The 72,089-nt window shown below is 39.2% G+C and overlaps 1 pseudogene; it reads right to left on the bottom strand.

Annotated features, from left to right (window-relative positions):
* Positions 1-26,828: 26,828 nt before the first annotated feature.
* Positions 26,829-68,652, bottom strand: LOC110543272 (tubulin beta chain-like; annotated as a pseudogene).
* Positions 68,653-72,089: the final 3,437 nt, after the last annotated feature.

Below are 72,089 nucleotides of genomic sequence, written 5' to 3'. Positions count from 1 at the left end.
TTTGTGATCTCTTAGAGTCTCCATGATACTTGCCCAGGCCCTTCTGGCTTTCATAGTTTCTGATGAGAAGTCTGGTGTGATTCTGATAGGTCTACCTTCATATGTTACTTGGCCTTTTTCCCTTGCTGCTTTTAATATCTTTTCTTTGTTCTGTAGATTTAGTGTTTTGACTATGATGTGACATGATGTGTTTCTTTTCTCGTCTAGTCTATTTGGAGTTCTGTAGGCCTCTTGTATATTTATGCACATCTCTTTCTTTAAGTTGGGAATATTTTCTTGAAAATATTTTCTGGACCTTGGAGTCTGGAGTCTTCTTTTTCGTGAATTCCTATTATTCTTAGATTTTGTCTTTTCATAGCATCCTTGATTTCTTGGATATTTTGTGATTGGAACTTTTCTGATTTTACTTTTTCTTTGAGAGAAGTATCCATTTCTGCAAGTGTGTCTTCAGCTCCAGAGATTCTGTCTTCCATCTCTTGTATTCTGTTGGTGATGCTTACTTTTGTGGTTCCTGATCTTTTCTCCAAGTTCTCCAGCTCAAGGGTTTTCTCATTTTGTGTTTTCTTTATTGATTCTAATTCTGTTTTCATGCCTTGCACCATTTCTTTCATGTGTTTGAATTTGGATTCCTGTCTCTCTACGATGGCCTCTATTTCTTTTTTCATTTCCTTCTTATCTGCCACTAATTTTTCCTCTACTTGTGTATCTATTTGTTTGGCTATGTTTGCCTGTGTTTCTTTAAGGATATTGTCTATTTCTTCTTTCTTTGCCTCCAATTGACTGGCCATCTCTTTGAAAGACTTGTTCATTTCCTCCTTATGAGCCTCAAATAATTGGGCAAGCATGGCTTTAAAATCATTTTCCTGTGCTTCTGCTGAATTGGTGTATCCATCGATTTTGGGGTTTGCTGGTGAAGTCATGATGTCCTGATTTATGTTGGAAGTGTTCTTTTGCCTACCCCTGGCCATTGGCTTATCTGAAACGTTCCCTGTTTGTTTTTGGATTCTGCAGATCAGACTGGTGCTGTCTCTCTCTGGTTTCTGGAGAGTTCTTCAGGAAGCTGAGCACTCTCAGTGTGTGCTGAGGACTAGCTGTACAGACAGGTCTCTTGGCAGAGATCTTGGTGTCTGGGGCTCTCTGCTCTCTGGTTTGGCCCTGCTTCTTTGATGTGTTCTGCCAGTTCTGTGCTGCTGTCACTGCCAGGTTCTGAGGTCTTGCTGCAGCTGGAGATTCCAGGGTGGTCACTTCAGCAGGGATGGGGTAACCAGGCTCTCTGTTCTCTGGTTTGGCCCTGGTTAGTCTTAAACTGGAGGGCTGTGGTGCCCCGCCAGTTCAGTGCTGCTCCGCTGCCACGTCCTGCTGTAACTGGAGACTGGGTTGCTAGTCCCAATGCTTTCTGGGAAGTCCTGGGATCTCTTCGTTGTGCTCTCCCAGTTTGGGAGGCCCAGCGCCTGGTGTGTCCAGGTTGTATGACGTTTCTGCCTGGTTTTGGTGAGTATATAGCGTATTCTCTGTCACTGTGGGATTGGGCGGGCCGTACCGTCAGTGATGGCAATCCTGTGGAGCTAGTATGGTGTCTAGCAGATTCGCGCCCTGGGAGGATGGTGCAGCCGCTGTGCGAATCTGGGACTCCAGGGCACGTATTGCTGGCTTTTGTCTGCTGCTAAAGTGCTTGGGGCTCTGTCTCAGAGGCTGTATACCCCAGGCAGTTAGGTCTGTGCTGAGAAAGATGAGTCCGCTGTGCCGCTGTGCCGAGGAGGAAGGAGGTCTGGGGGAAGGGAGTGCTGCAAGAACAAAGGATCGTTTCTCTCCTTCCCCAAGCAAGTCTCTGGGTGACCCGAGGCCAAAGTTTTCACCTCCTGCGATGTTCCCTGGTGTTCAGAAAGCCTCGCTGTGGTTTTCCTGGGTTGGGGGTCCTTCCATTCTCCAACTCAGAAGATCAGGTATCCCACCGCTCAGAAACTGTGTGTGCTAGTCGCCATCTTGGCCGTGTCAGGAATTTTTTAGATTTAACATTTTCTTTGACAGATACATCAATTTCTTCCATTGTATCTTCCACACCTGAGATTGTTTTTTCCATCTCTTGTAGTCTATTGGTTATGCTTACCTTTGTAGTTCCTGTTTTCTTCCCTAAGTTCTTTCTCTCCACAAATCCTCCATTTGTGTATTCCTTAATTTTCCAATTCTATCTTCAGATCTTGAGCTGTTTTGTTGATTTCCTTCACCTGTCTTTGTATTTTGTTTCAATTCATTCAGCTGTTTGTTTGAACAATCCTCTGTTTCTTTTATTTCTTTCAGTGATGTAAATATTTCCTCTCTAAACACCACAAACTGTTTGGCTGCAACTTCCTGTATTTCTTTACAGATGATCATAATCTGTTTGTTTTTATCTTCCTCTCTTTCTTTATGGATGGCCATAATCTGTTTGAGTTTATCTTCCTCTATGTCTTTATGAATTTTTTTTTTGTTTCCTCTGTTATTCTCTTCATGAACACAGATGTTTGGTCATCTTCTTGAATTTCATTTATGCTGTGGTGTCCAGGGCTACTTGCCCCTGGATAAGTGGGTTCTGGAGATTCCATATTGCTCTGTCTTTTGTTGGTTGAGCTTTTACCCTGGCCTCTACCCATTGGGGTATCTTAGGTGTTGGAATTTAGTTTCTGGTTTTTCCTGGAATCCTGTGGTGGAGAAAATCCCCTTGGCAGGAATATCGTTTTTTCTGAAGGAATCCTCCTCACATTTTTGGGTATGGTCACTTTATGTTTTTCAGGAGTTGCCTCAGTTCACCTCAGACATAGAGACCTGAGTGGTAACTGTTGTCCTTGTTAGTTGAGAGGGCTCTCCTCTCACCCGGAGAAGTTCTGGAGACACTGCCCTGCTTCTGGGTTTCTTGCTGTAAATTTAGTGAGCTGTTGCTGTAACCTGAGTGTCCCGTGGTTTGGTCAGTTTTGTTAGGGATAACTGGTTGTCCCTTGGAGCAGTATCTGGGGGTTGATCTCAGGGATCCTGGCTGTAGGTCTGAGGTTGGGGCTCTGTGCCCCAGTACCCAAGGGGTAATCTGAGGCATGTGAGTACTGCTCTACTGGTAGCAGCAGGCTACCTGGTGCACAGCCGGTCTCTGGGTTAGGCCGGTCTGTGGGACGTTTTCCAGGGATATACTGCATGAACTAATTTGGGTCCCTGTTTCCTTCCTTCCCTGTGGGCTTTACTCCCGACAGGGACTCTCAGTCTCTGATGCACTGTGGCGCACAGCTCTGGCTGTGCTGGAGAGCTGGGCATGAAGCAAGTCTCTGTGCTCCTGTAGCTGGAGCCCAGTTCAGTGATGGCAGCGTGCACCTGCTGGTTTGCAAGACCTTTTCCAGGGGGAGACTGGGTGAACCTTGACCAATCCCGTTTCCTTCCTTCCCTGTGGGTTTTTCTCATGACTGGGACTCCCACTCTCTGGTGTTTTGGTGCCCACCATTCAGCCTAGGAAGGTGATCAGGACATGCAGGCATGTGGCTCTGGTCTGGCAGCCTAGTGCCTGCAGGACCCGGGATCTATTCCAAGTTCTGGCTCGGTGGCCTGAGAGTGGACCGGACTGATTCCCACGCCATGGGGGTTTCCTCTCACCTAGGAAACTAGATTGCTGTTGTTTTATGGCCCAGAGTTCAGTCTCTTGGTTGCTGTATGGAAAATGTTGTCCTGCTCCTCAAGCGCAGTGTTCTCCTGGCACCGCCATCCTGTCCCTCCTCCATATATTTCCTCATTTTATTTGTTTTGGAAACAAAATTATTTGAGAACTATAAGCTTCTTATTAGTAGACGTGACCTGAGAGATCTTACTAATTTGTTGCCAAGTTCATTACTGTGCTTATGATGACTGATGGTATTTGTAGAACATTTATTTTTAAACCTTTAAGAGCAAGAATAAAAATTCCCCCAAATAGTAACTTTTTTCTCTTACTGATAATAATTTATTCTATAATAAGAGATATCTATAAAACTGAATGAAGCTGTAAATTACCTATAGGTTTTGGTCAAAGAATATATTTCTCTGAGTTGATAAGCTGTGGTATTATGTTATTTAATATATCAATATTACTTAAACAAACTCTTGATAAAATTGCTTTTGTCCTCAAAACTCTCGTTCAATATTTTCAGTAACATTGGTAGAACTTCAACTTGTCAAGCCTATGTCACATTTATAAATGTCAGTCGTGAGGTGTCTGAAGAAATACAGCTTTTAAAAATACATATATCAGCCAGTCCCCTGTCTTCTGGGTGGCCTGGGGCAAACCAGCAGAACTGAGCATTCTTCCGGAGCCCCATCACTTGCCTCCCCATGGAGAACTGAAGTTCTCCAGGAACATCTAACTTAAACCCCTACATGCAAATTTCCTGCCTTCCTGGTCCTCCTGGGATACAGCCAGTAGACATGAAAAACATGCTGTTCTCCTGAGCTCCATTGACATGTCCAAGGTTCTGCCTGCCTTCCTAAGACACCTACCAGCATCAGGAACACACAGCCAGCCCCAGGGAAAACCAGATGGCTACAGGCCAGCTTAAGAACATAGTCAATGGAGCTGGAGAGATGGCTCAGTGCTGTCTGCTCTTCCAATGGACTTGGGTTCAATTCCCAGAACTCACATAGCAATACCTGTCTATAACACCAATTCCAAGGGATCTGACACCTTCAGAGCTAAACACATAAAATAAATCAAAAAAAACAAAAACACAGTCAATAAGAGCCAGGGTGATATGGCATCACCAGCGCCCAGAATCTGAGCTGTAGAAGATATGAGTGAAGAAATCAATACATCAGAAAAAGAAAACATTAAATCTAAAAAGTTCCCAAAACAAAACATCCAAGAAATCTGCTACACTATAAAAAGTTTTTTGCGGGTTTTAGTTATTATTGATTTATCTTTTAGTGAAGCAGAGGTTATTTCTAAACAAGCTGTATATTCAAATCACAATACAGACACTGGGATTTATTCAATTAACCGAGAGCATAATGCTGGGCAATAGTTACTCCATCCTCAATCTCCAAGCCTGCATAGTTTCCTACAATTCAGCTTTCACCCATTACACTTGCTTTTAGTCATATCTTAGGTCCAGTTCATCTCTCCATGTGAGTCCAAGCCCTCTCCTACTGTTTCTCTGCCTTCTCTCCTGTTTCCTATCTTTCCCTTCTGGGTCAGGATGTCTCACCCATCCTTTCCACTGCTCTGCATTGGGAATGGCTGTTTAACTTGCAATATAGAGAACAAATGGTGGCATGTTTATACAAACTTGAGACTTGAGAGAGGTGATAAGCGTCACAATGTAACATCCATATTGAAACCATATAGTAGGGTAGAGCATTTAAATGAACAAGGGTAAATTGTATACATCCCCAAAGAATATTATACCAACATTTCCCCCTTTAAGTCCAATAAAAGGCTCCTTTTCTTTCAATACAATAATAATAATACAAATTATGAAAACTATTATCTAAGTTTATATGTGCAATGTCCAGTCCGTGTGTATTTAGCAACTTAGGAGAAAGTATTTGATCATCTTATCAAATACTTTGATAAGTATTGATTATCTTTGATAAAGTATTTGATTATCTTGACAAGTTTAGAATTCTACACCTAAATTAACTTTTATCCTTATTGGTATTAGCTACATGAAAACATTTTCTTAAATTCCAAATAACCTAAGCTTAATTTTGGAACTATAACTATTTGGTCTTCAACTGCACCAGAAACTTCAGAAGGAATAAAATTAGTTATTAAAGTAAATAGCAAGTGCATGTTAGCAGCTTACAAAAAATAAAATAAAATAAAATAAAATAAAATAAAATAAAATAAAATAAAATAAATGACAGATAGAGTTTGCTGCCTGAACAGTCACCCAAAACTCTCTATAATGCTGGAGCATCATCTTCAGCCTTCTGGTTCAGAATAATTAACAGCCATAAATTTGAAGCAGTAACTATTTAGGACTTGCTTACCCTGTCTCGGCACAGTTCAGCACTCAGCTTCTCCTGTATTTAAGCTTGCCCATTTTGGGGAGAATTCTGTCTTTTGTGAGGGGAGAGTTGTTTTTTTTTTTTTTTTTTTGCCTGAGTGGCTCATTTGCTGTATTTGAAGCCATCTCCATGTGGAGGCTCCTCCGTGTTCATCATCTTCTTTGAGATAGGTGGCCAGGAGATGACCTGTCTCATTGTTAAAGAATCTTTAAAATAATAAAGACATTTTTAAATGCCATATTCTGTAGGTCTCTGCCATTTTTGAAGACTTACCTATCGTTATGTAATCAACCTGTCTACAAAATCATGTCTGTTTGTTAAACCTAGGATGTACACTCCTGTGATAAATAAGACTAGTGTCTGACTTGAGTATTAGTTGATTAACAATTAAATTATTACCTAATACCCTAAACAATTTGCAATAGCAGTTTAAAAGTATTAGAATTAACCATGAATTTGTATCAATATACTAAAATATACCAATGAATTACAATAGTCTTATTTTTGCACCAATATAAAAAATCCTATGCCAGAGTTAAAGTTAACCTCATTTGATAATAATAAATAAAACCTTAAGTTGAGTCAATTCAATAATCTGCCTTTTGTCATATTATTCCAATAAGCTATCCCTGTATTTCCTTGTCTTTCTTTTTAACCCCTTTTCTCCTTATCTCAGAAAGAAAGATAGAGAAAAGAAAAAGGAAAAGAGAGAATTCCCTGATTCTAACCTTGTTTTCTTTTTGAATAAGACCATTAATAATTTATAACCATCTCCCAATGACAATAAACATTCATAGACACAGAAAACACCCAAAAACCTACCCACACCCCTTAAATGAAAATGAACATCATTCTTATGAATTTTTCTAGCTGACATTTTGGACATGTATAAATCCTTTAAGGGAGTTCAACGGAAATTGGGGGAAATGGTTAATCATTAACATTTGTGGTCCAGACCTTGAATGTTGAGAAATTTCAGGCTTCATAGAAGTCCTGTCTAAAATGCTGGACCAATTGAGATTACTAGCTTTGTTCAAACCTCTCTTGGGAGCAGGCTTTGATGAGAAACAACAATTGAAGCAGTTGAGGCAGGAACAAGCAAAATTCAGAGACATGCAAGATGCTGGAACAGATATGTCAGTGTCTCAGCATACTGGAAGGATAGATCCTGTCATGTTTGATCCAGCTTCTCTGGTGTACATTCCTTTTGTTCTGCAAACACATAACTTCCCCAAAGCATTATACAGTTCTAAAATTATAAATATATGAGATGTACAGGATTAAACTAAACTGTAAACCAGTTTTATCTATGACAATTAAGAGAATAGCATAATAAACTTTGAGGATATTGTAGCCAAGGATTTATTGATTGTGAATTGTTGAAATTCTGGATGGAGACATAATTTATGTCTCAGTCATTTTCAGAATTGTTCTCATGTAACGGGATCAACAGTATAAGTGACTATTATTATTGAACATACAATTATTATCATATTGAAATCAAAGCAAGGTTATATAGCTGAAAATATTGTTTTTGGGCTCTTGGGCTTCTGTTGTTTTAGGCCAAGTTGCTATCTATCTCCTGAGAAAAGGCCATCCATTAGAGAGACAAGGTGGTTGCCTTGCGTAATTGAAAAGGCATGTTTTCAGTAAATTTTACATAAACTTTTAAAATTTGTTTAAGCATACCCTAGGCATCTTGTATATGTTTAGAGGTTTAGGCCTAGGTTTTTATATATGTTGTAGTTACTTTTGTCCTATCCCCTTTTTTAATATAGATTGGACAGTTATGCCTTTACAGCCAAACTTTATGTAAACTCCCTTTTACCTTTAACATTTAAGCATATTCTAGGCATCTTGTACTTGGGTTTTTACATTTGTTTTGGTTATTTTTGGATTACCTCCTTTTTGATATGAGATGGACAGTTCTCCCTTTTAAACATATGAATTATAATTTTTGAGTTTTTAAGGCTTAACTAAGCTGGTATATACTTTGCCACCTGTAAGCCTCCTGTCTCTTTTGGCACCAGGTATGACCAACATTTGTCCTCCATGAAAATGTTTCATGTTTGAATGTATAAGCCAGCTTCCAGAAGAGTGTGACACCTTAATTTAATCAGCATTTAAAAGCTTTTTGACATGGGAGGCTTGCAGTTTGCATGTTTGTCTTCCAACCTAATTTTGAGTCCTTATATTAACCAACAGAATATATCTCTTAAGCCAAAATGCCCTTTGGCACCAGTTCTCCTGTGGAAGTCTCACTTTCTGAGATTGGCTGGCTTTTTTAGAGCAGTGTATCATCATCTCTCCTTACATAAACCTAAAATTAATGTAACATCTGTTATTAAGAAAAAAGAACTTATGTGGTAACTTTAAGGAAAATTTTGTCTTTTTTTTTTTTAAGTCTTGGACTATCTCTGCAAGTGGCTAAACAGCAGGAGTTGCCACCCTGGCTTTTATTATGTAAATTAGGCTGATCTGGAACTCAGAGATCTGCCTGTTTCTTTTTTCTTTGTGTTGAGATGAAAGGTGTGTGCCTTTACCAACTTGTTTAAACATTTTTTAAAATATTTTAAATATTTTGTTTAAATATTTTCAATATCGTAACTCAAAGCCTTTAAAAAATCAGAGACAAGAAAATTCTTAGTTTTGGGTCAGTTGTGCCAATTTAAGTTATAACAAGCAAAACCCATTTGGTTATGTTTTGGAAATTAGTTGTTACAGTGAATTGGTGGACTCTTAACAGAAAGAGCTAACATGTATCTTGCAGCCAGAGAGCTTTGAATTTTAGCTGTTATTAATCTAATTATTAGGAAGAGTGCCCTTTCAATTGTCTGTAACTTAGTATTCCATTTCTTAGCTTTTCCCGCATTTTCTCATGAACATTTTGGGAGAAGGCATGGAGAAGAGCCATCATCATTGCCAAAAGGGTTTTAAACATCCTCTGCCACGGTATTTTTTTTTATTTTAGATGCAGTTTTAGACCAAGCTCTGTCTAGAGTCTGTCTGCCTCCAGTTCCTTTCTTTCCAGCTAAGGCTGATGAGCTGAGCCAGCCACAGTATAAGGAAGCCATGCCTGTGGACTCCTTACCTTAGATTGTGTTGGCAGCCAGTTTTGTTATGTTAAATCTCATGTCTGCCCACAGTAGGCAGTCTTTTGCTTCTGGGCCTGTTTAAGAGTCTCTCTTAAAGAGACAGTAACTGACCTGGTTGTTTTTAGGTATTAAGTTTGGGTTGCTTGGGTTGTATTACTGGAAACTTATTCCCACCACCAAATTGTGATAAGGTATGATTTCAAGGGTGTGGATACTTAGATTAGTTGCATGCCATTTGTTGTGGGTTGTTATTATTTATTATTGACTACTTTTTAGTTAAGCAGCAGTTATTCCTAAACCTCCTCTATACCCAAATCACAACACAGAGACTAAGATTTATTTAATTAACCTAGAGCACAATGCTGGGCATTAGTTACTCCATCCTCAATCTCCAAGCCAGCATAATTTTCTAACATTCAGATTTCACCCATTATACTTGCTTTTAGTCATATCTCAGGTCTGATTCATTTCTCCATGTGGTTCCAAGACCTCTCCTGCAGGTTCTCCACCCTCCTTCCTGCTTCCTCTCTCTCCCTTCTGGACCAGTATGTCTCACTCTATCCTCTCCATTGCTCAGCATTGGGGCTGGTTGTTTAATTGACAATATAGAGAACAAATAGTGGCATGTTTACACAAACTTGAGACAGGTGATGCTTAGAATGAGCATCACAATGCCATGTCCAGATTGAAACCAGATAGTGGGGCAGAGAAATCAGCATTTGAATGAAAAAGGGTAAATTGTATACATTCCATAAAAACATTACAGGAACAAAAGTCCTAACCTAGGGATTTATTTTCAACATAATCATAGAAGTTTTCCAACCCAAAGAAAGAGATGCCTCTAAACATACAAGAAGCATACAGAATAGCAGATAGATTGAAACAGAAAAGAAAAATTTCCAGCTACATAATAATCAAAACAATAAATGTACAGAACAAAGAAAGAATATTAAAAGCAGAAAGAAGGCCTAGTAACATATAAAGGCATATCTATCAGAATCACACCTAACTTCTCAACAGAGACTCTAAAAGGGAGACAGACCTGGGCATATATGTATTGCAGACTCTAAGTGACTACAGATGTCAATGCAGACTACAATATCCAGCAAAACTTTTAATCACCACAGATGGAGAAAACAAGATATTTCACAACAAATCTGAATATAAACAATAACTATGTAAAATCCCAGTCCTACAGAAGTTAATAGAAGGAAAACAACTGAAGGAGTTTAACTACACCCTAGGAAACACAGAAAACAAATAACCCTATACCAGCAATACCAACACACACACACACACACACACACACACACACACACATCCTTTACTACCACCAACACATACACACACACACACACATCCTTTACTACCACCAACATCAAAATAACAGGAATTGAGAAGCATTGGTCCTTAATATCTCTTAACATCATTGGACTCAATTCCCTGATAAAAAGACACAGGTTAACAGAATGGATATCTAAACAGATCCATCATTTTGCTACATACAAGAAACACACCTCAGCAACAAGATAGACATTTCCTCAGAGTAAAGGATTGGAAAAAGGTTTTCAAGAAATGGACTCAAGAAACAAGCTGGAGTAGCCATTCTAATATCTAATAAAATAGACTTTCAACCAAAATTAATCAAAAGAGATTGGGAAGAACACTTCATACTCATCAAAGAAAAAAATCCACTAAGGTGATGTCTCAATTCTGAATATCTATGCCCCAGTTTAAGGAGACCCAAATATTTTTTTCTGAGACAGGGTTTCTCTGTGTAGCCTTGGCTGTCTTGCACTTGCTTTGTAGTCCAGACTGGCCTCAAATTCACAGAGATCCACCTGCCCCTACCTCCCATAGTGATGGAATTACAAGGTTTTGCCATTACTCACATGGCTGGGCACCCCATTTGTAAAAGTAACTATACTAAACTTAAATCACACATTTAACCCCACACATTAATAGTGGGAGATTCAACACCTTTCTCAGTAATGGGCAGGCCATCAAGACAAAAACTTAAAGGAGAAATAATGAAAATGGGTGTTGTTATGAAACAAATGGACCTAACAGATACCTACAGAACAGTCTATCTGAACATAAAAGAATACATCGTCTTCTCTTCACCTCACAGAAGCTTCTCTAAAATTGACCATGGTCAGTCACAAAACAAGCCTCAACAGCTACAAGAACATTGAAATACCTTCTTGTATCCTGCATGAACGTTCATAAGGGAAATTGGTCTGAAATTATCTTTCAGTGTTCGGTCTTTGTGTAGTTTAGATATCAGGGTGACTGGCCTAACTTAAGACCTACTTAAGCCATGGAATAAAGCCAAACCCTATCACTATTAATGATATTCCACTATACACGCAGAAGGAGCCTAGCATAACTCTCCTTGGAGAGGATTCATCAGGCTGCTGTTTGGAAACAGATGCAGCAACCCATTGCCAAATAATAGGAGTAGCTCAGGAAATATTATGAAGGAAGGTCAGGAAGCATTGAATGAGCTAGAAGGGTCAAGGACACCAAAAGAAAACCTACAATGTCAATAAACCTGGATCCATGGGGCTCACAGAGACTGAAGCACCAAACAAAAAACATTTGTTTACAGGATCTAGGCCCCCTACACTTATGTAGCTGATGTACAGGTTGGTCATCATGTGGGTCCCCTAACAATTAATGTGGAGGCTGTCTCTGACTCTGCTGCCTGACTCTGCATCCCTTTCCCTTAGCTGGGTTGCCTTGTCTAGCCTTAGTGGGAGAGGATATGCTTAGTCCTTCTGTGACTTGAGGTGTAGGGCGGGTTGTTACCAATGGGGGTGCTTCCCCTTCTCTGAGGAGAAAAGAAAGTGGACAGAGGGAGAGGAGTGAGCATGCGCATGGGACTGGGAGGAGAGTAGGTAGAGGGCTTAGGTAAGGCTGTAAAATGATTAAATAAATTAATGAAAAAAGAAAATATATCTATCAACTATGCTAGAGCAAAACAATATATATTTTTTATTTAATGTGAAAAATATATAGCATAAATATATATAGTATAGAGTGTATATATATATATATGCATATAGTGAATCTGGAAAAAGTGATGTACTTATATGTTCCCAAATAATTCTAGCAGATTAAAAATTCTTTGTAACATAGAGTATATAACATTTGATATGTAAAGAAAAAGTGTGTATATGTGTATTATAGCTATAAACATAGAACATATATGTGTGTACTTATCTGTGTGCATCTATATCAAAGAACATGAATTATTTTTAAGAATTTTGGTGTTCCTGGTATAGGGAAAAGAACAATCACTATAGAAGTTATGGTTAAGTCATTATAGAAAGATATTTTCTCTCAGGTAAGAAATAATTGAGTATAATAAATTTGAATTGTACATTCGGATATTATATTTTAAGTCTGTAGGATTCATAACTAGTAATATAACAGAAAGGTATATGAATTGCAAGTGTCTTGGGATGATTCTACTGCCCCTAAGAAATACATACCTAGAAACAAGAATCCTGTTGATCTCAGACTCTGTTGTAATAAATTGCACTAATTACACCCACTAAGACAAGAGCTCAACAGCCAAACTGCTCAAGTAATTTTCTTAGAACTCATTCGGTCATGTCAAAACTACCCAAAACTATCTAAGAATTGAGATGGTGGAAACAGTATTGTGTTAAACTGAACACAGTCAGTATTGACAAGAGAGGAGATGATGGTGGAGAGCATGATGAGTGGCCCCACTCAGGGAACGGCTCTGTTTTGATGCAGTCTCACAGGCTTGGAGGGTTAAACCCAGAATCTGATGCCCAGTTTTATAGAAATGTGAAAATGTCAAATAGAAACAAAAGTGTGGGTAGCTGTGATATCTAGAAGACTTTAAGCTATTAACCAAATTAGCAACAGTGTCCACAATGAGCTATGATTATATTCAGTTTTACCATCATTTTTTAATGCATATCATCACAATTTAATATATTTTAACATCTAACTTAATTTGGACACCATGTTTAAATGCTTTCCTCACATACTTCATATTTTATAACATATAACATAGAATACCTTCCAGACATTTATAGAATATTTTACGTTTATATGTGTTGACACTGTAAAAAAATGTGCTCTCTCTCTTTCTCTCTCTCTCTTACATACACACATACACAACAATTCAGAAACATAATCTGAAAAATTAGAAACTATAAAATTTACAAATAAAATACAGTCTTTCCCTAGTAATCAAGAAGAATGAGATCTGGATTCCTCCCGAAAGTGGCAAACTATGATAATTTCTGTCCTGAGAAATGAAGGCATGGTTGAAAAGGATGACAAGTAAAGATTTTATGCTCACTACTTTGGATTATTCATTTATGAATTAAAGGTGAAAATAATAAGAATAAGCAGCCAAATGAAGTTGTTAAACTAAAGAACTCTGGTGGAAGGAAGTTGACCTTGCAAGTATTTTGGAAGTTGAGGTAAAAGATTTTATTTTTGCTGGAGGTTGTACTACAAAGATTGTTAAATATCCCACATAGAAGCAGTGAGACCACTTGTTTCTCTCCTTGGGAGGCTGACTTTAGATCTACCTAGTCCCAGGTGAGACTTACTCTGAAGTCCCTTGCAACAAAGTAAATGACTGAAAACATGAGAGATGGAAGCATGTATGCTATTGATCTTGGTCACAGAAGAAAGTCTCCCAGTAGCTGCAAACACTTGGCTTTTTATATCATTCTTACTCAAATTTCCCTGCACTAGGAAACTAGGCTAATAAACATATACTTACTTTCATAATAAAAATAAGATTTGAAAATGAAGACATTCAACAACTTTTTGGCATTCTCTGCTCTTTTTATTATAGACAACTACAGCTTTATATTATTCAGGATGTGAAGTACTTATGAATAGCATTGATCATTTCATTACAACTTGATAAAGTGCTGGGTAGAGTCTTTCAGAGGCCCTTATGGTAGGCTCCTGTCCTGTTTCCTGTTTTCTCCCTCTATTGATTTCTGTCCTTTTTGCCTTTCTGAGTGAGGATTGATCATCTTACCCAGGACCCTCCTTCTTGTTTAGCTTCTTTAGGTGTACAGATGTTAGTATGTTTATCCTATATCATATATTAATATCCACTTATAAGTGATTATATACCTTGTGTGTCTTTCTGCTTCTGGGATACCTTACTCAGGATGATCTTTCCTGGATCCTACCATTTGCCTGGAAATTTCATAATTTCTTTGTTTTAATTGCTGACTGGTATTCCATTGTGTAAATGTTGCACAATTTCTGAATCCATTCCTCTGTTGTGGGGCATCTGGGTTGTTTCCAGATTTTTGCTATTACGAATAAAGTTGCAACAACCATGGTTGAGCTGAAAGGGGGGGAGGGTGGCACCAGGAAGGGAGGAAGGAGGGGCTTATGGGTTGATACCAAATGAATAAAGTGTAATTAATAAAAGCTAAATAAGAAATTAAAAAAAGAAAAAAGAATATATATTTTTGTTTTGTAAATTCAGTACTTAAAACCTGGTAACTGGGGTTCTTTACTCAAGTTTTATACAATAGAATATTCATTAGTAGAAATTATAAAACAGTTTCTGAGTAATCACCATTTGTAAGGAAAACATTTTGGAAGGCTATTCATGAATATATGATTTTATTGCAATGCCTCAAGGACCAACACATTGCAGCATAGTACATTGAAATATGTCTGTTTATTGAGTTGAGAGAAATAGAGCAGACAGAGTCTTGACCACAATATTACATAAACACAGGAATGAAATAAGCCACTAGGACAGGCCTTCACTATTTCTATCTCAAATACCACTTTAAGCAAAAATTTTGACAGATTATTCAAGAAAACCTTATCTTAAAAGGACTAAAATTTATTATTGTACAGATAAAATGAGGCTGGTATTTGAGTTAAGATGGAACATGTTCTGATATTTTGTCTTGCTCCTATGTCTTTTGGACTTTTTTTTTCTTGCCTTGGTAAATTGTATTTCTGACTTGATATGTCTCAACTTTGAGAGGACTGTAAGTATATGGCTGGGTATGATTGTGCTACTACAAATGAATACCATGGGCTGCATGTTTTACAGAGGATATAAGGGAATATTTCTTGCAGGGTGGTACACTGTGAAATCAGAGGTCAAATTGCCTGTGGAATTGGTGCCTGGCAGGGGCTCACCTCCTGTTTCTAGCTGGTGGAAACCATCTGTTTCTATTTTGGTGGAAGAGAAGGGCTGATCTCTACTGTCCCTTGGATAAGGTTATTTATCCAACTCAAGATGATGTTGCCCTTATTACCTAATCACTTTCCAAGGCCTTACTTTTAGTGTTATTGTTGTGAGGAATAACATTTTAACACTCTATTTTGAGTGGGCAAGAAACACCAAGGCCACCACACTGCATAAGCTTAAAAAATTTGTTTCCTGAAGAGATTTATGTCTATATTCATGGTGATTTCAGGAAAAGGCACATTTTTCTATTTATTGTCTAAATAACTATCTTTTAATCAAAACTGGCCAACAATCTACCATTTTGTTTAGGTTTGATAACTCTAATAGCCTATGAATTTCTTGGCAAGTGAGCTACTGTATAACTCTAGTTTTCACTGGGATGTATAATGAAAAATGATTTAGCATAAATGTCCCCTTTATCATTAATAAAATGAAAATAAATGAAAGATACATTTGAATGAATCTGATTTTATTTTTATCATGTTCATGTGACATTTTCATTTAGTATGAGACTCTTCAAATTGAAAAACACTTTTAATTTGAAGCTATTGAAAAGGTAGGCTCCTGTCCTGTTCCCTGTTTTCTCCCTCTTCTGAAGTCCATCCTCATTGCATTTCTGAATGGGGACTGAGTATCTCAGCCAGATTCCTCCTTCCTGATTAGCTTCTTTAGGTGTATAGATTCTAGTATGTTTATCTTCTATCATATGTCTAGTATCCACTTAGGAGGACTATATACTCTGTGTGTCTTTCTGCTTCTGGAATACCTCACTCAGGATGATCTTTTCCAGTTTCCACCATTTACCTGCAAATTTCATGATTTTCTTGTTTCTTTTAACTGCTGAGTAATATTCCAGTGTGTAGATGTACCAAAATTTCTGTATCCATTCTTCAACTGAGGGGCATCTGGCTGTAGTACTCTCCCTCATCTCCTCCTGGTCCCACACTCACTCCCTCTTGCCCCCCATGTTTCTGCCCTATTCCACTGATAAGAGGGTTCTCTTGGCAGGGCAAAGTGATCAAAGAGCCAGCCACTGAGTTCATGTCAGACACTGCCCCTATTCCCTTTCTTGGAAATTCACATGAAGACTGAGCTGCCCATGGGCTACATCTGACCAGGGAGTCTAGGTCTTCTTCATGCACTGTCCTTAGTTGATTCATCAGTCTCTGCAGACCCCTTGAGCACAGTTTTTGGCTCTGTTGGTCTCCTTGTGGAGCTCCTGTCCCCTCCAGGTTTTTCTATCTCCCTCTTCTTCCATAAGATTCCCTGCCCTCTACCCAGAGTTTGGCTATGAATCTCAGAATCTGCTTCAAAACCCTGCTGGGAAGAGTCCTCTGTGGTAGGCTCCTGTCCTGTTCCCTGTTTTCTCCTACTTCTTATGTTTATCCCATTTGCCCTTCTGAATATGAGTTAAGTCTCTTCCCCAGTGTGCTCCTTGTTTTGCTTCTTTAATTGTGCAGATTTTAGTATGTTTATCCTATATTATATGTCTAATATCCACTTATAAGTGATTATATACCATGTGTGCCTTTCTGCTTCTTCATTACCTCACTCAAGATGATCTTTTCTTGTTCTATCTATTTGCCTGCAACTTTTTTATTTGCTGAGTAGTATTCCATTTTGTAAATGTACCACAATTTTTGTCAACAGAACAAAATGACAACCTACAGTTTGGGAAAAGATCTTCACCAACCCTACATCTGACATAGGGCTAATATCCAGTATATAGAGAGAACTCAAGAAGTTAATTCCCCAGTGATTTTAAAAAATCAATGTTTGTGAAATACTAATAGGTTAAATGTTTGGAAACATTAGTGAAGAGGTAAACTTCAACAGAAACGAGCACCCTACTCAGTGCTGCTTTGGTTTGAACATGCACAGGAACACCATGTGTCTCTCTGTGTGTGGGCCTGTGTGTGTGCATTTGGGTGTGCATGTCTCTGTGTGTGTTTGTGTGTGTACGCCTGTGTGTGTGCTGTCAGAGAGTTTGCAGTTGTAACAGCACCAAGTAGATATCAGTGCTGCCACCGAGGGAGTCTAATGTGTCATGGTTGTTTCAGGACACAGGGGAAGATAGGCAGTGAGTAATGTGTGTTCTGGAACCCGACGACTCAGATTGGGGACCAGAGGCATGGACCAGAGGATAGCTTAAGTTTTGCAACTAGATGAGATGGCCCTTCTTTAATTATTTATTAGGAACTAACAAGGTCTGCAGGGAGCAAAGTGTCAGACACAGTCTATTTCCTTTGGCCATGGATGATATTATCACACATGGGTTTTTATGATGTTTAATCTAAAACTCATTTTTAATGAGAACATTAAGCCTACTCATTTATCAAATATATGTATTTCAGCAAGGAAGTATTTCTACTAAAAAAGCTATCAATTTGTTGAAATATAAATGGTGGCACAATATCATTTAACTGAAGAGAGAGTTTTCACTGAATCCTGGGCTATAATACCCAGAATTATGTTCTGTATTTTAATACAGATGTTGAGAAAATAAGATACTGAGTAATAAACTGTGAAATGGCTCAATTAATAGTTGTTTTTAATTAAGAGTGATCTCATTTTTAAGGATGGTAGAAGGATGCCAATGCCTATTATGAAATGTTCCTACTTAGGTATGCTTAGAATTGGTTAGTTAACTATTGCAGGGTGTATAGACATGACTATCTGGAACTAAAAAAATAAATTTCACTGTGAGCTGACCAGAGAGTTCTGTTTTCTGTGTATAACTTTCTTCTTTTAAAAGTGGCCATTTCAGTTATATTTACTTATTGAGCACCATGTGCTCACCTTGAATGCTCACAGTAAATGACTCTAAAGAGTAATTTCCATCTGAAGTCTACAGTCCAGCACAGTTACAGGGAGCTATTATTTTATTATTGTAGGTTACTTGGCAAGAAAGGCAAGCACAATTGCTGTGCTCACACTCAGCTTGTATGATGACAGCTTCATCTGCTCCATCACTACATTTGGATCTCAGTCTATGTTACTAACTGTCTGTCACACTGAAGAAACTTTCTGAATCTGTGGAAGGAAACTGACTACTGGATTGGAAAATATTCACCCTTCTGCAAGCTCTTCCTCCGAATAATGGCTTTCCTTCTTTTCTTCTTTCTTTTTTTCCTTCCTTCCTTCCTTCCTTCCTTCCTTCCTTCCTTCCTTCCTTCCTTCCTTCCTTCCTTCCTTCCTTCCCTCCTTCCTTCCTTCTTTTTTCTTTTATTTTTGGAGACAGGGTCTCATTATATAGCCTTGGCTGGCTTGGAGCCCACACCAAGCTGGCCCAAACTTATAAAGCTTCTGCTTCCCGAGCACTGGAACTAAATGGGTGTGTCACCATGCCCAAGTTGATGGGTTTCTTATGGTTAAGTTATTAAAGTTGTGCCTATCAAATAGGGATATGTTAAAGTGTATACAAAGCTAACTTTTGTAAAGAAAGTAATCATAAAATATATTTGATAATGATGCAGCTAATGTTATGTGTTATATTCAGATTTACTCCTATAATAAAAACCTGTCAACAAACAATTACCTATTCAGAGTAAAATATCCTTATCCTCAGCACAGGAAATTAGGCCTGTCGGTGAGGTGACTGTGTTCACACCCTTTCATTTGCTGCTCTGCTGAGCTAAACAACCAGTGTCACTCTTCCTTAAGCCAAGGGATGTGTCCCAGTTTTCTCTTATATTTATGGTTGTGAGCCTAGCCTTTAACCGCTGAGCCATCTCTCCAGCCCCCCAGTTTTCTCTACTACTCAGTCCTTAAACTGCTGCTGATCTATGAAATGGTTTGATATGGAGAAGTTTTCATCCAAGGGTAAAGGTTAGATTCCAGAAAGTCTGACTAGGAAAATTTAGAAGGCATCAGGCATCCTGTAATGGGAAGAAAGCAGGCAGACAGAAGAGAAACACTGTCTAGATTCAGCCAGTTGGTGGAGGGACACTGAGGTGGAGGTTCACCAGTGGCGCTGCTGCAAAATGGTTTCCAAGACTGTGCTAAACCTTGAAGTGTGGCTGTAGGTTCCCTCTACCACTGCTCCTGAACCTGTTCAGCTGTTGAAATAACTACTCATTATTTGAGATAAATTAAACTTTCCTGTGGAACAAAGGTCCTGGTGCCTAATGATTTACCCTGTGGCCTGACTACATTGGAATGCAGTCAGTGTTCCCCAACCAAGTCACAAGTGAAATATTGTGGCAATATTGGGACAGTTCCAGGAGATGCCTTCTTATGTCTCTTCTGTTTGCTTAGAAAAGATAAATTCTACAGAAGGTCTTCACCTGTAATCAGGAAATACATCAGTAATGAGGAAATACAGACACTTTTGACTAGGGCACTGAATAAACAAGGGCCAAATAATTATAGAAGGTGAACTTTTTAAAAAATTTTTTGGACACAAGGTCTAACTATGTAAGCCTTGTCTGGTCTTTAACTCACTGTACAGTAAGCTTGACTTGAATTCAAAGAGATCTACTTCCCTCTGCCTCCCCAGTGCTGGGATTAAAGGCCTGTGCCACCACGCTTAACCCTGAAAGGTGGGTGTGAGTGCGAGTTATGCTGGGACTTGAACCCAGGTCCTTATTCATCCTAAGCACACACTACCATTGAACTGTACTACCAAAACTATTTACTTTATTTTTGTCTCCAACTGTCTGTTTAGCCTTGCTTAGTATGAGGGCATCTCACCTCTGATCACTCAACAAATGCCATCAAGCTGAGGATATTTGCATCTTCAAAGCCACACAATTACAAATAGCCTCACTTAACAATTGCCTCACCTTGTTCTGTTCTGGGTTAAGAAAATCATTTCATCTATGTTTTCATGTGATGATTTAGCTCTTAGCTCACATAGGATGTACTGTATTATACTGACATTAGTCCAAGCCATTTGCTATATATTTATACACCAAAAGAATAAAGGATACCCAGAAAATTCTCATCCTGATTCTAAGGATGATTTTTAAGCAGCTTGTCTTGGGAATGGCTCTGTTTTATGTATTCTTCATTTAGCTCATGGAAATTTCTATTGAGATGCATCCATACCCTTGCCCCATAATGATTTCTCTTGAACATAAAATATTTTAAAAAAATGTTATTCTTAGTCACAGATTTTGCTTATACGCTGTCCCCCCTAAATCTTAAGAGCTGATTTCTCTAAACTTAGACACATAATAATTACATACATTTGTGGAGTCTAGTATGATTTCTCAGTCACATGTACAACAGCAAAAGCTGAGTTTCAACCAGTTCTAATGAAAATTTGAGGTTTGGATGTACTGAGCGCACTGGTCATATAAGACAATGCTGGCCACCAGCACACAGGAGGCAGAGACATGGAATCCATGGGACAAGCTAGTTAGACAGGAGGACTGGTAATCTATAGGTTCAGCAAGAGACTATGCCTCATTCTATAAGGTGGAGAGTGACCAGCAAAGATACTCTTGAGCCTCCACAGGCATGTGCATGCCCACATGTTCCAAAATGCACACAGACATGCATGGTACAACACAATACCCATTACAGCAATAAATAGAAACGCTGTGCTTGTCTCCTTGCTGCTGGACAAGAGCACCTGTCTCCTTCTAGTGATAATGGTGACCTGAGATCAGAACACCATGTGGCCTGTTATGTCTAAAGGGGTTCTGTCCATTGGCTTTGTCTTACTGTGGGGTATCCCTTGCAGACTGGAGCCATAGGGAAGAAACACTATTTAGTGAGGAAAGTCCCTCCCTGTTTGGAGTTTACACTCTCATAAAGCACTATTCAGCCTTTCACAACACTGGTAAATGTTAGTCCAGCGATGCTGTCATTCAGTCATCTTCTATGCAGTATATGAAGGTGACACAAATGCTGATAAGCTGGAGGTGAAATGCCTTATAGAGCAGTGCTCTGTTCCAAAAAATATCGGTTGATAATGATTCAAGAACGTTAGAAATAAAAATAACCCTCTATCCATATATCTGCAGGGAGAGAGGTATGTGGTATTTAATCATTTGTTCTCCCCAAAGCTCTCTGGGAAGAAAATCTTGGTCTCATTTTAAATAATCAGTGGAAGGTTTTTCCTTATGCTAGGTGACTCTGGAATTAAAGTTTTGACCTAAAGATTTTCGAATCTTGTGATTTCACAAAATTAGTGATGCAGTTTTATTTCTAGCCATGTATTCTTTCCTGCTAAATTTTAGAGGGGTGATGAAGAAAACCTCATCAAGAGACGATGATTATCCTGTGAGTTTTGTTCTCTTGGGAGCTGTGTCATTTTGATTCTCTGTGTTGTGTCATTCACTGACTTGGAGAATTGCTCCCTCAGTTCTTGGGTTGAGTGAACATTTGAGTGGATCCTTATGAAGCATTCATCAAACAGGAAATGCAATTATTAAAGAAATGAAATAAGAGAACATATGCTGAAAATAAATTAGAAAACTTTTCAGAGTGACCTGTCCTTTAAGCCTTCTAAGGCAGCTTGACTGCACCAGCACATTTGCTCCACCAGGCAGCAGGAGCTACCACACAACAGGAAACTGGACTCTATTTAAAATTTGAATTTCTTCTAACAATTTTTGTGATTTTCACCTTACAGACATTGATGCCTTTCTAATCTTTGATTTTTGAAAGCTGATATCTGTTTCTTTATTAAATAATTGATCCCTAAAAGTAAAATGCAGTTTGCAGAAAATGTACATAATGGTAAAATAAAATGGTAAAAGTGAAAAGCTTTCGAAATCTGTGTTCCCAAAGAAAAATGGTAAGTTCCTGAAGCCTTTAGTTTTCTCTGTGACTCAATGCATTTTAAAAGCAGTGATTGTGAGGCAACAGAACAGGGAAGCCTGTGTGGAGATGAAGATTCTTGTACTTCCAGATGTGTCCATAACATTGACCTACATCTTTACATAGAATGTTTAACATATTGGCTACATTTCCATTTTCTTTACAACCTGAATATAAATTTAAGGCATGACTGTACTCCTAATTCAGTAAAATCCAGCCACAGCAGGGAATAAGAAAGTTACTTTTAGCAGATGATTTTTGCAGTTCAAAGCTGCTCAGTTCCTATGTCTCATGGGAGCAAAGGGTTTCAGATATGCAATTTCATTAAATGTTGGCAAGAGTGAGAACCTCAGATATTGCTGATCAGCAGTTCAGCAATCAGAAGCCTGAGTATTGGCTGGATCCAGATTGGATAGTAGTTTCTATAGAGAATTTAAATAAAGGGATTTATTATTCATTATATGTATGTGTTTGTATGATGCATCAGGGTATTTGCACCTGAGTGCAGGTGAGCACAGAGGTTAGCAGCATCAGACCCAAAAGAGTTGAAATCACAGGCAACTGTGAGCCATCCTGTGTGCAGTTCTGGGAACTGAATCCAGGTCCTCTGCAGGAGCAGCAAGTGCTCTCAACTGCTGACCATATCTCTGCCCCCCAGAACTTTTTTCTAAAGACAATGTCTCAAGTAGTTTGAGATGGCCTCAGTCCACTGTGTAGCCTAGCATAACTATGAATTTGTGATCCAGTTGCCTCTACCTCTGAAATGATGGTGTGTTTGCCTCTGTGTGTGTGCATGTGTGTTTGAGTGTGTGTGTGTTTGTGATTGCAGTGGGTTTATGTAGTACTAGGAACTGAACCCAGTTCTTTTCACATACTAGGTAAATACTTTGCCAACTGACCTACATTTTCTGTCCTTAAGCATTTTTTTAGAGTATTTCTAAGGCTTGGAGAGACGATTCTGTACTTATGAATAGTTACTGCTCTTACAGACAACCTGTGTTCAGTTTCCAGTGTACACACATCAGTAAAAACTGTAATTCCAGTTCAAGGGGATCTGTGCCTTCTTCAGGCATCTGCCCACACCAGGCACAAGTGTGCTGTACATACATACCTGCAGTCAGAATACTCATATACATAAAGTAAAGAATAAATCTTTAAAAAGTATTATCAGGATTGGAGGATAATAGTAGCTTTTAAGTCTTTCTTATGATAGTTAAATAAAATATAAAAACCAGGATCACCCAGAAAATTGTTTGTCTGAATTTTGAAATCCAATTTTTTTGTTTGTCTGCTTTTTAGTTTGTTTTGCTTTTTGAATAATGAAGATTTTATTCCTCCATTCGAGGTCTGCCTTGTCATAAAAAAAATAATAATTGACTCATTTGTGAAAGTGTAATGCCACGTTCATGGGACCCCCGGAGACCACCAAGAGACTACTCGATGCAATAGCAAGAGAGCTTTATTACTAGAGTAATCAAACTCGGGACCCAAGTCTCACTGATGCAGCAGTAGAGAACTGGGAACCCGATTTCTGAATGAGCAGAGTTTTTAAAGGAAAAGTCTGTGAGCAGGGGGTTTCCATGACAGCATGGGGGGGCATGTCTTGACTTTACAGGATTAGGTAAAAGTTGGGGGGGGAGCGAGATGACCTTCGCTGAGGCACAATTGCCTAAAGCATATGCTTCTGTGAGGCACAATGGCTATTCTTCTAAACTATATCTGAAACAATGGGGAGAATTTTCCCACCCGATTCCCAACCGATTCTCATTGATTATTGCCAGGGAGATTGTCTCTATTTTCTATGAAGTATTTATTCTGTGATATTTCCTGGAGGCTGTTGCTAAGAGAGTAAATTTTGTTTTCTGCCAGGTGCACATTTTGTGATTTTTCCTGGTACTTGAATTCAGCTCCCAGTCAAGATGGCTCTTTATTTCAAAAATGGAGTTATCCCCGGGCGAACTATACCCAGGCTAACTTAAACTCTTCACAAGGTCATTTTTTTTTCAATGCAGTTTTTTCAGGAACTTTGATGTTTGCCTGAAAACACATGCCCCTCCCTTCCCCTTTCCCCTGACAGTAACCAAAATTCCTATTGAACTGATATCTGGTCCTCTGTGGCTTCTGCCTAGGAGGCCATTGCATTTGGTCTCTGGCTAGCTGCCTTCATCAGACTGTCACCCTATACTCTATTGTTTTTCTCTCAATGACATGCCAGGAGACATCAGCCCAGATGCCTTGTTGACCCTTATGGACTTTATCTTGCTGCTGGCCTTCAAAAGTTTACTAATAATCCCTCTGCCCACTGTCTGTATGCTCATTTTAAATTTTTTGGTAGCTTCTTCAATATTCCTTGTTTGGTCCAGAGTGAGCCCCCCTCTCCAGAGGCATCCTGAGCCTCAGGCTCTTAGAATCTTTTCTCCTTCTGTTTTGTGATATTCCCTGACCTTTAGGTGTGGAAGTTGAATTGTCAGTAACAGTTGGAGTTGTGCATCCCAAATTCACTTATTCTTTGTATTTTGACCACTTGTGGGTCTTTGTAATCGTCTCCACATGTAGCAAAAACAAGCTACTTTGGCAGGGGTGAGGTTGGTCAGAGCTACACTTGTGTGGGTAAAATCAAACAGAAATTGTATTAGTGTAGGAAACTGGCAGATGTACACTCTTCTCTTTACCTATGACCTCTCCAGCTGTGGGTAATTGGTTAGATCTATGGTAGTAGGTATGTTGAGTGAGCCTTAGTCTAACTAGACAGCCATTGGTTAACCCCAAGATGAAAGTGCCACTATTTACCACTGACACACTCATTCTTAAAAACATTTGTTGTTTTTATGTTTATCTTGTGTGCCTCTGTGTGTAGTTGTATACACATGCAGAGATCAACTCTTGGGAGCTGGTTCTTTCCTTACATCATATAGGTGTCAGGGTTCAAACTCAGGTTGAATTCAGGTCACCAAGTTTGTTGGCTAATGCCTTTACCTGCTGAGCTGTCTTACTAGCTCCACACATTTATTCTTGGGAATACTGTCTCAGTGAAGTTTCCTGACCTCCATGGCCTCCTTTCATAGGTCCCCACATATAGTCAGCATTATGACCTATTTATTTTCACATTGTGTCTATCTTTCTTATGAAAATGCACTATTCTTATAAAGAGCAGACATTCTTACCCCCAATTTTTGAATTATTAGGGTTTGATACAGTGTTTTTCATCGAAGAGTCTGATTGTTTTTGAGGCAGGGTTTCCCTGTGTAGCCTGACTCTCTTTGTAGACCAGCAGGCTGGCCTTGAACTCACTGAGATCCTTGCACCTCTGCCTCCTGGAGCCCTGGGATTAAAGGCATGTGCTGCTCATTATTCTTTTTTTTGATTGAGTGGAGTGAATCAATTAAAATGAAGAATGCTATAGGTATTGCTCCATGGAAGATGACAGCATGCGTTTTCCTGAAGTCCCCTGAGCAGGCACAGATAGAATTCTTAGACCCTGAGGTGCACATGAAGGCACAGCCCTAAAGCTAGAACAGTGATCTGCTATGGACTTGTGGAGTTCCTGCTGTTTTTCCATCTTCTAGTGTGTTTGGGGATAAAAAGCCAGGAAGCTCTTCATTCTAGGCTCCTCTGACCCTGGTGGACAAGACTGCAGAGTGCTACAATAAAATATGTGAAAGTCACAGAGAACCACCTGCTCTCAGGTGACGCCTCCTAGGCAGGCATTGCACTTCCTGTTGGAGATCAACTTTGAATTCCCTAATCTCTTGTTTATCTCTCCTCAAATTCAAAGCACTTTTCTGGGGGCGAATTTAGTGTATTCACCTATATCCAGGCAGTGGTAGTTAGAAATTTGCAGAGTAATTGTTCAGATGTTTGTGTGTGTGTGTGTGTGGGGGGGGGTAGTATATCTTTTGTTTCTTCCTCACCTTTATCCATAACTTGCTTTATTGTTGTTTTTTTTTTTTTTTTCCAAATTCCCATTTATTTTTTGGCTCTTGGGGCAATGTCATCTTTTCAATATGAAAAAAGCAGCAAGTTCATCACAAATTAGAAAGGTAGAAAGTATGGACAAACCAAGGGCAGGAGGAAAATGGCAGTAGCAAAGATGTCACCTCCCCTCTGGGAGGTCTCCCAAACAAAAGGTGGCAGTATACCTTTCCAAGTTTAGAGTTTAAGTGAACTGGGCAGTTTCTGGACATTCAGAGACCAAGGCTCTGCCCACCACCACTCACTTTGCTACATCTCTTGGAGAAGGGAGGAACAATAGGGGCAAGACAGCCCCAATGGCAGCTTTGGCTCTGGACAGCTGGGAGGCTATCAATGGAGATAGTACTGTCAACTCCTATCATGAGTCTGAGAGATGAAGCAGAAAAAAACAAAACAAAACAAGAACCTATTGACTGAAAGCCTCAGTGGATTCTCCTCTAAATGGCCTTGACTGGAAAACCCACCCTTCTCTTCCTAGTGACCTCTACCTATTAACCCTCTACTCTTCTTTCCCATCCACTTCTTAGCTTTTTACGATGGCAGCTACTGTCTGGGTTCTTATTGCTGGACTGGTTCTATATAGGGTCTGGAAAAGATTTCAGGATCTTAGAGAAGATGGTGGGAGAGTGTTAACTGGACAGTTAATGAAGAATGTGTACCAGGAAGAAATAAGAGGGCAAAGCACAGAACGGAGAAATCTAGGTTTGTCAGAGTGGAGAAAAGAGATATTCTACAAACAAATATTTATTCATCACCTACTATTAGCCAGCCACCATTAAACCTGCAATTAAAAAAGAAAAAAAAAAAAAAAAACAGGACAGAGGCTGAAGACACTCTGAAGGAGAAAAACGAGCAGGGGAGGAAGCAGAGAGAACTGAGCAGCCTGAGGTGACTCTGGATGCTCTGCTTTAGGCCTCTCCTTCTGCTTCCTCTCCCAAAATCTTCTTCCTCCTCCCCAGTGGCATCCTGGTACTGCTGATACTCAGGGACAAGGTAATTCATGTAGCTCCTGGCTTTGGTGAACTCCATCTCGTCCATGTGCCCTTGCCCGTGTAAGACTAGAGGAAGGCTTTCCGGTGGAACATGGCCAGGAACTGCTCCGAGATGCTCTTGAAGAGCTCCTGGATGGCACTGCAGTTTCCGGTGAAGGTGACTGCCATCTTGAGACCGCACGGAGGGGTGTCACAGACAGCCGTTGTTGGGGACCCACTCCACGAAGTAACTGCTCTTCTTGTTCTGCACACTGAGCACCTGCTCGTCCACCTCCTTCATGGATATCTGTCCACGGAAGACAGCTGCCACGGTGAGGAACCGGCCTCAGCGAGGGTCACAGGTGGCCATCATGTTCTTGGCATTGAAGACATCCTGGGTGAGTTCAGGCACAGTGAGGGCCCGGTACTGCTGGCTTCCACTGCTGGTGAGAGCGGCAAAGCCAGGCTTGAAGACATGGAGACTTGGGAAGGGCACCAGGTCTATGGCCAGCTTGTGGAGGTCAGCGTTGAGCCGGACTGGGAAGCGGGGCAGGTGGTGATGCCGCTCATGCTGGCCGAATCAAGGTGGTTCAGGTCCCTGTAGGTCGATGTGGTGAGCTTGAGGGTGAGGAAGCAGACGTGGTAGAGGGCCTCGTTGATGCAGTAGGTCTGGTCTGTGTTTACCACCAGCTGGTGGACAGACAGGGTGGCACTGTAGTGCTCAACCACGGGTTCAGACACTGGGTGAGGGCACCACGCTGAAGCAGTTCATGATGCCGTCAGGATACTCTTCTCCGGTCTTGCTACTGAGCAGCGTGCCCGTGCAGGAGCCTGTGCCTCCACCCAGCTAGTGGGTGGAGATGACAATTAAATCAAGCTAGTAAAAGTTCCTTTACAAAAACCTAGGTGGTACAGCTTGCTGTGCACCCAGGCTCAGTAGTATATACCAGTGTTTATGTGGAAGGATGTTGCCTGAAACATTCTCACAAGTTAATATCCATGACTTATAATAGCTGAAACATTATAGATACATTAGCATTTGTCCAAAGAACAAAACCTAAATCTTTTTGTTATGCTGTAGAGTAATATTCACAGTTTTAGGATGATTACTGTGATTTTAAGAACTCATGATTTCAGATATTACATTATTAAACAAATCCGCATTAGAGATTATAGTTGAAAACATCTAGTGAATTGAAGATGTCAAGATAGACAATCCATATAATTAAAAACCACATCATTGTTCATTTACCATCAGTATAATATATGCTCAAAGAAGAAAATATTAACAGTTTTCTTGAAGTATATAAATATATATTTCTTGAAAATATATATACACACACATACACATACATGTATTGAATTAGGTGTATTTTTAAATGGCTTTTCATAGTGTTTCAAACTTGCACATCAGAATTAATTGAGGATCTATTAAAAATGGATTTTTATTTGTAGTCCCATCCAGAATTCTTTTTTAAATTAATTTTTTTTAATTACAATTTATTGATTAAGTATCCTAGCTGTATCCCTCTCCCTTTTTTCCTTTCATGCCCCTCCTCCAGGCCACTGATAAGGGAAGTCCTCTTCCCCTTCCCTCTGACCCTAGTCTATCAGGTCTCATCAGGACTGGCTTCATTGTCTTCCTCTGTGGCCTAGTAAGGTTGGTTTCCCGCGTAGGGAGAGGTGATCAAAGAGCTAGCCACTGAGTTCATGTCAGAAACAGTCCCTGTTCCCCTTACTAGGTGACCCACTTGGACACTGAACTACCATGGGCTACTTCTGTGTAGGGGTTCTAGGTTATGTCCATGCATAGTCCTTACACCCAGAATTCTTGAGCCAGCTGAATGTATCAGGATGTGACTATGTATTCAGTTAGACTTTCTTTCATTTTAAAAGACAGTATCTGATGTCGTCCAGGCTAGCATCCACTGTGTAGCTGAGGACAAACTGTAACTTAATCTCCAGTCTTCTTTCCTCCATCTTCCAAGCCTGGAATTGGTATATACAATGATTGCTAGGCTTGGACATGCATTTAAAAGCAGTGCCATTGGCCTGGGTGCATACTCTGTGTGGTGAAGCAGGAGATGGTGTTTACTCACAGGTGTCTATGAGGCATGGGCACTGTCAGCAAAAAGATTTGTTTTAAAACATTTTTTATACTTTTATTTTATTTTATTAATTACAGTTTATTCACTTTTTATCCTAGCTGTAGCCCCCTCTCCCATTTCCTCTTAATCCCTTTCTCCCTCTTCTTCTCCTATGCCCCTTCCCCAGTCCAATAATAGGGGAGGTCTTCCTTCCCTTCCATCTCACCTTAGTCTATCAGGTCTTCTTTGTCTTCCTCTGTAGCCTGGTAAGGCTGTTCCCCCCTCAGGTTGAGGTGATCCAAGAGCCAGCCCATGAGTTCATGTCAGAGATGGTCCCTGGTCCTATTATTAGGAATCCTGTTGATACTGAGATGCCTTGGGCTACTTCTGTGTAGGGGTTCCAAGTTATCTGCATGCATGGTCCTTGTTTGGAGTATCTGTCTCAGAAAATACTCCTGTCCCCAGAATTTTTGGTTCTGTTGCTCCATTTGTGGAGCTCCTATTCCCTCCAGATCTTTCTGTATCCCCCTTCTTTCTTAAGATTCCCTGCACTCTGCCAAGAGTTTGGATATGCATCTCAGCATAAATGTTGATACCCTGCTGGGTGAAGTCTTTCAGAGGCCCTCTGTGATAGGCTCCTGCCCTGTACCCTGTTTTCTCCATCTTCCAATGACTGTCTCATTTTTCTTTCTGAATGAAGATTGAGCATCTTACCCAGGGTCTTCCTTCTTGCTTAGCTTCCTTAGGTGTACAGAGTTTAGCACGATTATCCTATATTATATGTCTAATATCCATTTATAAGTGATTATATCCCGTGCGTGTCTTTCTGCTTCTAGGTTACCTCACTCAGGATAATATTTTCTAGTTCCCACCATTTGCCTGCAAATTTCATGATTTCCTTGTTTTTAATTGCTGAGTAGTATCCACTCTGTAAATGTACCACAATTTCTGTATCCATTCCTCAACTGAGGGGCATCTGGGCTGTTGCCAACTTCTGGCTATTACCAATAAAGCTGCTGTAAGCATGGTTGAGCAAATGTCCTTGTTGTATACTTGAACATCTTTTGGATATATGCCTAGGAGTGGTACAGATGGGTCTTGAGGTAGCCTTATTCCTATTTGTCTGAGAAAGCATGAGATTGAGTTCCAAAGTGGTTGTACAAGTTTACATTCCTACCAGCAATGGAGGAGGGTTTCCCTTTCTCCACATCCTCTCCAGCATGTGTTGTCAATTTAGTTTTTGTTCTTAGCTATTTTGATGGGTGTAAGGTAAAATCTCAGGGTTGTTCTCATTTGCATTTTCCTTATGAATAAAGATGTTGAGCATTTCCTTAAGAGTTTCTCTGCCACTCAGTGTTCTTCTATTGAGAATTCTCTGTTTAGCTCTGTACCCCACTTTTAATTGGGTTACTTGATTTGTTGCTTTTTAACTTCTTAAGTTCTTTATATATTCTGGATATTAGCCATCTGTCAGGTATAGGGTTGCTGAAGATCCTTTTCCAATGCCTAGGCTTTCCTTTCATTCTGATGACAGTAACCTTTGCCTTATAGAAGCTTTTCAGTTTCATGAGGTTCCATTTATTAACTGTTGATCTTAGAACCTTTTGCTGTTTGTGTTCTGTTTAGGAAGTTGTCTCCTGTGGCAATGAGTTCAAGGCTCTTCCCCACATTTTTTTCTAAGAGGTTTAGTGAGACCTTTTTATTTTGAGGTCTTTGATCCACTTGGATTTCAGTTCTATGCAGGGTGATAAGTATGGATCAATTTGCATTTTTCTACATGTAGACATCCTGTTAGTCCAGCACTATTTGTTGAAGATGCTATCTTTTTTTCCATTGTATGCTTTTGACATCTTTGTAAAAAAACCAGGTGTCCATAAGTGTTTAATTCTGGGTCTTCTGTTGGATTCTATTGACCCACCATTCTGTTTCTATGCCAGTAATATGCTGTTTTTATAATTGTTGCTCTATAGTACAGCTTGAGATCTGGGATGGAGATACCTCCTGAAGGTCTTTTATCATAGAGGATTGTTTTAATGATTCTGGGTTTCTTTGTATTCCATATGAAGTTGCATCCTAAACTCTGATGAGTTTAGGCATGCTGTGCCTTCATTTTCATTGAATTCAAAGAAGTCTTTGAATTATTTCTTTATTTCTCCCCTGACCTAGTATTCATTGAGTATCGATTTGTTTAGTTTCCCATGTGTGTGTAGGCTTTTTGCTATTTCTGTTGTATCATACAAGGGATTATTTCAATCTTCTTGTATCTATTGAGGCTTGATTTGTTACCCACTATATGGTCTGTTTTGGAGAGGGTTCCATGAGTTGCGGAGAAGAAGGTAAATTCTTTTGTGTTTGGGTGAATGGTTCTGTATATATCTATTAGGTCCATTTGATTCACGAACTCTGTCAGAGTCATTGTTTTGTTGCTTAATTTCTGTTGTGTTGACCTGTCTTTTGTTGAGAGTGGGGTGCTGAAGTCTCACACTACTAATGTGTAGGTATCTTTGTATGGTGTATTATTGTCTCCTACAAATGTGGGTACTCTCATATTTGGGGCCTAGGTGTTCAGAATTATGATGTCTTCTGGGTGGAATTTTCCTTTGATTAGTATGAAATGAACTTTCCCATCTGTTTTGATTAATTTTGGTTGAAAATCTATTTTATTAGATATTAGAATGGCTAATCCTTCTTGCTTCTAGGGTCCATTTGCTTGGAAAACCATCTTCTAGGCCTTTACTATCAGGTAATGTCTGTCTTTGTGTCTTTGTGTGTTTCTTGTATACAACAGATTGTTGGATCTTGTTTATGTATTCATTCTGTTAGTCTGTGTCTTTTTATCAGAGAGTTGAGTTCATTGATGTTGAGGGAGATTAATCAACAGTGGCTGTTAGATCCTTTGATATTGACGTTGGCTATGGTAGTGTGTTTGTGTGCTTGGTTACTTTTAGTTTTATGTCCATAAGTGTGTGGATTCATTTCAGTGTCTTCTATTTGATTCCATTGATCCACCAATCTGTTTCTATGCCAGTACCATGTAGTTTTTAATATTGTTGTTCTGTAGTACAGCTTGAGATCAGGGATGGAGATACTTCCTGAAGATCTTTTACTGTAGATTCTCAGTTTCTTTGTATTCCATATGAAGTTGAGAATTTTTCTTTCAAGGTCTATAAAGAATTGTGTTGGTAATTTGATGGGAATTGCATTGAATCTGAGAATTGCTTTGGTAAGATGACCATTTTTAATATGTTAATCCTGCCAAGCCATAAGTATTTGAGATCGTTCCATCTTCTGATGTCTTCTTCTAATTCTTTCTCCAGAGACAGGAAATTTTTTTCATATAAATCTTTGACTTGCTTGATTAGGTACACACCATGGCACTTTATGTCCTTTGTGGCTATTGTGAAGGGTGTTGATTCCCTGATTTCTTTCTCAGCCCATTTGTCTTTTGTATAAAGGAGGGCTACTGAGTTTTTTGTGTTAATTTTATATCCAGCTACTTTGCTGAAGGTGTTAATCAGATGTAGGAGTTCCCTAGTAGAATTTTTGGGGTCACTCAGGTATACATACTATCATATCACCTGCAAACAGTGATACTTTGACTTCTTCCTTTCCAATTTGTAACAGCTTGATATCCTTCAATTGTCTTATTGCCCCAGCTAGGACATCAAGAACAATGTTGAAAAGATATGGAGAGAGTAGACAGCCTTGCCTTGTTCCTGATTTCAGTAGAAATGATTTAAGTTTCTCTCCATTGAGTTTGATGTTGGCTATAGGCTTACTATATATCGCCTTTACTATGTTCAGGAATGTGCCTTGTATCCCTGATCTCTCCAATACTTTAAACATGAATGGATGTTGGATTTTTTCAAATGCCTTTTCAGCATCTACAGAGATGATCATGTGTTTTTTCTCCTTCAGTTTGTTTATGTGGTGGATTACATTGATGGATTTCCATATATTGATCCACCCCTGCATGCCTGGGTTGACGCCTACTTGGTCTTCATGGGTGATATCTTTGAAGCATTCTTGGACTCATTTTGCATGTATTTTGTTGAGTATTTTTGCATCGATATTCATGAGGGAAATTGGCCTGAAATTCTCTTTTTTTGTTGGGTTTTTGTCAGGTTTAGTTATGAAGGTGAATGTGGCTTCATAGAATGAGTTTGGTAGTGTTCTTTCGGTTTCTGTTTTGTGAAATAGTTTGAAGAGTATTGGTGTTAGCTCTTCTTTGAAGGTCTGGTAGAATTCTGTGCTGAAACCATTTGGCCATGGGCTATTTTTTTTTGGAGGGGGTGGGAGTTTTTTAATGACAGCTTCTATTTCCTTAGGGGATATAGGACTATTTAATTGATTTACCTCATCTTGATTCATCTTTGGCATGTGGAATTATTCAAGAAAATTGTCAATTTCATTTAGATTTTTCGAATGTTGTGGAATATAGGCTTTTGAATTAAGACCTAATGATTATTTGGATTTCTTCAGTGTCTGCGGTTATGTCCCCATTTTTATTTCTGATTTTGTTGATTGGGATAGTGTCTCTGTGCCTTTTAGTTAGTTTGGATAAGGGTTTGTCTATCTTGTTGATTTTCTCAAAGAACCAGCTCTTGGATTCATTGATCCTTTGAATTCATTTATTTGTTTCTAATTTATTGATTTCAGGCCTGAGTTTATTTCAAGCCATCTACTCCTCTTTGGTGTGTCTGCATTTTTTTTTCTCAGGCGTTTAAGTGAGCCAATAAGTTGCTTTTATGAGATGTTTCGAATTTCTTCTTGAAGGCACTTAGTGCTATGAACTTGCCTCTTAGCATTGCTTTCATTGTGCCCCACAAGTTTGGTTATGTTGTGCCTTCATTTTCATTGAATTCTAGGAATACTTTCGTTTCTTTTTTATTTCTTTCCTGACCCAGCTGTCATTTAGTAGCAAGTTGTTCAGTTTCCATGTGTGTGTATGCTTTTTGCTATTTCTGTTGTTGTTGAGGTCCAGCTTTAGTCTATGGTGATCGGATAGGATACAAGGGATTACTTTAATCTTCTTGTATTTGTTGAGGCTCACTTTGTGACCAACTATGTGGTCTATATTGGACAAGGTTCCATGAGGTGCTGAGAAGAAGATAAATTCTTTTGTGTTTGGGTGTAAGGTTCTGTAAAAGTGTGCTAGGTCCATTTGATTCATGACCTCTGTCAGAGACACTGTTTCTTTGTTTAATTTCTGTTTATTTGACCTGTCCTTTGTTGAGAGTAGGGTATTGAAGTCTCCCACTGTTAATGTGTGGGGATATATGTGTGGTTTAAGTTTCATCAATGTTTCTTTTACAAGTGTTGGTGTCATTTTATTTGGGGCATAGATGTTTAGGATTGTGATGTCTTCCTGGTGGAATTTTCCCTTGATGGGTATGAAATGAACTTCCCCATCTCTTTTTACTAATATTGTTGAAAGTTTATTTCATCAGGTACTAGAATGGTTACTTGGGCATGCTTCTTGGGTCCATTTGCTTGGAAAGCTATCTTCCAGCCTTTTACTCTCAGGTAATATCTACCCTTGTGACTTAGGTGGGTTTCTTGGATGCAACAAATTGCTGGGTCTTGTTCAAGCATCCATTCTGTTAGTCTGTGTCTTTTCATTGGAGAATTGAATCCATTGATGTTGAGAGATTAATGAGCAGTGTCTGTTAGAACCTGACCTGTGATTTTGATGTTGGCTTTGGCAATAATTTTGTGTGCTTGTTTTTTTTTTTTTTTTTTTTTTTTTTTTTTTTTTTTACTGTAGTGAGGTTATTTCCTGTGTTTTCTTGAAAGTAGCTAATTTTCTTGGGTTGTATTTTTCCTTTTAGTGTCTTCTGTAACTCTGGATTTGTGTGTAGGTATTTGTGAATTTTTTTTGTCATTGAATATCTTGTTTTCTTTGTCCATGAGGACTGAGAGTTTTGGTGGGTATAGTAACCTGGGTTGACATCTGTGTTTTATTAGGCCCTGCATGATATCCATGCAGGCTCTTCAGACTTTCATAGTCTCTGTTGAGAAGTCAGGTGTGATTCTGATGGGTTTGCCATTATATATTACTTGGCCTTTTTCCCTTGTAGCTTTTAGTATTTTTTCTTTCTTCTGTATACATACTGCTTTGATTATTATGTGGTGGGAGGATTTTCTTTTCAGGGCTAATTTATTGGGTGTTCTATAGGCCTCTTGTATTCTTATAAGCCACTCTTTTAATTTGGGAAAATTTACTTCAATGATTTTATTGAAAATATTTTGGGGGTCTTGGAGGAGGGAATATTCTTTTTCCTCTATTCCTATTCTTAGGTTTTGTCTTTTTATGTTGTCTTGAATTTCTTGGAAGGTCTGTATCAGCAATTTTTTAGATTTAACATTTTCTTTGATGGATATATCTATTTCTTCCATTATATCTTCCACACCTGAGATTCTTTCTTCCATCTCTTTAGTCTATTGGTTATGCTTACCTCTTTAGTTCCTATTTTCTTCCCTAAGTTCTTTCTTTCCACAATTTCCTCCATTTGTGTTTTCTTTAATTTTTCCAATTCTATCATCAGATCTTGAATCGTTTTTTTTATTTCCTTCACCTGTCTGACTGTATTTTAATGTTTTTCTTTCAATCCTTTAGCTGTTTGTTTGAACAATCCCCTGATTCATTTATTTCCTTCATTGATTTAAGTATTTCCTCTCTAAAAGTCACAAACTGTTTGGCTGCAACTTCCAGTATTTCTTACAGATGGCCATAATCTGTTTGACTTAATCTTCCTTTAGTTTTTTGTGCATTTTATTTGTTTCCTTTATTATCTTCTTCATAAGCATAGATGTTTGGTCATCTTCTTGAATTTCAGTTATGCTGTGGTGTCCAGGGCTACTTGCCTCTGGATCACTGTGTTCTGGGGATGCTATATTGCTCTGTGTTTTTTTGGTTAAACTTTTATGCTGACCTCTTTTCTCTTTATGGCAGTGGTTTTTCCTCCAAACCCTAAGCTCCCTAAATAAAGACTCATGAGACTCACAATATACATTTACCAATAACCAGGCCATATAGCTAGGTTTTTCTCTCACTAGCTCATAACTTAAAATAACACATTTACACTAATCTACCTTCTGCCACATGCCTGGTTACCTCTGTTCAGGTACCATGCAACTGTCTTCCTCATATCTTGCCAGATGGATGTTCTGAAACTGGCACTATTTCAGAATCCTTTTTGCCTGCCAAATATCTTACCACCTATTTCCTTCCTCAGCTTTAGGTCGTTAGCTTTTTATTGACAGGTGATGTTTCCACACAGACACAAGAGATTCTCTCAGGATCTTTCTATGTAGAAAGCACTGATTAAGAATACTCCAAAACCCTAATGTGTAAATTCATTGAATTTTAAAAAGTGTATCCACAGTGTTATTTTTAGTGGTCAGTAAGAAGAGGGAAGAATGAAGTACTGTAAAAGAGGAGTGTTACTAACACATAGGAAGGAGTACAATTACTTATAAAAATAGACAAAAAAAGAATTTTGTTTTAAAAACAAGGTCTTGCTATGTAGTCTGGCTGGGTATAAGCTCAGGATCCTGTTGCCTCAGCTTTCCAAGCACTGGGATTGTAGATGTGTGCCACCAAGTGTATTAGAAGAATTGTCAGGGTTAGCTATAGTCCTAGAGAAATGAGTCCTGTGATGTTGACGAGCTGTGATTGGAGAAATATTGTCTCTTTTTTTTAATTTTTTTTAAATTTTTTTTATCAGTAACATTTTATTAACTCTGTATCCCAGCCGTGTCCCCATCCCTCATTCCCTCCCAGCCCCTCCCCCCTCCCTCACTCATCTCCACCTTGCCCCTTTCCAAGTCCACTGATAGGGGGGTATCTCCTCCCCATTCATCTGATCCTGTTTTATCAGGTATCTTCAGGACTGGCTGAAAAGCCCTCCTCTGTGGCCTAACAGGACTGCTCCTCCCTTCGGGGATGGGGAGGCCAAAGAGCCAGTCATTGAGTTCCTGTTAGAAATAGTCCTTGTTCCCCTCACTTTGGGAAACCAATTGGTTCCTGAGCTACCACAGGCTACATCTGAGTGGAGGTTCTAGGTTATATCCATACATGGTCCTTGGTTGAATGTCAGTCTCAGAAAAGACCCTGTGCCCAGATATATTTGGTCCTTGTGGAGCTCCTATCCTTTCCCCATCAGACTAACTCCCCTTCTTTCTTATGATTCCCTGTACTCTGCCAAAGGTTTGGTCATGAGTCTTTGCTTTGAAAACACTGCTAGTTAGAGTCTTTCAGATGCGCTCAGTAGACTCCTGTCATACGTTCAATGTACATCCCATCTGTCTTTCTAAACGAGGATTGATCATCTTACCCCATGTCCGCTCAATTGATTATCTTTTTTAGGTGTATAGATTTCATTATGTTTATCATATCTTATAGGTCTATATAAGTGAGTATATCCCATGTTTGTCTTTCACCTTCTGGGATATTTCACTCAGAATGATCTTTTCTAGATCCCACCATTTGCCTGCAATTTTCATGATTTCCTCCTTTTTGATTGCTGAGTAGTATTCCATTGTATAAAAATACCACAATTTCTGTACCCATTCCACCGTTGATGGACATCTGGGTTGTTTCCAGGTTCTGGCTATTACAAATAAAGCTGCTATAAACATGGTTGAGCAAGTATCCCTTTTGTGTAATTGAACGAACTTTGGGTATATACCTAGCAGTGGTATAGCTGGGTCTTAAGGAAGCACTATTCCTAATTGTCTTAGAAAGCGCCAGATAGCTTTCCAGAGTGGTTGTACCAGTTTACATTCCCACCAGCAGTGGATGAGGGTTCCCCTTTCTCCACAACCTCTCCAGCATGTGTTATCACTTGAGTTTTTCATCTTGGCCATTCTGATGGGTGTAAGGTGATATCTCAGGGTCTTTTTGATTTGCATTTCCCTGATGGCTAATGAGGATGAGCATTTCTTTAAATGTTTTTCTGCCATTCCATATTCCTCTGTCGAGAATTCTCTGTTTAGCTCTGTTCCCCATTTTTTAAGTGGATTACTTGGATTGCTGCTTTTCAGCTTCTTTAGTTCTTTGTATATACTGGATATTAGTCCTCTGTCAGATAAAGGGTTGGTGAAGATTCTTTCCCAATCTGTAGGCAGTCATTTTGTTTTGATGATGGTATCCTTTGCTTTACAGAAACTTTTCAGTTTCATGAGGTCCCATTTATTGATTGTTGCTCTTAGAGCCTGTGCTGTTGGTGTTCTGTTCAGGAAGTTGTCTCCTGTGCCAATGAGTTCTAGGCTGTTCCCCACTTTTTTTTCCAATTGATTTAGGGTATCTGGTTTTATGTTGAGGTCCTTGATCCACTTTGACTTTAGTTTTGTGCAGGGTAATAAATATGGATCTATTTTCATTTTTCTGCATGTAGACATCCAGTTAGTCCAGCGCCATTTGTTGAAGATGCTGTCTTTTTTCCATTGAATGGATTTGGCTTCTTTGTCAAATCTTGAGTATTTATAAGTGTGTGGATTTATTTCTGGGTCTTCTATGCAGTTCCATTGATTCTTCTTTCTGTTTCTATGCCAATACCATGCAGTTTTTATTACTGTTGCCCTGTAGTACAGCTTGAGATCAGGGATGGAGATACCTCCAGATGATCTGTTGTTGTACAGAATCGTTTTGGAGATTCTGGGTCTTTTGTTTCTCCATATGAAGCTGAGAATCTTTATTTTCAAGGTCTATAAAGAATTGAGTTGGTATTTTGATGGGAATTGCATTGAATTTGTAGATTGCATTTGGCAGGATGGCCATTTTCACAATGTTACTCCTACGAATCCATGAGCACGGGAGATCTTCCCATCTTCTGATATCTTCTTCGATTTCTTTCTTCAGAGACTTGAAGTTTTTCCCAAACAGGTCTTTCACTTGCTTGGTTAGAGTCACACCAAGGAACTTTATGCTATTATTGGCTATTGTGAAGGGTGTTGTTTCCCTAATTTCTTTCTCAGCCTTTTTGTCTTTGGTATATAGGAGGGCTTCTGATTTTTTTGTGTTGATTTTGTATCCTTCCACTTTGCTGAAGGTGTTTATCAGCTCTAGGAGTTCTCTGGTTGAATTTTTGGGTCACTCATGTATACTATCATATCATCTGCAAATAGTGACACTTTGACCTCTTCCTTTCTGATTTCTATCCCCCTGATCTCCTTTAGTTGTCTTATTGCTCTGGCTAGGACTTCAAGTACTATGTTGAAGAGATATGGGGACAATGGACAGCCTTGTCTTGTCCCTGATTTCAGTGGGATTGATTTAAGTTTCTCTCCATTGAGTTTGATGTTAGCTATAGGCTTGCTGTATATTGCCTTTACTATCTTTAGGTATGTGCCTTTTATCCCTGATCTCTCCAAGACTTTAAACATGAATGGGTGTTGGACTTTGTCAAATGCTTTTTCGGCATCTATGGAGATGATCATGTGGTTTTTCTCCTCAGTTTGCTTATGTAGTGGATTACATTGATGGATTTCCATATGTTGAACCACCCTTGCATGCCTGGGATGAAGCCTACTTGGTCATGGTGGATGATATCTTTGATATGTTCTTGGATTTGATTTGCAAATATTTTATTGAGTACTTTTGCGTCAATGTTCATAAGAGATAGGTCTGAAGTTCTCTTTTTTTGTTGGGTCTTTGTGTGGTTTAGGTATTAAGGTGACTGTGGCTTCATAGAATGAGTTTGGTAGTGTTCCTTCTGTTTCTATTTTGTGGAATAGTTTGAGGAGAATTGGAGTTAGCACTTCTTTGAAGTTCTTGTAGAATTCTGCGCTGAAGCCATCTGGTCCAGGGCTTTTTTTGGAGGGGCGACTGTTAATAACTGCTTTGATTTTCTTGGGAGATATAGGGCTATTCAGTCTTTCTACCTGATCTTGACTTAGTTTTGGTAGATGGAATCTTTCAAGAAAATTATCCATTTCATTTAGATTCTCAAATTTTGTGGCATATAGGCTTTTGTAGTATGACCTAATAATTGTTTGGATTTCCTCAGTGTCTGTGGTTATGTCCCCATTTTCATTTCTGATTTTGTTATTCTGGATAGTTTCTCTCTGCTTTTTAGTTAGTTTGGCTAAGGGTTTATCTATCTTGTTGATTTTCTCAAAGAAGCAGCTTTTTGTTTCATTGATTCTTTGGATAGTTTTATTTGTTTCTAGTTGATTGATTTCAGCCCTTAGTTTGATTATTTCCAGCCATCTGCTCCTCTTTGGTGTATCTGCTTCTTTTTTTTTCTAGGGTTTTCAGTTGGGCCATTAAGTTGTTTGTATGTGATGTTATGAATTTCTTCTTGCAGGCACTTAGTGCTATAAATTTTCCTCTGAGCACTGCTTTCAATGTGTCCCATAAATTTAGGTATGTTGTGCCTTCCTTTTCATTGAATTCTAGGAAGTCTTTAATTTCTTTATTTCGTCCTTAACCCAGCTGTCATTGAGTAGTAAGTTGTTCAGTTTCCATGTGCGTGTCGGCTTTTTGTTGTTTCTGTTGTTGTTGAGGTCGAGCTTTAGTCCATGGTGGTCAGATAGTATACAAGGGATTATTTCAATCCTTTTGTATCTGTTGAGGCTTTCTTTGTGACCCACTATATGGTCTATTTTGGAAAAGGTTCCATGCGGTGCTGAAAAGAAGGTGTACTCTTTTGAGTTTGGGTGAAATGATCTGTAGATGTCTATTAGGTCCATTTGATTTAGGGATTCTGTGAGTGCTTTTATTTCCTTATTTGGTGTCTGTCTAGTTGATCTGTCCCTTGGTGAGAGTGGAATGTTGAAGTCTCCCACTATTAAGGTATTAGGATCAATGTATTATTTAAGCTTTAATAGTGTTTCATTTACGAATGTCAGTGCTCTTGTATTTGGGGCATAGATATTCAAGATTGTGATGTCCTCTTGGTGGATTTTTCCTTTGATGAGAAAATAGTGGCCCTCCTTATCTTTTTCGATTAACTTGGGTTGAAAGTCTATTTTATTAGATATTAAGATGGCTACTCCAGCTTGTTTTCTACAACCATTTGCTTGAAAAACAGAAATATTGTCTCTTAAAGACTGTGAGAAAACAAAGTATGAGTAAAATTTTAAACAAACTTAGTTACACTTTCCTCTACTGAAGCTGCATTTATTAGGCCAATGAGATGACTCAGTGGTTAAAGGTGCTTACCACCAAGCCCAGTGATCTGAATTTGATTTCCCAGTACCCATGTGGTGGAAGGAGAGAACTAACTCCCACAAGTTGTTTTCTGACCTCCACAGGAGTGCATGTGCCTGACACCTCACACAAATAAAAGCACAAGTGAGCTTTTAAAATTTCATTTCTTTCATCTTGAAATCTATTATTATTTCATTAATTCAGAAAGATTGTTGATAGAGTTTTATATGGGATCAAAAATTTTATTGTGCTGAATGAAGCCAGTGTATACATTGCATTGCAGGTCATGTACAACCCACAGGGTATGTTTTATGCATCTAAATTCCTTATCCAAGGGAGGTCTCCTTCCTCTATTGATACCTGTTTTGTGATGTCTTATAAAAGCAGTACCTTCCTATGCTTGGGAAGTGTTATTTAAAAAGCTATTTTTTGTTTTATTTTTCTTTTATTATTAGTTACATTTTAATTAACTCTGTATCCCAGCTGTATCCTGCTCCCTCATTCCCTCCCAATCCCACCTTAACTCCCTCATCTCCCTGCCCCTTTCCAAGTCCACTGATAGGGTAGGACCTCTTCTCCTTTCATCTGTCACTGTTTTAATCAGGTATCTTAAAGATGTAAGGTAGGGGGAAAAGAAATAAATTATTAGAAAAGGTGAAAAACAATGTCTGTTTAGAATTCATTATCATCACGTGATTTACCAGTAGTTCTAAATATGACACTGTGTCCATGGTGGGTGTTTGTTAAACTCAACAGATAATGCTACATGCTTTGGTGTAATAAAAAGTATAATTCATGGTCTGGAAAGATAGCTCAATGAATAAGAGCATGTGCTGCTTTTCTAGAGGACCTGGGTTCAATTCACAGCATTCACATATTGTCTTATAACCATCTTCTCCTCTCAGGTATATATTTTCTTTTTTTTCTAGGGCTTTTAGATGTGCTGTTAAGTTGCTTATATGAGATATCTCTAACGTCTTTCTGGAGGCACTTAGTGCTATAAAGTTTCCTCTTAGCACTGCTTTCACTGTTTTCCATAAGTTTGGGTAAGTTGTCCCTTCATTTTTAGTGAATTTTAGGGAGTCTCTAATTTTTTTTTTCATTTATTTCCTGACCAAGCTGTCATTGAATGGACATGTGCGTTTCCATGTGTGTGTAGGCTTTTTATTATTTCTGTTGTTGTTGAGGTCTAGTTTTAGTCCATGGTGGTCTGCTAGGATGCGAGGGATAATTTTGATCTTCTTGTATCTGGTGAGGCTGGCTTCGCGACCAACTATATGGTCAATTTTTGAGAAGGTTCCATGAGGTGCTGAAAAGTAGGTATACTCTTTTGAGTTTGGGTAAAAAGTTATGTAGACACCTATTAAGTCCATTTGATTTAGGACCTCTGTAAATGTCATTATTTCTCCATTTAGCTTCTGTCTAGATGATCTGTCCCCTGGTGAGAGTGGAGTGTTGAAGTCTCTCACTTCAAGGTGTTGGGGTCCATGTGTGATTGAAGCTTTAATAATGTTTCACTTACAAATGTAGGTGCTCTTGTATTTGGGGCATAGATGTTCAGAACTGTGATATCCTCTTGGTGGATTTTTCCTTTGATGAGAAAGAAGTGCCCCTCCTCATCTTTTTTGATTAATTTTGGTTGAAAGTCTATTTTTTAGATATTAACATAGCTCCCCAAGCTTGTTTTCTGGGTCCATATTCTTGAAAAAATATTTTTCCTGCCCTTTACTATGAGGTAGTGTTTATCGTTCTTGCAGAGGTGTCTTTCTTGGATGCAAAAGAATAATGGATCCTGTTAATGCAACCATTCTGTTAGTCTGTGTCTTTTTATTGGAGAGTTGAGTCTGTTGATGTTTATAGATAATAGTGACCAATGAATGTTATTTCCTTTTATTGTGGAGTTGGTGTTAATTTGTTTCAGTGAGTGTTGTCTTTTAATTTTTTTGGTGCTGAAGTTATTTGTATCCTGTGTTTTCTGGGGTGCAGTTGTTTTCATTGGATTGAAGTTTTCATTCTAGTATGTGCTGTTGAGCTGAGTTGCTGTGTAGATATTTTTGAAGTTTAGTTTTGTCTTGGAATTTTTTGTTTTCTCCATCTATGTTGATTGAAAGTGTTGCTAGGCATAGTAGTCTGGATTGGTGTCTGTGGTCGCTTAGAGTCTGCATGACATTTTCACAGTCCCTTCTGGTTTTCATAGTTTCTGTTGAGAAATCTGGTTTGATAGGTCTTCCTTTCTATGTTTCTTGGCCTTTTTCTCTTGCTGCTTTTAAGATTTTTTTTTTCTATGTCCTGTAGATTTAGTGTTTTGACTATTATTTACCATGAGGATTTTCTTTTCTGGTCTACCTACTTGGTGTTCTATACGTCTCTCTTATGTTTATGGACATCTCTTTCTTAATGTTGGGGAAATTTTTTTCTATGATTTTCATGAAAATATTTTCTGGACCATGGAGCCTCAAATCTTCTTTTTCATATATTCCTATTATTCTTAGTTTTTGGCTTTTCATGGCGTCCTCAATTTCTTGGATATTTTGTATTTGGAACTTTTCTGCTTTTACTTTTTCTTTGAGAGATGATGCAGTTTCTGCAAGTGTCTACAGCACCTGGGATTTTTCTCTTCCATCTCTGTGTGCTATTGCTGATGCTTATCTTTATGGTTCCTGATCTTTTCATTAAGTTCTCTGGCTCCAGGGTTTTCTCTGTGTTTTCTTCATTGATTCTAATTCCATTTTCATGTCTTGAAACATTTCCTTCACCTCTTTGAATATGGATTCCCATCTTTCCATGATGACTTCTAGTTGTTTTCCATTTCCTCTCTATATGCCACTAATCTTGCCTCTACTTGCACATCAATTTGTTTGAATGTAATTGCCTTGATTTCTTCTACAGCTTTCTTTGATTCCTCTTTATCTGCCTCTACCCATGCCTCTATTTGATTGGCTGTATTTAGATGTATTTCTTTGTGAGTTTTGTTTGTTTCTTCTTTATGGCCTCTATTCTCTTTATCAGCCTAGAATTCAGATAATTTACCTTTATTTACAATTAATTAGCATGTCTATTGTTTTTTAGGGTTGCTGGTGAAGCCATGATGTCCTAATTTTTGTTAGATATGTTCTTATGCCAACCTCTAGCCATCTGCTTTTCTGTAACCATTGCTATTTGTTTCCTGTATTCTTACTTCAGACTGGGTCCATCTATTTTTGGTATCTGCAGTATTTTTCAGGAAAATGAGAGAAGTCCACAAGTATGAGGGTGGATGTTGGTGTTTAAGCTGAGGCTAAGGGAGAAAATTCTCTGGCCCAGGTGTAAATGTGCAAGCGAGGAAGCTTGGGTGTACACATGGAAATGTGCTTTGAAGGACAGGGTGCTTGATGCTGAAATGTAGGCTTAAGCACAGGAGGAGGTGCAGGATGTGGCGCTATTTGAGGATGCAATGAGCATAGGCAGGTGCCCTGATTACCTTAGTGGCCTAAAGGCCTGTTTTACTCTCCTCTTAGTATTCATATTCATATATGTGTGGGCTCCAGGAATTGTTTGCCTGGACTGTACTGGTAGGTCCACAGAATACGGGATTCAATGTAGAGTATCCTGTCCCAAGAATCCCTATCTTGCTCAGAGGGGGTATGTGGGTGGCAGTGATCTGATGTCAGGCCCCTGGATCTCAGGTTCTGCATGCACTCACATGGAGGCATGCTCACATGATAGCAGGACTATTCAGAAAGCACAGAGGTTCACCTTGTTCTCTACTCTCAGATTTGGGCCTGCAGGGACAAATGACAGTGTAGCACACCTATCAGTTCAATGGTGTCCACTGGGCAGGGAGACGCTTACCTGGGGTAGAGATTTCCTTTTTGTTAGTCAAGGAGCATGGAGGCTCCTAGAGGGGTAGCTGCCACATAGTCACCACTGCTTCAGACCTGGAAGGCCCATACAGTCATCCCTGGGAGACCCTGGGAAGCCTGTATAGCTGCATGCGGAACTTGGTGCCTCAAACCTATATCTGAGAGAAGAGAACAGAGGAATCCCCTGTGTTTTCTGCATAGGCCTGCTAGCAAATGAGAGCATGTGATTGCATGTAGAGCTCCAAGTTCAGGGTCCCTCTACACTAGCAGCCAGATATCGGATCCTTCCCACCCACTCAATGTGAGCAAAATAGGGATTCTTGGGACTGCATTCTCAGCATTGAAGCCCCTGTTCTCTGTGTTTACCAGTGGAGTTGAAGCAAACAACTACTGGAGTCTAGACAGATCTAATACCTGGAGAAGAGTAAGACAAGCCTGTAGGCCGCTGAGGCACTCAGGTCACGTGCACATGTGTGTTGCATATGTGAACAGCACCAGCACCTGCACCTCTACTGCACTTAAGCTCCCTCTTCCAGTTATCTACAAGCCCTAACACTCTGTCCTTCAAGGCACACTTCCAAGCACCCACCCACTCTTACACACATTCACCTGCAACATTCATTCCTTAGCTAGAGCTGACACACCAATATCTACTTTCAAACCAGTGGACCACTCTCATCTTCCTGAAGAATTCTCCAGGCACCAGAGACAGAAGGACCCAGTCTGAAGTATAGACTCCAAGAACAAATAGTGACTGTTACGGAAAAGCAGATGGCTATAGGTCGGTTAAATACATATCCAACAACAATCAGGATCTCATGGCTTCACCAGAAAACCCCAGAAGCAATGCACATGCTAATTCATCAGAAACACAGGAAAATTATTTCAATTCTAGGCTTATGCAGTTATTAGAGGCACATAAAGAAGAAATGAACAAAGTTCCCAAAGAAATACAGGCAAATACAGCCAAACAAATAGAAGCACACGCAGTGGCATAGAGAGAGGACACCAACAAAAAATAGAGGCCAACATTGAAAGACAGGAAACCACATTAAAACGGTGAAGGAAATAGTGCAAGACGTGAAAACAGAATTAGAATCAATAAAGAAAACACAAACAGAGAAAACACTGGAGCTGGAGAACTTAATGAAAAGATCAGGATCCTGTGGCAACCATCACCAATAGAATACAAGAGGTACAAGATAGAATCTCAGGCACTGAAGATATAGTTGCAGAAATTGAATCATCTCTCAATGAAAAAGTAAAATTAGAAAAGTTCCAAACACAAAACATCCAAGAAATCAAGGATGCCATGAAAAGAGGAAATCTAAGAATAAAAGGAATAGATGAAAAAGAAGATTCCAGACTCCAAGGACCAGAAAATATTTTCAAGAAAATGATAGAAGAAAAATTTCCCAACTTAAAGAATGAGATGTCCATAAACACCAAATAGACAAGACCAGAAAGGAAACTCCTCAGTGCACATAATAGTTAAAACACTAAATCTAGAGAACAAAGAGAAAATATTAAAAGCAGTGAGGGAAAAAGCACAAGTAACCTAGAAAAGCAGACCTGGTGTGAGAATCACACCAGACTTCTCAACAGAAGCTATGAAGGCCAGAAGGGCCTGGCAGATGTCAAGCAGACTATAAGCGAGCACAGATGCCAACCCAGACTACTATACCCAGGAAAGCTTTCAATCAACACAGATGGAGAAAACAAAATATTCCATGACAAACTAAACTTCAACAATATCTACACAGCAATGTTCAGAGTCTGTGTTTCTGCTGACTTCTGCCAAACAACCTGCCAATACATCCCACCTGCTTTATCCATCTGACTCTCCTCTACTATTCAGTAAATGTCTGTCTGCTTCTTGAATCCTAGCATTTGGGCTGGGAATATGCTCTTACTAAGATGCTTTCCTCTTCCTCTACTGAAACAACCATCTTTTCAAAACAAAACAAAACAAAAAATCCTCTCTCATTTTCTCTTTCTAGTTGTTTTCTTCTCTACCTGCTCTAACCACTAAGATCTTATTGTCAGTGAGTAAATTTTAGCCTGGAGCTGCCTGCTTTGTCTACTTTTAACCTTAATGGTTGGATCCAGGAGGAGGTACACACTTATACACTTTAGGAGAGTGAGATCAACAGCTTGGTTCAGAGTGTATAAATACTATTTGTAAAAGTCTGAGGAAAGAAAATCTAAGTTGTGAGGTTCTAAACATGTGCTTTAAAGTGTGTTAATCTAAGTGCTAAGAACTTAGAAAGCAATTTAATGTAATAATATTTCTGATTTTTTTCACTCTTCTTCTGGGAGCCCAGCAGTTGAGACAGGCAAGTGTTGGGTGCACTGGGAACTTCCACTTATACTGGTTCCTGGCCAGAAAATGTTTTAATTTATTAACAAAAATTCTATCTGACAAAATAAAAAATCCAGTTACGAACATCTAAAATACTATTCTACACTAAAATAAACCTTAAAAGAGAACACACCATTGTTCTCCTCTGGACACTGTGAATGAGCACAGTGTTCATCCATACACACATTGTGAACATAAATGACACAGAGGTACATCGAACTTACCATTAACTTGCATGACGTAAGTTGAACATACACACAGATATGTCACAACTCCTTGCACATATGTGTGTGTGTGTCCCTCACATATACACAAAATACATGCACACACAGGCACACACACACACACAGATGCCCACTGATGTTGATAAGTGGGATATGCTCATCGAAAATCAATGATCATCACTTAGGTGTTCTGGGTGTTCACATGGCCACAGTCCTGCAATTGAAGATAAGTAAATAGGGTTAAAGCATGGAAAAGTCCTGTTTTGAAACAACTTATACTTCTAATTTTATAGCAAAAGAATGGTTCTTGTGACCTAGTCTAGATCATATAACCTAGGTAGTCCTGGAGGATCTTGAACTTATCCTCCTGCCATTAGCTCCCAATGCTGTGCCATCATCGCATATTTCAAGAGTGCTACAAGTTGAATCCAGGACCTTGTGCTTGAAACACAAGCTCTTCCCCAACTGAGCCATGTCCCCGTACATGAGCCTCTAAAGTAAGAGGCTCTCTGAAGGCCAGTAGTTCTTAGCTTAAAGGTGAGATTGTGAATCCATGAGATACATGGACAAAGGTCTGGGACCCAGCACTCCTACCTAGTACTCCTCATAGACAGAGTCAATGTCTCCCTTTATCTTTGCACATGTTTTCCAAAGCACCTTGTGAAAAATCTCTTTATTAAAAGGAACCAGTAATCTTGGAGTTGTGATGATAACCATATGAATAGTCCTTGAGGGTGTTCATATATAAAACAAAGTCACAAGGAACAATCCATCTGACCCCAGGATCTTAAACCTCATTGGATCTCTGTGGCTTCCTCTTTGGATCCTATATAATTTATGGGGCAGGTTCTGGTCCTTTCGTTATGTTGCTGCATTTCCTCTGGATGTAAACTCTGTGGAAGAGACAAGGCTGATATAAAATTCCAGAATCTCATTGACTTGAGGCTGATCTGACAAGAGGTCAGTTTGATCACACTAAGTGTGTTAACACTATATACAGCCTGGGAGAAGAAACCACCTCCTTAGGCAGGTGAGAACCCTAATATATTGGCAGAATATCAGTATCAAAGATGCTTAATTTATCCATCTTACATTCCTTTTCCTTTATATTCAGATGTCTAACTAAAACTTAGTAACCAATACTGGTGAAGAACAAGCTAACCTGTAATAAACATTGAAAAACTAGTGGATTCCATACTCTGTCTCTTACTTCTTTGCGCCATAATATTGGAAATGGATTCCAGGGTCTCAAGCATGCTGTGCTCACACTCTGACCCTGATGTACACCCCAGTCCTACTTCCATTATTCTCTCAAGAGCCCTGGAAAGTCACATTGTATTAAAATCCACAGATATTAGGTAAAAGATCAGTAAGGGTCACTACTCTGAAAGACCATGAATGACCAGGATGTCAATGAGAGGAAACTTCTCTTCATTGCGCAAATATTTCTTTTTTTTTTTAATTTTTTAATGTTTATTTTTTTTCTTATTAGTTACATTTTTTAAAACTGTATCCCAGCTGTATCCCATGCCCTCATTTCCTCCCAATCCCACCCTCCCTTCCTCCCTCTCCACTCTTCCCCTTTCCAAGTCCACTGATGGGGGGGACTTCTTCCCCATTTATCTGATCCTGTTTTATCAGGTCACGCAAAGCTTTCTAATTACATAGTAATTGTGGATTTTTAGGAATGTGACCAATGATGCTGAACTTCCAAATGGACCAGAAACAATGAGAAACATTATCAGCTCTATGTCCTGGCTGAGACCAAGGTCTTGATTCATTGTACAAAGACACATACACAGAAGAGAGGAGTGTCCTCTCTATAAGGACAGAAACCCCTCCTGGAGCAGTAGGGAATTTCTTTTAGTCCAGTAGCTGTCAGTGTGAAAATTACAGTTTGTAAATGAAAAAGTAGACTCACAGTAAATCAGTTATGCCCTTAGGTCTCTTCCCTCTCATCAACCTTTCTCTCATCTTTCCTTCCTTTTTAATTTTTGTTTCCTGTCTCCTCTCCTTTCTTAGATCCCTCTCCCTGTTTCTCTTTCACTCACTCTTCTCTTTTCTCCTATCTTTTCACTCCTCCTATCTCTTTTCTCTGCACAACTCTTCTTCCCATTTCTAGAACCTGTAAACCTCTTCCTACTCCAATTCAAAATTGTCACTGTCATCTTCATCCTTCTCCTAGACATTGTCCTCCTTGTGCTATTCCTAAGCACAATACTCTTCTTCCTCTTTTTTGACATTCTTCTTTTGTTTTTCTCTCTGTTCTTCCTGTCCTTTCTTTCTTTTTGAATTTTCTTCCTTCTACTTGTTCTCATACCCCTACTCTTGCACCTATATGTCTACACTCTCCTCTGTCATTCTGAAGATCTTTATTTCACCATAACCAAAATGGGCAGAGGAATTCAACAATAGAAATGAATAGGAAGAAGTAGTAAGCAATGCATTAGGTCTATTTAGATCAATAATATGAGGAACAATGGAGAAGATTGCTAAAATTCAATATCTCCTTCTCACTGTGGGACAATATCCAGGGTAAAAAAAATTATTTTTACCAAGGAAAGCAGGATAATTCATTGCTTTTCTGATACTAGATCTGCTGAAAAATTCAGAAAAACTTGACATTTGGAAGGACACTCATGTATAATGTTTGGTGTAGAATTTCTTCAACCTCTTCCTCTTGAGGTTACTTCTTGATAGTTTGTCCTAGAAAATCAGCAGTGATATCACCATATTTTTCAAACAGCAGCTAGTATTAATTAGAATGTTGCTCTTAACTGAATGCTTTAATAGTAATCAGCTAAGACACTCTATAGATAAATTTTAAATAATTTTCAACCATGAAAGCATTTTGCTCTTGTACCTAACAGATTTGAACCTCACACACTTGCTCTTTGTATTTGGGGGCACACACTACTCTGATGGACTCAGGCAGCATCTGCTGGTAGCAAAAATAGGTGTGTAGGTCCACACTTGATAAGAATGCTGTCTTGGTTGGATGGGTTTACAAAAACAAAAGAAGACAAGAATTGCAAGTGAGCATAGCCAGCCAGGTCAGATCCATCAAGAAAGGCAAGCCCACCCAGCTTCAACAATTGACCCTTACCAAGATTCCTCAAATCATTCAAGGGAAACACTTATCTTCTTGGTAGAGAAGGAAAAGGAGACAATCTGCTTTGTCCTCCTAACTCATAAAAGGTAAAATATGGTAAGTTTCTCTCTATAATTTTATCTTGTCCCTCACTGAAAACAAGACTCTTTTATTAATCCATGTTTAGTTATACCTGATACCTAAAATGTAACCATTTCAAGTTTTATCCTTCAGTTTCTAACCCACATATGCTTCCCTGTAACAAACAGCAGACTGAGTCTTTCCTCATCAAGCTTTTGGATGACCATTACAAATATTGGTTCAACGATCTCTCTGGGTCTTCAGTTGTCTGCCTTCACTGCTGCCTCTGAACCCCATGTGATTACTCCCAATGGGAAGAGGAGTCCCTTCTACCCTTCAGATGTGGTACTGTACTACTGTCACTTGATTTACCCTTCTTTCCTTTTCTTCCCTCCTCCTTTTAACTGGATCAAGAGTGTAAAAACACATCATACAACTGCATGTTAGAGTGGGGATGAATCCTGCAGATGTTAAGCCAAGGAAAGCAGAGGTAAAAGTTACATATCTAGCCATTGCATTTGAGGTAATGTTGGCATGGTGGGAGGCACATGTAGGATGTGATCATTACTGGAATCCAGGAATAGATGGTGAAAGCAAAATTCTATTTGGAGGACAGAAGGAAGGCATTTGGACTAGGCTCCTGGTATATTCCTGTTTCCTTCTTTAAGTTGAGTATACACATCAAATTTATTCCTTGAGCTATTAAACTGTACTGTTCATATATGCATACTCACAAGTTAGCTATATTTTAAATATCACTCATTTGAAAATCTAAAGTGAAATCAAAGAAAAAGTAAAATCAAGAAATCCAACATCATCAAGGTAAAACCATGTTCATACTGTCTGACAGTTCCCTCACCTGTCAGTACTCTTTTAACTAAATTCTATCAAGAACAGACTCATAATTTCTTCTCCAAGAATCTAGGGGTCAGATCCAAGTTTAGTATGACAGTAATGACAGATTCTAAAAATAGCCATGACCTTCATTAGATGACATTTGTTTTGAGGCACAGTCTTACTATTAGCCCAGGTTGGTTCTAAAGTCACTATCCAGCAGCCTCATCCTCCTGAGTGCTAAAATTCTGTGATGGTGCCATTATACCCAGATTTCTAAGACTCTGCTAAACCTTGAAGTCTTTACCTACCATGGTTTAAAATCCATTAGCCAATATCCTCAGAACTCTAGCAGGAGATATCAATATTCTCTCTGCTGAAGCCTATCTGTGAGCCACATGAAGAATTATTTCTTCAATTCTCCTTGCTGTGAGGTTTTTGAGAACCTCTGAACCAGTATTCATGCAGCATTGTTGCTGTTTCATCATCTACTGTGTTCCGTATTCTCCTTATTAGACCTCCACCTCAGCTGCCAGGGAATGGATTCTCTTGCAGCCAGCTCTCCCCATTTACCACATTTCCTAGGCCAACTCCATGCAGAAGCCTCCCAGGTGCCTCTGCTGGTTTCCCTGGCTTCACAAAACTTCCTTCCGATGGCCATATAGATTTGATATCTCACAAATACCTTAAATTCCACACAGTAAGAATTAACTCCACTTCCAATCACAGTCCTTCTCTAGAAGCCCTACTCATCCTTATGAGGGGATCACTGCCATCAACATGAGCTCAACTGATAAGCCAGATGCAACAGTGTCTCATACTCATTACTTGGATCTCTGAAATCTCACTCCTCCTCAACATACTGTTCTCACCTTCTCATTGAATGTTAGCAACTCCCAACCTTAACTAATCTTCATATCTCAATCAGCCTTGAATCTTGTTCACTTTAACTTCTGGACTATGGCTTTAGTCAAGAAATGGTTTTACCCAGAATAACCCAAACAGTTCTCCCTCTACTCAAAATCACCACTATTTTTCCTGCCCACACCAGACAATGGAGACCATGGCTTGGATAGGTCCTATCAACAAATATATGTCATCCTTTTCTGACACCAAACACCAGTCCCAACCAACAGACCTGCTCACTGATGCAGGAGCACAGTGTAGGTTTCCAATATTGACCCCTCTCCCACGAACCCCTTCTGGCCCATCTTTACAAGTCATCATAAGTCACTTCATGTATGGCCCATCCTCTCTGAAACTCACAGGGACCCAGATTTATCTCCTGAAATATGTAGCTCGAAATGCTTCATCTGAATTGATACTGGGTTGTGTGTGATCATCCATTCATGCTGCCAGGCACAAAGGGCCAAATTTTGATTATTACATAATATGTTATTGAGTTCAGCAAAACAGTAAGAATTTGTATTAAGCTGAAAGTCATAAAGTCATAGGAAACTGCTTCAATAATCTCAGCTTCTCAAGTTCTGAGTATAAGTATGTATGAGATCTTAAAACCTAGAAATAAACCATGTGATTGTGGATTACACCTGTCAATATTCCAAGAAAGTCATCTTGTTCTGTGACCTTCAGTACTTGATAGTGAAAGAATCATTAAGAAGAAATCTCTAGGAAAGTTGCTGAGTTTACTTGAAAATCAACTGAAGCATGTTCAGCATGTGCAAACACTTGAGAATCTCGCAGGTAGGATCTCTTTGGGTGTGCAAAAAGAAAGTGCTTCTTCATAAATACAAAATAAAATCATTACAAATAACTCTCTTGTATTATTTAAAATAGTGTAATATATGTAAATTTGGGGGATGTGATTCCTATACCATGTTCCATCACATCCAATGCAAGGTGCAATTCTCTACCCCAAATTTCAAAGAATGGAAACTTTGCAGAATTGCTTTGCTTAAAAAGTAAAATTTAAAAAGCTGTAGAAACAATAAGAAGTGTTCTTATGACTCACTCTGGAATGCTATGGAATGGCATGTTTAAACAGAAAAATGATATGGAATAGATTGTCTCTGTGCAGAGAAAATTTAGGCAGGATGTTTCTAAGAGAGAAAAGAGAACCCTGCCATCAGGTAGGTTATTTGCTTACATGAATCCACCCAAAGGTGAGAAACCCACTTCTTCTTGAATAAAAATGTTCTTCCTCATTGGTGGCATAGCAATATTCAGGGCCTCCTACCTGGAGTGGTATGACTATGTGTGTCATATGATACTCCTCTCCTACCTGCCAAAAGAAAACAACTTATTAATATTCCCTATAAGACTCATTCCAACTCTCTCATAACACAAGTAAGTGAATCCCTCACTCAAATGAATGGCTCTTACTGGTCTCCCTCCCCTCAGTGTTTCACCTGGGGAGCTCTTGTTATTTCTATATCAAGCAACAGATGTGGAGATGACCCTGAGATGTCCCCCTTGGGACATCCTTGTCCTAGACTCCTCCCTGCAGCAGCCAGCAGGTCTGCTGAGGAAGCTGAGGTGTTTATAATTTACATTCCAAGGCTTACCAGAGTAGGTGCTTAGAGCAGGACCCCAAAGTAATTGAGTCCTCCTTTTCCTTTTACAATTAGTCAACATGCATGCCTATATGCCTCATTCCAGCCTATCTTCCTGTCTGTTTGCTGGCCTGCTTTCTTTGCCCTCAAGGCAATGTCTCATTCCCCCTGTGAAGCTGGTTTGAACTTGTAGCAAGCCTCCAGTCTTTTTTGGCATTAGCAGGAATTAGCAGCATTAGCTACCACTACAATGAAAAATTCTAACTATAGCATTGAAGCATCAGGGGATTCTGAAAAGCAACCAAATACAAAGTCATCAAATTCAAGGTTGCCAGCCTTTGTCATCCATAGTTCCTTCTATCTGGTGATGTCTATGGACACAGACCCTGGATATGTTCTTTGAGAATCAAGAGAAGACAAGGGGAAGAAACAACTTCATATCAGGACCTTTCATATTTTTGCCATGGATCTGCACTAAACACCACAGGTCTCAATTTTCTTTTTAGTGTTCTTCCTCGCAGACGTCAGAAACTTCTCACATAAATCGTGAGGGAGGATCACAGGATGTAGACTTCTGACTTTTTGAATAACAATGGAAAAGATTGAAAAGTCTTTGGCAACAAGGCCTGCTGTTCATGAGCAGAACTCATCTTGAGAACCTGGGAGAGAAATGAAATGTCATTGGAATTCTTTCCATGAGTCTCTCCCCATGATGGAATCACAAAGTGAGCCAGGTTTGTTTTCTCGAGGCTCTGGCTATAGCTGCCTGGGAGCTGGGACCATGGACTTTATAGCCACTTTGAGTGGGTGGAGCAATATTTTTAGATGTGACTGTGAGATGAGTGTAAATGGACCACGGAAGTCAAAGATTGAGGCCATGGACAAGGAAATGCAACAATCTCTGTAATGGTGCTCAGGGCTCTAGACTTCAGACACCTGTCCATGAGTACATGTATAATTTACTGGTGATCTCTAGTCTCACATCTTTGTGGCTGAGCCAGATGCAATGGGGACAGTTAGGTACCAGACCATATCAAAATTCATCTGGTCTCCAGGTTTTCCCATCATCCCTTGGTCCCTGCCTGCTACTTGGCATGGATAGGATAAGCTCTGACCCCCAAACCTGTACTATCCCACCCACGGGCAGGGCCTTCCCCTTATTATATAAACCAGACATTTAGGTTCCCTTATCACTCTCTCCTTTCAGTCATTTCCCTCTCTTCTTCTCCTCACCCATTCTTCATTCTCTCTTTGTCCATGCTTTTCTCTTTCTATCGTCTCCTTTTCCAGTACTGCATCCCAAGAGCTGCTCTCAATAAACCTGCATTTTTATACTATATCTTCATCTTGTAATTAGCTCATTCCTGTGTTTAAATGGGGAACCAACTCTACACAAGGGTTTTTAAACTCAGAAACCTGTGGTTACTTACCTGTGCTTTTATCACTGCCATTTTCCCCAGTCTGCTTGGAAGATGTTGATGTGCTTGTGGTGATGATCTTAGCATTCTCCTATGTTGAACACTGCTGTGGTGAATTGGAGGTTTTGGTTGGTGCTCAGGAAGGTTGAGCTTCCTTTGCTGTTAATGTTGCACTAGGTCCTACTTCTTCACTTTTGTCTTCTTCAGGTCCATACAATGGATCAAATGGAATAGAGCACCAACTAGAAAGTCCTGATTGTTTTAAGATGTCTCTTTTGTCCTCCCAGAAGGCTGCCTGTTGTGCTGCTTCCTCTTTTTTCCTCTTCTACAGGAAAAAGGATTTAGGTAAATATTTGAAATCTCAGGAGAAAACTTTTGACATCACAGAGATGAACAAAACCTAATTCTGTTTATGTCTGTCATGTTAGAATAGGATCAATAACTCTGCTGTGGTTGAAAACAGCCACCACCCCCTTACTCAGTTCCTATATGGGTGTCTCTAATAACAGCGAAGTCTCAGTCTTCTCTACACTCCACCCAACTTTGTGTGTGAGCGTGTTGGCTTGTACAGATGCAATAGCTTGTACATATGCAAGTGAATGTGGAGCCTATTGTATTCATTGACTCCCAGACTCCAATGGTACATGACAAGACAGTCCATGAACAGGCTGAATAGCTGCCATACAATCCCACTGTCTCTGTGCTCCTCATACTGACCATCTCCGTTAGGTATTCTTCGTATTCCCTGTTATATTTGTTTAGTAGGTTCCTCTTCAGAGCCTCAACCCTGTCAAAAACGATGTTTAGGTTCTGAAAAACAAAATGAAATAGTAGAATTAGAATATTTCTAATATGAGAAAAAAAGAGAGTAAAACAAGTTGGGAAAGGTAGCAGTAACTCATATACAGCTTGAACCCTATTCCCAGCCATCCCTCTCCTCTTTTTTGCTCTGTGAGACAGCATCTGACCCCTTTCCACAAAGTGTCAGGATCTATGGATTTTCTTTCAGTAGCTCCAACTTATTCATCAGCTTAGGCAACAAAGACTCACCTTGGTGAAATTCGGTTTTCTTCCATGGGCATCCCTTTTTTGATGTTTTGGGCCAATGTTGATGTTTTTCCAAGTATAATCTAAAGGAATAAAGGAGAGTGAATAAAATGTACGAAAAATGTTGACATGTTTTAATGAGGACCAGAGGAAATTTGACCTCCACATGCAGGATTTCAGAAGTTCCTGGAGTTTACAGAGGCACACCCTGAAATCCAGCATCAGTTTTCATCCCAGTAAAGAGATGTGTCTTGACTGTAATGTTAAACTGGCACATTCAGAAAATATAGCTGTCAAGAAGCATAGCTAAGCTCTTAAGGTACATGGTTGTCTTCCCAGCACCCAGGAGGCAGCACTTAGAATTAATAGACCTACAGATCCATGAGGAAACAAGGCATAACCCTGAACTTCAAAACAGGAAATAAAGACAGTTGTCTCTTTCTTCCATTTCCAATGGCAATATGGATTGCTGCTCACAGAGCACCTTTGTGTATTGTTTCCCAGCAGGGCACAACCTCACCTGAGAGACCATTAGGCAATGAAAGGAGACACTGAGGGTGCTCAGAGTTAGGAGTGCATGTGCTGTCGTTACCTGGTGGGGTGCTGCACCCAGGGATGCTGCTGACCTGCTTCAACCCTCACATCAGTACAAAAATCAAGAACAATTCATGACCCTGTCAGAAACTCTGATTGAGGGGAAGGTACAATCAGAATCATTTTTTGCATATGTGCTTTTCATCACTGTATGAAAAGCTGATATCTCAGAGGACACAAGAGTCCTTTGTAAGAGTGATTTGTCTTTGGAAGGGTAAGAAAATGTGAGGGACATACAACATGAGCTCAAGAGAATACATTCTTCATGTTACAGAATACTACAGTGGAACACAAACAGAAGAACTTTTTTTTTCTAGGATTTGTACAAGCAGGGAAATTCAAACTGTCCTGCTGAACTCATTTCTAAACCTGATCTATCTCCTCCTCTGTGGAACAAGAAGGTTATGTCTCTGCTCAGCATACACAGTCTTCTGAAGATCAGGGAATTCATGGCCAGAAAACCCAACCCCATTGCCTGAGCTCCTCAGAGTCCTGTGCATCTCCTTAGATTCTGTTTCAGGGCTAGACATGACCACTGAGAGTTTAAAATCATTCACTTCATTCTTGTCACTGAGACTTTCCCTTGTGATAGCTCTACAATCTTGTATGTAATCTGCCTGTGCAAATATGATGAAGAGCTTGGAAAAATCCGTACTGTGCTGAACTCCACTGACTCCAGGTGCTCTACAATTCTCTGGTGACAGTAGCTACAGGGAAGTCTACCCTTTTTCTTATACAACTCCAGAGGCTTCAGGATAAAGAGAAGAAAGATGTGGGTTTGGCTACACATCAAAGATAATCCTGTGGCTAGGACGTTGTTTGTTGATAAATATACTCACCAATTCAGATATTCCCTGCTTTCCTGCCAACTGTTATTTTCAAAGACCTGGCCATGTAGGCACAGGATCAAGAAGTCCTAGTGAAGATGATCTTTCCTAGTTCTTACCATTTGCCTGCAAATTTCATCATTCCCTTGTTTTTAATTGCTGAGTAGTATTCCATTTTGTAAGTGTACCACAATTTCTGTATCCATCCCATAAACAGAAAGACACACATGGTATATATACACTTATAAGTGGAATGTAGACATATAATATGGAATACTCATATTAAAATTTGTATACCTAAAGGAGCTAATCAAGAAGGAGTACCCCAGGTAAGATGGTAAGTCTTCATTCAGAAAGACAAATAAGATAGACAGTAGAAGAAAGTAAAAATAAGGAATAGGAGCCTACCATAGAGGGACTCTGAATGACTCTACCCTGCAGGGTATCAAAGCAGAGGCTGAGACTCATGGTCAAACTTTGGGCAGTGTTGTTCATGGAATCTTATTGGTGAAGGGGGAGGTAGTAAGACCTGGAGGGGGTAGGAGCTCCATAAGGAGAGAAAAAAAAAAACAATCTGGGCACATGGATTTTTTTCTGAGACTGATACTCCAACCAAAGACCATTCATGTTGATAACCTAGAACCCCTGCACTGCACAGGTGTAGCCCATGGCAGCTCTGTGTCTAAGTGGGTTCCCTAGGCATTGGAAAAGCGAATGTCTCTGACATAAATTCAGTAGCTGGCTTTTTGATCATTTCCCTCTGAGGGGGGGAGCAGCCTTACCGCAGCACAGCGGAAGACAATGCAGCCATTCTTGATGAGACCTGATAGACTTGGATCAGATGGAAGGCAAGGAGGTCCTCCCCTATCAGTGGAGTGGGGGATGAGCATGGATGGAGAAAAAGTACAGAGAGTAGGTTTGGCAGGAGATGGAGGGAGGGGGCTACTGTAGGTATATAAAGTGAAAAAAAAACTATGATGATTTTTTTATAGCTGTTGGTATAATGTTTTTTGGAATGTATAAAATTTACCCTTGTTCATTCAAATGCTGATTTCTCTACCCCACTATCTGGTTTCAATCAATCAGTACACTGAATTGTGATGCTTATTTTAAGTACCACCTGCCTCAAGTTTGTATAAACATGCCAATATGTGTTTTCTGTATTGTCAATAAAACAACCAGCCATTGATTGCTGTGCAATGGGGAGAATAGGGTGGGACATCCTGCTCCAGAGGGCAGAGAAGGGAAGCAGGAGGGTTGGGGCAAAAGTTAGCAGAAGAGAACTTTGAACCACATGGAAAGATGAACTTGACCTAAAATTTGACTAAAGGCAAGTAGAATGCATAAAATCTGAGTGGTATGAAATAATGCTGGTTTGGAAGTTTAGGATAGAGTAATCATTGCCCAACATTGTGCTCCAGGTTAATTAAATAAATCTTAGTCTCTGTGTTGTGATTTGGGTAAAGAGCAGGTTTAGGAAAACTGCTTAACTAAAAATATGTATCAATATTAAATACCTACAACAAATGGGGGTGGGGGAATGAACTCCCAGGATATAACCCAGACTTACAATCTAAAAACCCCCAGGCCAATTACTGTGTCTTTAAGAGATACTCTTAAACAGGTCAGGAGCAAAAGACAGCTCACTGTGGGCAGACGTGAGACTTAACCTAACAAAATTGGCTGCTGCTACAGTATCACAGGAGTGGTACATAAGCATGGCTTCCTTATACTGTGGTGGGCTCAGCTCAGCAGCCATGGCTTTAAAGAAAAGAACTAGAGGCAGACAGACCTCTAGATATACCTTGGTCTAAAACTGCACATAAAAATAAAAAAATGCTATGGTAGAGTATGTTTTAATATCTTTTGGCTTTGTTTTGTTTGTCATAGTCATGGATCTGGTTGCAGCATGTTTTATGGTGATGGCTCTTCTCCAAGCCTTCTCCAAGAAAGTTCAAGTAGAAAATGGGGAAAAAGGCAAGGAATGGATTACTAAGTTACAGACAATAGACAGAGCACTCTTCCTAATGAAAATTAGATTAATAATGGCCAAAATTCAAAGATCTCTGGCTGGAAGATACTTGTCAGCCCTTTCTGGTGAGGATCAGCCTACTCACTGTAACAACTAAATTCCAAGAGATAATCAAGTGAGCTTTGCTTGTTACAAACTAAATTGGCTCAATCAACATAGATGGAGAAAACAAAATATTCCATGACAAAACTAAATTTACACAATATCTACACAGCAAACCATCCCTACAGAAGATACTAGAAGGAAAACTCCGATCCAATGAAAACAAATTCACCCAAGGAAACAGGGCATACAGATAATGTCCCAACAAAAATGAAAAGAAAACAAGCAAATGAAACAGGGTTAGATCATCGACTCCATTACAAAAGGAACTAACATGCATTGGTCACTATTATCTATCAATATCAATGGACTCAACTCACCAATAAAAAGACACAGGCTAACAGATTGGTTAAGGAAACAGGATCCAACATTCTGTTGCATCCAAGAAACACACCTATGCAACAAAGACAAACACTACCTCAGAGTGGAAAACTGTTTTTCAAGCAAATGGTTCCAGAAAACAAGTTGGAGTAGCCATCCTAATATCTAATAAAATAGACTTTTAACCCAAGTTAATAAAAAAAGATAAGGAGGGCCACTATTTTCTCATCAAAGGAAAAATCCACCAAGAGGACATCACAATCTTGAATATCTATGCCCCAAATACAAGAACACCGACATTCGTAAATGAAACATTATTAAAGCTTAAATCATACATTGATTCTAATACCTTAATAGTGGGAGACTTCAACACTCCACTCTCACCAAGGGACAGATCAACTAGACAGACAACAAAGAGGGAAATAAAAGCACTCACAGAATCCCTAAATCAAATGGACCTAATAGACGTCTACAGATCGTTTCACCCAAACTCAAAAGAGTACACCTTCTTTTCAGCACCGCATGGAACCTTTTCCAAAATAGACCATATAGTGGGTCACAAAGCAAGCCTCAACAGATACAAAAGGATTGAAATAATCCCTTGTATACTATCTGACCACCATGGACTAAAGCTAGACCTCAAAAACAACAGAAACAACAAAAAGCCGACACGCACATGGAAACTGAACAACTTACTACTCAATGACAGCTGGGTTAAGGAAGAAATAAAGAAAGAAATTAAAGACTTCCTAGAATTCAATGAAAAGGAAGGCACAACATACCTAAATTTATGGGACACATTGAAAGCAGTGCTCAGAGAAAAATTTATAGCACTAAGTGCCTGCAAGAAGAAATTCGTAACATCACATACAAACAACTTAATGGCCCAACTGAAAACCCTAGAAAAAAAAAAGCAGATACACCCAAGAGGAGCAGATGGCTGGAAATAATCAAACTAAGGGCTGAAATCAATCAACTAGAAACAAATAAAACTATCCAAAGAATCAATGAAACAAAAAGCTGCTTCTTTGAGAAAATCAACAAGATAGACAAACCCTTAGCCAAACTAACTAAAAAGCAGAGAGAAACTATCCAGATCAGCAAAATCAGAAATGAAAATGGGGACATAACCACAGACATTGAGGAAATCCAAACAATTATTAGGTCATACTACAAAAGCCTATATGCCACAAAATTTGAGAATCTAAATGAAATGGATAATTTTCTTGAAAGATTCCATCTACCAAAACTAAGTCAAGATCAGGTAGAAAGACTGAATAGCCCTATATCTCCCAAGAAAATCAAAGCAGTTATTAACAGTCGCCCCTCCAAAAAAAGCCCTGGACCAGATGGCTTCAGCGCAGAATTCTACAAGACCTTCAAAGAAGTGCTAACTCCAATTCTCCTCAAGCAATTCCACAAAATAGAAACAGAAGGAACACTACCAAACTCATTCTATGAAGCCACAGTCACCTTAATACCTAAACCACACAAAGACCCAACAAAAAAAAGAGAACTTTAGGCCTATCTCTCTTATGAACATTGACGCAAAAATACTCAATAAAATACTTGCAAACCAAATGCAAGAACACATCAAAGATATCATCCACCATGACCAAGTAGGCTTCATCCCAGGCATGCAAGGGTGGTTCAACATACGGAAATCCATCAATGTAATCCACTACATAAACAAACTGAAGGAGAAAAACCACACGATCATCTCCTTAGATGCCGAAAAAGCATTTGACAAAGTCCAACACCCATTCATGTTTAAAGTCTTGGAGAGATCAGGGATACAAGGCACATACCTAAACATAATAAAGGCAATATACAGCAAGCCTATAGCTAACATCAAACTCAATGGAGAGAAACTTAAATCAATCCCACTGAAATCAGGGACAAGACAAGGCTGTCCATTGTCCCCATATCTCTTCAACATAGTACTTGAAGTCCTAGCCAGAGCAATAAGACAACTAAAGGAGATCAAGGGGATACAAATTGGAAAGGAAGAGGTCAAAGTGTCACTATTTGCAGATGATATGATAGTATACATGAGCGACCCCAAAAATTCAACCAGAACTCCTTCAGCTGATAAACACCTTCAGCAAAGTGGAAGGATACAAAATCAACTCAAAAAAATCAGAAGCCCTCCTATATACCAAAGACAAAAAGGCTGAGAAAGAAATTAGGGAAACAACACCCTTCACAACAGCCACTAATAACATAAAGTACCTTGGTGTGACTCTAACCAAGCAAGTGAAAGACCTGTTTGAGAAAAACTTCAAGTCTCTGAAGAAAGAAATCGAAGAAGATATCAGAAGATGGAAAGATCTCCCGTGCTCATGGATTGGTAGGATTAACATTGTGAAAATGGCCATCCTGCCAAAAGCAATCTACAGATTCAATGCAATTCCCATCAAAATATCAACTCAATTCTTTACAGACCTTGAAAAAAAGATTCTCAGCTTCATATGGAGAAACAAAAAACCCAGAATCTCCAAAACGATCCTGTACGACAACAGATCATCTGGAGGTATCTCCATTCCTGATCTCAAGCTGTACTACAGAGCAACAGTAATAAAAACTGCATGGTATTGGCATAGAAACAGAAAGGAGGATCAATGGAACCGCATAGAAGACCCAGAAATAAATCCACACACCTATGAATACTCGATATTCGACAAAGAAGCCAATTCCATTCAATGGAAAAAAGACAGCATCTTCAACACATGGTGCTGGACCAACTGGATGTCTACATGCAGAAAAATGAAAATAGATCCATATTTATCACCCTGCACAAAACTAAAGTCAAAGTGGATCAAGGACCTCAACATAAAACCAGACACCCTAAATCAATTGGAAAAAAAAAGTGGGGAACAGCCTAGAACTCATTGGCACAGGAGACAACTTCCTGAACAGAACACCAACAGCACAGGCTCTAAGAGCAACAGTCAATAAATGGGACCTCATGAAACTGAAAAGTTTCTGTAAAGCAAAGGATACCGTCATCAAAACAAAACGACTGCCTACAGATTGGGAAAGAATCTTCACTAACCCTTTATCTGACAGAGGACTAATATCCAGTATATATAAAGAACTAAAGAAGCTGAAAAGCAGCAATCCAAGTAATCCAATTAAAAAATGGGGAACAGAGCTAAACAGAGAATTCTCGACAGAGGAATATCGAATGGCAGAAAAACACTTAAAGAAATGCTCATCCTCATTAGCCATCAGGGAAATGCAAATCAAAAAGACTCTGAGATATCACCTTACACCCACCAGAATGGCCAAGATGAAAAACTCAAGCGATAACACATGCTGGAGAGGTTGTGGAGAAAGGGGAACCCTCCTCCACTGCTGGTGGGAATGTAAACTGGTACAACCACTCTGGAAAGCTATCTGGCGCTTTCTAAGACAGCTAGGAATAATGCTTCCTCCAGACCCAGCTATACCACTGCTAGGTATATACCCAAAGTTTGTTCAAGTACACAAAAAGGACACTTGCTCAACCATGTTTATAGCAGCTCTATTTGTAATAGCCAGAACCTGGAAACAACCCAGATGTCCATCAACGGTGGAATGGGTACAGAAATTGTGGTATTTTTATACAATGGAATACTACTCAGCAATCAAAAAGGAGGAAATCATGAAATTTGCAGGCAAATGGTGGGATCTAGAAAAGATCATTCTGAGTGAAATATCCCAGAAGGTGAAAGACAAACATGGGATATACTCACTTATATAGACCTATAAGATATGATAAACATAATGAAATCTATACACCTAAAAAAGATAATCAATTGAGCGGACATGGGGTAAGATGATCAATCCTCGTTTATAAAGACTGATGGGATGTGCAATGAACGTATGACAGGAGTCTACTGAGCGCATCTGAAAGACTCTAACTAGCAGTGTTTTCAAAGCAAAGACTCATGACCAAACCTTTGGCAGAGTACAGGGAATCATAAGAAAGAAGGGGAGTTAGTCTGATGGGGAAAGGATAGGAGCTCCACAAGGACCAAATATATCTGGGCACAGGGTCTTTTCTGAGACTGACATTCAACCAAAGACCATGTATGGATATAACCTAGAACCTCCACTCAGATGTAGCCTGTGGCAGCTCAGTAACCAATTGGTTTCCCAAAGTGAGGGGAACAGGGACTATTTCTAACAGGAACTCAATGACTGGCTCTTTGGTCTCCCCACCCCTGAAGGGAGGAGCAGTCCTGTTAGGCCACAGAGGAGGACTTTGCATCCAGTCCTGAAGATACCTGATAAAACAGGATCAGATGAATGGGGAGGAGGTCCCCCCTATCAGTGGACTTGGAAAGGGGCAAGGTGGAGATGAGGGAGGGAGGGAGGGACTGGGAGGGAATGAGGGATCGGGACATGGCTGGGATACAGAGTTAATAAAATGTAACTGATAAAAAAAATAAAACAAAAACAAAAACCTAAATTGGCACAACTGACCTAAAACTTAAAAGTTTCCTGTCTCTTTGCTTGATTTTCACTTAAAGGCTTTGGGTTACAGTGATATGGATTTGGAAAAAAAATATTTGAACAAGTTGGTGAAGGCACATACCTTTATTCTCCACACAAAGTAAAAAGAAACAGGCAGATCTCTGAGTTCTGGAGCAGCCTAATTTACATAATAAAAGCCAGGGTGGCAACTCCTGCTGTTTAGCCACTTGCAGAGATAGTCTTTGGATTCAAAAACAATAACATTTGCCTTAAGGTTACCATGTAAGTTCTTTTTTCTTAATAATAGATGTTATGTCCTTACTGTTCTAAAGATTAGATTCACATCAATTTTAAGTTCATGTAAATAGAGATGATGTCACATTGCTCTAAAAAGGCCAGCCAATTAAAAAACTGGTACTTCCACAAAAATGGTACAAAAGGGCATTTTGACTTAAGAAATATGTTCTATTGGCCAATGTAAGGACTCAAAATTAGGCTGGGAGACAAACATGTAAACTGCATGCCTCCCATGTCAAAAAACTTACAAATGTTGATTAAACTAAGGTGTCATACTGCTCTGGAGCCTGGTTTATCATTTCGAGAGTGAGACATTTTCACAGGGGACAAAGGTCGGTCATGCCTGATGCAAGAAAGAGACAGGAGGCTTACAGGTGACAAACTACATGTCAGCCTAGTTAAGTCCTAAACCTCAAAAGTTATAATTGATATCTTAAAAAGGCAGAACTGTCCAGCCCATATCAAAAAGGGGGCAAGCCAAAGATAGCCAAAACAAATGTAAAAACCCAGGTACAAGATGCCTAGGGTATGCTTAAATTCTAAATTAAAAAAAGAGTTTGTATAAAGTTTACTTAAAACATGCCTTTTCTAATGCTTAAGGCAACCAGCTTGTCTCTCTAATGGGAGGCCTTCCCTCAGGAGATAGGTAACAGCTTGGCCTAACACAAGAGGTGCCCAAGAGCACAAAAAGATATTTTGATCTATACAACCGTGTTTTGATTTCAATGTGATAATGAGTGTATGTTCAATTATAATGGTATCTTATATTGCTGATATAAGTTACATAAAACAACTATGAAACTTCCTGAGACATAAAAAATGTCTCCAGCCAGACCTTCAACAATGTATGACCAATAAATCCTTGGCTACAATATCCTCAACGTTTATTATGCCATTTTTTAAATGACATAAATAAAATTGGTTTACAGTTTAGTTTCCTCCTGAACATCTAGCATGTACAATTTTAGGACTGTATAATGCTTGTGAGAAGTTATATATTTGCAGAAAAGAACGACTGGACACCAGAGACACTGGATCAAACCTGACAGAAATCATCCTTCCAGCATGCTGAGACATTGACATATCTGTTCCAGTATCTTGTATGTCCCTGCATTCTGCTTGTTCCTGCCTCAAGTGCTTCAATTGCTGTTTCTCATCAAAGGCTGCTCCCAAGAAAGCTTGGAAGAAAACTACTAATCTGAATTGGTCAAGCATTTTAGACTGTTCCAAAAAAGACTTCTATTAAGCCTGAAATATCTCAACATTGAAAGACTGAACCACAAATGTTAATGCTTGCTTAATTAACATTTTTCCCAATTTCCTTTGGGCCCCCTAACAGGATTTCTACGTGTCCAAAATGTCAGCTAGAAGAAATTCACGAGAAAGACATTCAATTTCCTTTAAAGGGTGTTGGGTAGGTTTTTTGGTTGTTTTCTATGGCTATGAATGCTTATTGCCATTGGGATATGGTTATAAATTATTACTGATCTTATTCAGAGAAAAAAGAAGGTTAGATTCAGGGAATTGTCTCCTTTCCTTTTTTTTTTTATTTCTCTCTTAGATAAGGAGAAAGGCAGTTAAAAAGAAAGAAAGGGGAATACAGGGATATCTTATAGGAATAATAAGAGAAAATGTAGATTATTGAATCTACTCAAGGCTTTATTATTCTCATATAAGTTTGTTTTTAACTATGCTATGGGATCTTGCACATTGATGCAAAAATAAGTATTTTTAATACATTGGTAAAATTTCGCATATTGATACAAATTCATGGTTTCTTCCAATACTTTTAAGCTTCTATTACAAACTGTTGAGGGTATTAGGTAATGCAAGTTAATTGCTAGTTAATCAACTCATAGTCATGTCAGACACTAGTCTAATTTATCACAAGAGTATACATTTTAACTTTAACAGATAGATATAATTTTGTAGACACGTTGATTACACAAAGATAAGTAAGTCTTCAAAAACTTCAGAGACTTACAGAATATGGCATTTAAAATGTCTTTATTATTTTAAAGATTCTTTGACAATGAGACAGGTCATATCCTGGCAGCAACCCACCTTCCTCAAAGAAGATGATGAATATTAAAGAACCTCAATTTGGAGATGGCTCCATATGTGGCAAACGTGCCACTTGGGTAAAGAAAACACCCTCCCTTCACGACAGATAGAATTCTGCCACAAATAAGCAAGCTTAAGTGCAGGGCAAGTCGACTGCTGAACTCTGCCAAGACAGGGTAAGCAAGTTCTAAATTGTTCCTGCTTCACATTTATGGCTGTCAAATATTCTGAGCCAGAAGGCTGAAGATGATGCTCCAATGTTATGGAGCATTATGGGTTCAGGTAGCAAGCTGTCCTTGTCAATATTTTTTATTTTTTGGAAACTGCTAACATGCATTTCCCATTTACTCCAGTAACTAATTTTATTCCTTCTCAAGTCTCTGGTGAGGTTGAAGACCAAATAGTTATTGTTCTACAATTTAGTTTAAGTTGTTTAAGTTTAAGAAAATGATTTCATATATGTAATACCAATAAAGATAAAAGTTAATTTAGGTAAAGAACTCTAAACGTCAAAATATGATAATCAAATACTTTCTCCTAATTGGCTAAATGCACATGAACTGCATATTATCCATGTAAATCTTACCTAACTGTTTTATAATTATTAATGTATTGAAAGAAAAGAAATCTTTTATTGGACTTAAAATGGGAAATGTTGGTATAATGTTTTTTGGATTGTATACAATTTACCTTTGTTCCTTCAAATCTTGATTTCTCTACTGGTTTCAGTCAAGACATTGCATTGTAATAAGCACCATCAATCTCAATTTGTGTAAACATGCCACCATTTGTTTTCTTTGTTGTCAATAGAACCACCAGCCATTGATTGCTATGCAATGGGGAGAATAGGGTGGGACATCCTGGTCCAGAGGGGAGAGGAAGGAAGCAAGAGGGTAGGGGCAGAGGTGAGCAGAAGTTTTAAAAGAGACTCCTCTTTGCCCAGCATTGTGCTCTAGGTTAATTAAATAATCCTAATCTCTGTGTTATGATTTAGGTGTGCAGAAGGTTTAGGAATAACCACTGCTTAACTCATATATATATATACATATATATGTATATATATAATATATCTATACTATTGATATATATATTGATATATATATCAACAATAAATATTAAATACCTACAACACATTGCTGTGAGTGGCTGTGCACAAATGGAGGATTGTGCACACAGGTAAAACCAGCACTCACCAGAGTCTTCTTCTGCTATTACCAAGACAAATAGGGAGCACCTGAGCTTGGAGGAACCCATATCCATGTATTCCATAATTCAATACCAGCTAGAAGCAAAAGGCTTTGGAATTGGGTACTCCCAGTAATTAAATCCCAGATAATTAATTTAATTTAATTAGTATCTGTGATGCTTTTCAAGAACATCTGAGTGACAATGAGGAATGAAAACTCCACTCCTGCTGTTGAAGGACTTCGGGAACTAAAAATGAGAACCAGCAGAAAGAAATAAACCTTTGAGAACTGTCAGCACCTTAGACCACAGCATTGCACAATCCTATCATGAAAGTTTTCAGGGAAGTCGAGATGTTTGAGAGAAGAAATGCAAAGTACTCTAAGACGGTATTGACCTCCTTTCTCTATCCCTCTGCAATGTAAAGAAAAGGTGATATATTATCACTCTAGTTCTTTAAACACAGAGAAAGACACTAGGATTTTAATTTTGCCAAATATGATTTCATGTAAATTACCTTTATTGTAAAGTGCAATGAGACTTACCACATTTGTTGTTCCAGTAGTGAAAGGTCTTTTATTATCTGGACAACTCTCGTGGTCTGATTGCCTAGGTATCACATAGTTCCCTCCTGTCAACAGATGAAAAAGATTTTAGGAAAGGAGACCTTTGTTTCTCTGGGAATTATTGTTAATATACATTAAACTATATTTAACTTGTTGAAGTAATGACAACTATAGCCAAGAAAATCCAGGTTTTTTATCCTGCAATTTATTGACTGAGGCAGGATGGTGGTCACAACCTCAATTGAAGAGTGAACACTTAAATACAATTTTAATTAAAAAAAAACCAGTAAGTCATTGTTTTTCAAAATGATGAAGTCATTACAATGAAGTTGAATTAAAGATGGCAGCAGCTGCATACATCCTAAGAACGTTGGAGCAGCTATAAGAAGCCTAAGAGACCCACGAAGGCTCAGAGGAGATACACTGCAGTAGATCACAGGTCTACAGAGAGCACACTATCTTCAGAACAACTAAAAATGCCAACTCTATGGAGATTATGTTTTGAAAAAGTGGTCACATTAAAATGGAGAAAGTAAGATGGTTGAGCAGATCCCATGCATGGGGCAGAGAAATCAAACTAGAGCCACACCAGGTGGCAATGGTGGAGATGGATATGGGTTCATTTTCTGGATGGGGCCTCCTAAAAATAAACAAAACAAAACAAAAAAGAAAACAAAACCTCCCTGGTCTGCATTGTAGCTGGAGGCCATGGTGGTGCCCATGGTGCTTGCCTCTGCCTGAAACCATGTGTCAGGGCATGTTCTCTTAGCCTCTGTACCAAAAGGAAGATACAGTTTAGGCAGGATGCCATTGAAGAGAGTCCTTAAAAATTGTGATCATCTGAGTATATACCATATGTGTCTTTCTGGGTTTCCTCACTCAAGATGATCTATTCTAGATCCCACCATTTGCCTGCAAATTTCATGATTTCCTTGTTTTTAATTGCTGTGTAGTGTTCTACTGTGTAACTGTACTATACTTTCTGTATCTATTCCTCCATTGAGGGACATCTGGGTTGTTTCCAGATTCTCGCTATTACAAATAAAGCTGCTATGAACATCGTTGAGCAAATGTCCTTACTGAATGGTGGAGAATCTTTTAGGTATCTGCCTAGGAGTGGTATAGCTGGATCTTGATGCAGCATTATCCCTAATTCTCTGAAAAAGCACCAGATTGATTTCCAAAGTGCTTGTACAAGGTTACCTTCCCACCAGGAATGGAGGAAGGTTCCCCTTTAATGGATATTAGCCACATAATATAGGATAAACATACTAAAGAAGCTAAACAACAAGGAGGGCCCTAGCCAAGATGCTTAGTCCTCTTTCAGAAGGGCAAACAGTCTAGATATTGGAAGGAGGAGAAGACATAGAATAGGACAGGAGCCTTCCACAGAGGACCTATGAAAGACTCTACCCACCAGGCTATCAAAGCAGATGCTCAGGGGCATAACCAAACTTTGGGCAGAGTGCCAGAATCCTTATGGAAGAAGAGGGAGATAGAAAGACCTGGAAGGGACAGGAACTCCACAAGGAGAACAACAGAGTCAAAATACCTGGGCCCAGGGGGGCTTGCAGAGACCAGTACTCCCACCAAGGACTATGCATGGAGAAGACCTAGACCCCCTATTCAAAGAAAGCACATAGGCTGCTCAGTTTCAAGGTGTGTACCCTATTAAGGGGTACAGCGAATGTCTCTGACATGATCTCAATGTTCTTTGAACACCCCCCTCCCCCGGCGGGGTAAAGCCTTGCCAGGCCACAGAGGAAGATGATGAAGCCAGCGTTGATGAGACCTGATAATCTAGGGTCAGATAGAAGGGGAGAAATCCTCCCCTATCAGGGGACTAGGAAAAGGGCAAAGGTTTAGAAGAGGGAGGTGGTTGCAGAGAAGACACAAAGTGATTAAATAATAATTAACAAATAAGTAAATAAGAAAGATTGTGGTTAAGGTGATGAAGTATAGAGCTCTTTAGGATTGATGGCTTCTTCTTGGGGGTGGTGTGAGGGTGGGGCAAAGATGAACTCATTTATCTTTAATGGTCTTGGCACTGAGACTTTGACCATGTTCCAATGAATATATGAGCAACACATATTTGAAATGATTTTTTTTATTTGAGTGTGATACAGTGGTAGCAATGTGAACCTGGGAACAATGGAAAAGGAGTATAGTGTATATTGTAGAAAGTTTCCACATAATCAATAAAAATAATATGTTGACAATTTTTACAATGATTTTAACATGGAGAAAACATTCCTCTCAAGGAGTGAAGAGTTTTAGTTTGTAAGGCATGCTTTCCAGGAACTTATTATGGAGCAGAGAATTCTAGCCATGAACTAATGGTTACCCAGCTACCTCAGCCCCCATGAGCTCAGTAGTCCAGGCACTAAGACTACTTTTAAAAAGTTTGTCTGGAGGACCAGAGCAGGAAACACAGCAGTTCTTGTATCCTAGACATATAACTGGGACCCATTTCTCTATTCTCAAGGCTCAGTTTTAACTGTAAACCTCAGGTCCAAGTAAGGTTGCTCCCTGACCACTGAGTAGGACACAGCTGCCTATCCATCCATTTCAGCCAAGGCAGACCTGTGTTTTGAGGGTTGGCAAATGGAGCACCCAGTTCCCCTCACAGCCCAACTCTACTGCTGAATAGCATTGACATTCAAATGCTAATGTGGAAATTTAAATGGAGTGTGGCTGGCAAATTGAACCAACTTGTCTCTGCTCCTGTCTACAACCCCAGCTCTCTCTGTTTTTGTGGTAAAGGGATCAGGAGCTAGCTGGGTGCTTTCTCTACAGTGCCCCACCACAAACACTCAATATCTTAGTGAACAGAGACCAGCCTGTTGGTTATTTTACTGTGAAATGTGAAGATTCATTTACTGAGAGAAGAAAAGTTCTGTCCAAAATCATAAGCACTGATATATCAGGGTTAAGACTGATGTTAGG

Source organism: Meriones unguiculatus, chromosome 7 (assembly GCF_030254825.1).
Source record: "Meriones unguiculatus strain TT.TT164.6M chromosome 7, Bangor_MerUng_6.1, whole genome shotgun sequence".
Taxonomy (NCBI): domain Eukaryota; kingdom Metazoa; phylum Chordata; class Mammalia; order Rodentia; family Muridae; genus Meriones; species Meriones unguiculatus.
This window is presented reverse-complemented; position numbering and strand designations above follow the sequence as displayed.